Raw genomic sequence first — 72,089 nt, 5'->3', positions numbered from 1 at the left:
CTCAACTTTTATCTGTTTATTTCACAAGTTGATTCTAATATTTACTCAAATAACACGATTTGAACGTGTTTTTTATTACATTTTGGACACACACACACACACACACACACTTACACACACACACACACACACACACACAGTTTTGTCAAGTTTTACCCTTTTATTTTCAAGTTTAGGCTTAATATTACTCAAATAACACAATTTAATCCAGTCAGGAAGGATTTCTTATTATATTTTGGATGCACAAAGAGATGTTTTCAACTTTTTTACTGATTTTTTGCAGGGTATGTATTAATTTTTATTTATTTTGTTTTGTATCTCATATACATTTACAAATTTTTAACTTAGAGTTTAGTATTTATTTAAATCTTTTCAAAAACACTAAAGAAAAAGTACTTTTAGCTAAAATGTAACCTACAGAATAGATTATTATTATTATTATTATTATGGTTTAGTGATTTCCACTATGCCTTCTTTGTTTTGTATTTCTATATTAATTTAGGGTAGGTTACGCCTGCTACGTAGGAAAGTTTGTTTATTTTAGAGTTTACTGAGTATTTTGTTACTTTTATACTAGGTAAAGTTTTCTAAATATATCAGGTAGGGCTCCATCCATATACTTTTGTTTTTGCTGTTTGGAGATGATGCGATCAGCATCACTCTCCATCTGCTTTTTATTTTATGTACCCAATATTATTTTGAGGCTTAGTGAATTCTAGAGCCTATTTATGCAGGAGAGAGGGCTTGAAAATTTTGATCTCAGATAACCCACAACTATTTGTCAGAGTATTTTAAAGGATATTTTATATTTATTATGTGCCACTAGAATATTAAAGCTTGCTTAATTTTTATGTCTGTAACGCTGTTATTGTATTTCTAGCTAAGGCTTACTGGATAAAGTACACGAAATGTTTATCATTTCGACTATTTACCTTTATACGAGGCCAAATTTTTAGTGTAACGAAAATTATTGTGTGTCTATAAAGACTGAAATTTCTTTACCGATGGGTCCATAACTGGACGCTTACCAACATTGTTCCTTTTTTTTTAAAAAAAAAAAATATAACCATTTATCAATATATTGACAATTCACAGGACAAGACGAAGTTCACAGACAACTGACTATATAGACCATAGATCCACTTGCTAAACTTTTCTCTAAAGCATTTACAGGCCAACTCTAACTAGACTTCGATTTATGTAAATGTAGCAAGAACTCTATTTCTGAGGAAGTACGCAAAAGCAGATTACCCGATTAAAGTATCTGAAAAACAGATTTTTCTATGCAAGTATATTTTTATCGACTGGATTATTTAACAGATCAAACAGGAAGACTGCAAAATTCATTAAATGTAGTTCTATAGTATAGGTGGTTTCAGAGATATAAAAAGAACAAATATAAGATTTAGCTTTTTTTGCTTCTGAGGCTAATCGCGACGCTAAGGGTAAATGGCGAGGAAATGTAACGGAGGAGAAACAGTCCCAAAAGTTATGGGCTGCATGTAAGTTAATACCACAGAGATATTACAGTAGGTGTAGGTTCTACCACCAGAACATTTCTATTATAATAATGCTGGTTATGCTGTACTGTTAGCTAAAGATGCTGATAATTGAGAAACTTAAAAGCTTATTTGTAAAATTTTAGATAAATAATAATCTGTTAGACTGTAAACATATTTTATATCCATTCTGCAAAAGATCCGATGACAAAATTTAAAATTGTAATCGCCCAGACAGGGACTCGAACCCTGGACAGATAGGTTAAAAGCCTAACGCTATACCAACTAAGCTATCTGGGCACAAGGTATTCTTTTCTTGAAAAGTTAGTTATGTTAAGAAATATATTGAAACACTCGAGAACACTCTTGGTCTGGTTCGACAGAGAAGGAGACAACATTTCCAAATTTTTACAGACTGGGTGTATTTTTCCACTATAGAGGCCTTCACTATATGTAATTCGAAACGCTCAAGTTCAGCTAGCTTCCAAAATTGAGGTAAATATTGTGTTTGGCGAGATTAACAAGTTACAATTATATCCAGTTACGGACAAATAAAGCTAAAACTCTCAGATTTACTGTACTAGCCAAGTTTTAGTAACATTTTCTTCACTTTAGTACAAATACCAAAGAAATAGGTATATTTTATTTATAATTTGACAAAATGTACTAGTATTTAATTCACAAAGTTGGGTAAAAACAGTATTTTTAAAAAATATTGTTACTGCCTTCAAATTTTATGTTATTTAGCCACTAACAACTGGTTTACACTGTTTGGCATCCTTTAAATAGGAAAAGAAGGAATTATTTGTTTAGTATTTTTACTACTTTATATTTATTTAAGAAAACAATTCTACAGTTTAACTTAATTTTTAACAAATTGTTACTAATTTATGTATCAAAGTTATGTTATTTAGAGTGTATGAAGGCGTATAAAGTTAATATTTGTACTTATCAGTTCAACTAACAATTATATTTTACACACAAAAGATAATGTTTACAGTTAAATTACTTGAATCAGAGAATAATATTTTACAGTAATTGAGTCATTCAGCACTAGTCAGTACTTTTATGCATCAGAAAGTTTTCTTAATTTTCTATTACGCATGCTATTTTGGGCTATTCTCAAAATGTATTTCTAGGGCAAACTGGTTTAATTTTCTGCTTATAATGCAAAGTTGACAGTTTTCGCACAATGCATTGTACATTTGTTATATTCTCTACTTACAATCCAAACATTATGCTTATTTAATGTATAACTAACTAACTCTCTAGCCTTCTTAAACCCGAATGTTCATGCCTGCAGCAACACATGCCTTTCATCTGTCCCTGTCCTGAGCAACATCTATATACTCCTTTCCTTCCCTACCAATTTCCTTTTGGTACATCTCTACATTATCCCTCCATCTTTGTTTTGGTCTTCCTATTGATCTTTTACCATCAGGTTTCCCAACAAGAATCCTGTATACTCTTCTTTCCTCTCCCATTCGTACCATATGATCTACACACCTAAGTCTTCTTGATTTAATCATTCTAATAATATCTGGACATGAATACAAATTATGTACTTCTAAATTACGTAACCTTCTCCATTCATCTGTCTCCTCATCTGTTTTAGGCCCAAATATTTTCCTAAGGATTTTATTTTCAAATACTCTCAATTTATGTTTCTTTTTCAATGTAAGGGATCAAGTTTATTTACTGTATTTAACTTTTATTTTTTTGTAATTAACAAAAATTAAAAGCTTATACTGTAGTTATTAGATCTTTTTTCTATCACCTTATTTTGAAATTAATATTATTAGGTATAGTCTTTGATTTATAACTATATTGCTTTTTTATCAATTTATCTAAGAGTACACGCAGACAAACACATGTGTACACACTTTTCTGTAAATAGATATGCCTTTTTTCAATATTTTAGTATGAAGATTGCACTTTAGCTATTTAAGCAAGGGTAGGAAAGGTAGGATTTCTGAGAATTTGTTGTAGGATTTTGTTGTCCAAGTATAGATGAGAACTGAGCTGGGAGACTGTTTTGAACCTTTTCATGATAGTTTGCATGTGAACTGTATCCAAAATGGGCACTATTGACTGTGCATGCTTCTAAGTTTTGCTGTTATTTTACATCAACTCTGTGAGACTGTAGTCAGTTTTCCCTTTTCAAGTAGTTTTTATTGATTGTATTTGTATATGTTTTGGGGACTTAGCAGTTTTATGTTATGAGGCAGTTTGTTGTAGAATATTTTTACATGATTGTTTTTAGATATTGAGTGTCTGCTGTTTTACTTGTAATTATTTTCCTTCTTGTGTTGTGTATTTGACTATATTTTGTCCAAGTTCGTAGTATTTAGAATAATTGTTGTTAACTTGTAGATGTAGGGAGTAATAATCCTTTGCAAGATGCCCTATACTTTAGTCTGAACATTATTTTTAGTGTTCACTTTTGAAGCCTTAGTATCCTGGTAGTATTATTAATGTAGAGGTAAATTAGGCTGAAATGTAGGCATTTTTCTGATAAATTATACTCACTTAGTTGTTTCAGCAGGTAGAAGTTGCATGATGGTTTACTGCTGATGATGTTAATTTGCTCTTCTTATGTACTACGTATGATGTAGCTTACTTGAGTAATTGGAATTTTCTACTGAAAAAAGGATTGCTTGTCTATTTTATTCCTATGTTGTTGAGTTTGTCCATAAGCAAGCCATGTTTTTATTCTATCCTATGCCTTGGAAGAATCTAGATATATATTGTGTTTGAAGTTTTATGTTTCTCTAAGGTTTCAGCTATGTAGTTTTTTAAACTGTGCTATGGGTGTGACTACTGATTTTTCTTTCTGGATGCCATGTTGGTTTCTGGGTATTCCTCTTGCTGCTTGAATTTGACTTAGGTTGTTTGCTTTTTTTCTTAGAGTTTTTTAATATTATTTTACATATAAAAATTCAAAGTACATTGTTAAAGTCAAAGTGTGTTAAAATTCAATTTTTCAAAGTTAAAGTTTTAAAAATACAATTTTCTAAAATTAAAAGTTATAATAGTATATTTTTGTTAGTAGAAGCTTTTATACTAGGACAAATTATTTTGTTGTTAATGTAAAATTTGTTAGTTAATGTAAAATTAAAGTAATTAAAAATCAATTTTTCAAAGTTAAAGTTTTAAAAATACAATTTTCTAAAATTAAAAGTTATAATAGTACATTTTTGTTAGTAGAAGTTTTTATACTAGAGTAAATTCTTTTTTGTTAAAGTAAAATATGTTAGTTAATGTAAAATTAAAGTAATTAAAATTCAAAAAATAAAAAATACTTATCAAATAAACAAATAAAGATCTAAGAAAAAAAAGCAAACAACCTAAGTCAAATTCAAGCAGCAAGAGGAATACCCAGAAACCAACATGGCATCCAGAAAGAAAAATCAGTAGTCACACCCATAGCACAGTTTAAAAAACTACATAGCTGAAACCTTAGAGAAACATAAAACTTCAAACACAATATATATCTAGATTCTTCCAAGGCATAGGATAGAATAAAAACATGGCTTGCTTATGGACAAACTCAACAACATAGGAATAAAATAGACAAGCAATCCTTTTTTCAGTAGAAAATTCCAATTACTCAAGTAAGCTACATCATACGTAGTACATAAGAAGAGCAAATTAACATCATCAGCAGTAAACCATCATGCAACTTCTACCTGCTGAAACAACTAAGTGAGTATAATTTATCAGAAAAATGCCTACATTTCAGCCTAATTTACCTCTACATTAATAATACTACCAGGATACTAAGGCTTCAAAAGTGAACACTAAAAATAATGTTCAGACTAAAGTATAGGGCATCTTGCAAAGGATTATTACTCCCTACATCTACAAGTTAACAACAATTATTCTAAATACTACGAACTTGGACAAAATATAGTCAAATACACAACACAAGAAGGAAAATAATTACAAGTAAAACAGCAGACACTCAATATCTAAAAACAATCATGTAAAAATATTCTACAACAAACTGCCTCATAACATAAAACTGCTAAGTCCCCAAAACATATACAAATACAATCAATAAAAACTACTTGAAAAGGGAAAACTGACTACAGTCTCACAGAGTTGATGTAAAATAACAGCAAAACTTAGAAGCATGCACAGTCAATAGTGCCCATTTTGGATACAGTTCACATGCAAACTATCATGAAAAGGTTCAAAACAGTCTCCCAGCTCAGTTCTCATCTATACTTGGACAACAAAATCCTACAACAAATTCTCAGAAATCCTACCTTTCCTACCCTTGCTTAAATAGCTAAAGTGCAATCTTCATACTAAAATATTGAAAAAAGGCATATCTATTTACAGAAAAGTGTGTACACATGTGTTTGTCTGCGTGTACTCTTAGATAAATTGATAAAAAAGCAATATAGTTATAAATCAAAGACTATACCTAATAATATTAATTTCAAAATAAGGTGATAGAAAAAAGATCTAATAACTACAGTATAAGCTTTTAATTTTTGTTAATTACAAAAAAATAAAAGTTAAATACAGTAAATAAACTTGATCCCTTACATTGAAAAAGAAACATAAATTGAGAGTATTTGAAAATAAAATCCTTAGGAAAATATTTGGGCCTAAAACAGATGAGGAGACAGATGAATGGAGAAGGTTACGTAATTTAGAAGTACATAATTTGTATTCATGTCCAGATATTATTAGAATGATTAAATCAAGAAGACTTAGGTGTGTAGATCATATGGTACGAATGGGAGAGGAAAGAAGAGTATACAGGATTCTTGTTGGGAAACCTGATGGTAAAAGATCAATAGGAAGACCAAAACAAAGATGGAGGGATAATGTAGAGATGTACCAAAAGGAAATTGGTAGGGAAGGAAAGGAGTATATAGATGTTGCTCAGGACAGGGACAGATGAAAGGCATGTGTTGCTGCAGGCATGAACATTCGGGTTTAAGAAGGCTAGAGAGTTAGTTAGTTATACATTAAATAAGCATAATATTTGGATTGTAAGTAGAGAATATAACAAATGTACAATGCATTGTGCGAAAACTGTCAACTTTGCATTATAAGCAGAAAATTAAACCAGTTTGCCCTAGAAATACATTTTAAGAATAGCCCAAAATAGCATGCGTAATAGAAAATTAAGAAAACTTTCTGATGCATAAAAGTACTGACTAGTGCTGAATGACTCAATTACTGTAAAATATTATTCTCTGATTCAAGTAATTTAACTGTAAACATTATCTTTTGTGTGTAAAATATAATTGTTAGTTGAACTGATAAGTACAAATATTAACTTTATACGCCTTCATACACTCTAAATAACATAACTTTGATACATAAATTAGTAACAATTTGTTAAAAATTAAGTTAAACTGTAGAATTGTTTTCTTAAATAAATATAAAGTAGTAAAAATACTAAACAAATAATTCCTTCTTTTCCTATTTAAAGGATGCCAAACAGTGTAAACCAGTTGTTAGTGGCTAAATAACATAAAATTTGAAGGCAGTAACAATATTTTTTAAAAATACTGTTTTTACCCAACTTTGTGAATTAAATACTAGTACATTTTGTCAAATTATAAATAAAATATACCTATTTCTTTGGTATTTGTACTAAAGTGAAGAAAATGTTACTAAAACTTGGCTAGTACAGTAAATCTGAGAGTTTTAGCTTTATTTGTCCGTAACTGGATATAATTGTAACTTGTTAATCTCGCCAAACACAATATTTACCTCAATTTTGGAAGCTAGCTGAACTTGAGCGTTTCGAATTACATATAGTGAAGGCCTCTATAGTGGAAAAATACACCCAGTCTGTAAAAATTTGGAAATGTTGTCTCCTTCTCTGTTGAACCAGACCAAGAGTGTTCTCAAGTGTTTCAATATATTTCTTAACATAACTAACTTTTCAAGAAAAGAATACCTTGTGCCCAGATAGCTTAGTTGGTATAGCGTTAGGCTTTTAACCTATCTGTCCAGGGTTCGAGTCCCTGTCTGGGCGATTACAATTTTAAATTTTGTCATCGGATCTTTTGCAGAATGGATATAAAATATGTTTACAGTCTAACAGATTATTATTTATCTAAAATTTTACAAATAAGCTTTTAAGTTTCTCAATTATCAGCATCTTTAGCTAACAGTACAGCATAACCAGCATTATTATAATAGAAATGTTCTGGTGGTAGAACCTACACCTACTGTAATATCTCTGTGGTATTAACTTACATGCAGCCCATAACTTTTGGGACTGTTTCTCCTCCGTTACATTTCCTCGCCATTTACCCTTAGCGTCGCGATTAGCCTCAGAAGCAAAAAAAGCTAAATCTTATATTTGTTCTTTTTATATCTCTGAAACCACCTATACTATAGAACTACATTTAATGAATTTTGCAGTCTTCCTGTTTGATCTGTTAAATAATCCAGTCGATAAAAATATACTTGCATAGAAAAATCTGTTTTTCAGATACTTTAATCGGGTAATCTGCTTTTGCGTACTTCCTCAGAAATAGAGTTCTTGCTACATTTACATAAATCGAAGTCTAGTTAGAGTTGGCCTGTAAATGCTTTAGAGAAAAGTTTAGCAAGTGGATCTATGGTCTATATAGTCAGTTGTCTGTGAACTTCGTCTTGTCCTGTGAATTGTCAATATATTGATAAATGGTTATATTTTTTTTTTTTAAAAAAAAAGGAACAATGTTGGTAAGCGTCCAGTTATGGACCCATCGGTAAAGAAATTTCAGTCTTTATAGACACACAATAATTTTCGTTACACTAAAAATTTGGCCTCGTATAAAGGTAAATAGTCGAAATGATAAACATTTCGTGTACTTTATCCAGTAAGCCTTAGCTAGAAATACAATAACAGCGTTACAGACATAAAAATTAAGCAAGCTTTAATATTCTAGTGGCACATAATAAATATAAAATATCCTTTAAAATACTCTGACAAATAGTTGTGGGTTATCTGAGATCAAAATTTTCAAGCCCTCTCTCCTGCATAAATAGGCTCTAGAATTCACTAAGCCTCAAAATAATATTGGGTACATAAAATAAAAAGCAGATGGAGAGTGATGCTGATCGCATCATCTCCAAACAGCAAAAACAAAAGTATATGGATGGAGCCCTACCTGATATATTTAGAAAACTTTACCTAGTATAAAAGTAACAAAATACTCAGTAAACTCTAAAATAAACAAACTTTCCTACGTAGCAGGCGTAACCTACCCTAAATTAATATAGAAATACAAAACAAAGAAGGCATAGTGGAAATCACTAAACCATAATAATAATAATAATAATAATCTATTCTGTAGGTTACATTTTAGCTAAAAGTACTTTTTCTTTAGTGTTTTTGAAAAGATTTAAATAAATACTAAACTCTAAGTTAAAAATTTGTAAATGTATATGAGATACAAAACAAAATAAATAAAAATTAATACATACCCTGCAAAAAATCAGTAAAAAAGTTGAAAACATCTCTTTGTGCATCCAAAATATAATAAGAAATCCTTCCTGACTGGATTAAATTGTGTTATTTGAGTAATATTAAGCCTAAACTTGAAAATAAAAGGGTAAAACTTGACAAAACTGTGTGTGTGTGTGTGTGTGTGTGTAAGTGTGGGTGTGTGTGTGTGTGTGTCCAAAATGTAATAAAAAACACGTTCAAATCGTGTTATTTGAGTAAATATTAGAATCAACTTGTGAAATAAACAGATAAAAGTTGAGAACACACACTTTGTGTGTCGAAAATATAACTAAAAATCTTTCCTGAACAGATTGAATTGTATTATTTTGGTAATAATAAGCCTAAACTTGTGAAATAAACAGATAGAAGTAAAAAAAATGTCTTTGTGTGTCGAAAATGCGACTAAAAGTCTTTCCTGAATAGTACAAATAGTGTTATTTTGGTAAAAATAAGCCTAAAGTTGTAAAATAAAAGAGTAGAACTTGACAAAATATACTTTTGCATCCAAAATATAATTGAAAACTTTCTTGAATAGACTAAGCCGTCTTACTTTGGTAAAATAAACTTAAAAATGAAAGGGTTAAAGTTGACAAAACACACGTCGTGTGTACAAAATCTAATTCACAACACATTTAAATTGTGTTATTTGAGTAAACTTGGAGAATAATCCTGTAAACTTGGAAATCTCTCTCTCTCTCTCTCTCTCTCTCTCTCTCTGTCTGTGTGTGTGTGTGTGTGTGTGTGTATGTGTGTGTGTGTGTGTGTGTGTGTCCAAAATGCAATAAAAGACACGATCAAATCGTGCTATTTGTGTAAATATTAGGCTAAACTTGAGAAATAAACAAATAAAAGTTGAGAACACACACTTTGTGTGCCGAAAATGTAACTAAAAGTCTTTCCTGAATAGTGTAAATAGTGTTATTTAGGTTAAAAATAGGTATAAACTTGTAAAATAATAAGTTAAAAAGTTGTAAAAATATCTTTCTGAGTCCAAAATTTAATAAAAAATGTTGCCTGAATAGTATAAATAATGTTATTTGAGTAATAATAAGCCTAATAAACAGATAGGAGTTGAGAACACACACTTAGTGTGTCGAAAATGTAACTAAAAGTCTTTCCTGAACAGATTGAATTGTGTTATTTGAGTAATAATAAGCCTAAACTTGTGAAATAAACAGATAGAAGTTGAGAACACACACTTTGTGTGTCGAAAATATAACTAAAAGTCTTTCCTTAACAGTATAAATAGTGTTATTTAGGTTAAAAATTAACATAAAGTTGTAAAATAATAAGTTAAAAATTGAAAAATGTTTTTGTGAGTGCAAAATTTAATAAAAAATGTTGCCTGAATAGTACAAATAGTGTTATTTTGGTAAAAAAATTAACATAAAATTGTAAAATAATAAGTTAAAAGTTGAAAAAATGTCTTTGCGAGTCCAAAATTTAATAAAAAATGTTGCCTGAATAGTACAAATAGTGTTATTTTGGTAAAAATTAACATAAAGTTGTAAAATAATAAGTTAAAAATTGAAAAATGTTTTTTGTGAGTGCAAAATTTAATAAACAATGTTGCTTGAATAGTAGAAATAGTGTTATTTTGGTAAAAAAATTAATATAAAGTTGTAAAATAATAAGTTAAAAGTTGAAAAATGTCTTTGTGAGTGCAAAATTTAATAAAAAATGTTGCCTGAATAGTACAAATAGTGTTATTTTGGTAAAAAAATTAACATAAAATTGTAAAATAATAAGTTAAAAGTTGAAAAAATGTCTTTGCGAGTCCAAAATTTAATAAAAAATGTTGCCTGAATAGTACAAATAGTGTTATTTTGGTAAAAAAATTAACATAAAATTGTAAAATAATAAGTTAAAAGTTGAAAAAATATCTTTGCGAGTCCAAGATTTAATAAAAAATGTTGCCTGAATAGTATAAATAGTGTTATTTTGGTAAAAAAATTAACATAAAATTGTAAAATAATAAGTTAAAAGTTGAAAAAATGTCTTTGCGAGTCCAACATTTAATTTAAAATGTTGCCTGAATAGTATAAATAGTGTTATTTTGGTAAAAATACATAAAAACTTGTAAAAGATTTGACATAAAGTCAAAGTTTGGTAAAAAATAAACTCAAAATTAAGTTAAATAGCACACAGTAACATACATTTACTACCTAAATCAATAATCAAAGGGTCCTAGGTTCGTTACCTCGTGATAAAAGCAAATGGTGAAAACTGTAGGCCCCGTCCCTAATAGCTCTCCCTTCTTCATAGTACAGATAAAAAAACCCTGCGCTAAAGCGTCCTGTGCCTTGGAGGCAAACCTGAGCGGAATATTAATTGGCGGCGGAAACCGGTTCTACAAGCGACGCATAGCTTCAGAGATTTGACCCTTGCTGCGCATTCTCAGACATTCTTTGTTGTCTGGTTGAATCCCTCCCCTGCCCTACAGTATTGCATAGCTTTCCCCTGTTCTTGCGTACTGGTTAACCTTGAAAAAAAAACCGGTTCTGAAAACCTACCGACGCGTTCTCTGATTGGTCAATCAGATTCCTTCTTTGTCCTGACGTTGTGACGTCATTTGACCTTGAACGCACTTCCCCCAAATTCCTTTCTCCTCTACCTGCGCGGAGTTCAGATTCTGAGACAGTATTCTGTCTAGCGTCTGAGATCATCGTCTTTAATACAATAATAACATACATTATTACATAGTACTAATTAATAATATTACATATCGCGGGTTCGAGTACCGGGACCGTCTTCTTTCGTAATTGGACCTGTACCTACAGCCATTACCACCGTTCATAGCGGTTCATAAACCATAGAAAACTTATTTTTAATACTATAAACATTAATTATTATCGATTTATACATTACATACTTTGCAGTAATGAATATAAAAACATATGCATAACATTTAGTACCTCTAATTACATTCTATATACATATTTTTCATAAAATAAATAATTATATATTTATAAAAAGTTATAAACATGCAAATACATAAATGTAAAGTATTCTAAGTACTTGCAAATAAATTCTAAGTACGTGCATATTAATTAAAACCCGTGCAAATTAGTTATAAATACGTGCAAATGAATTGCAAATATTAAATAGCGATTGAGCTTATCTCATTCTATTACTACTATACTTCAATCAACACCCGGAGCCGGAAGAGGATGTTTATCCAAGAAGAACCGTCCTGGCAGGGAGCGCTGGCGGGTTTTTTATTGGTTCTACGGTAGCCATCAACAATTTCAATGAATATTGCTCCGAGTTTAATGGCTATTAGGTAAGGTGTAGACTTATGATTGCAGCTACTTGCACGAATTATCTAGGATTATTTCCCCAGCGTTCGAAATGAAAGACGAGGTGGATAATCCACAGAACTTCTTCCCTCAATGTTTTGTAAACTTGTTCCCAACTGAGGAAATAGTGTTTTCCCAAGTATGTGTCATGCAGCATCATTATTTCCTGTTACTAATGTAAAATAAACTGCTAGTGATGTCTGCCTGTTGATTAAACTATATGCTGTGTACAAAGCGTGTAGCAACAATGATAATACAGAGCCTTGTTGAACTTCTACTGTGATTGACCTTGGTGTTGATGTTGCCCCCATTATGGCGAGGGATGAAGCAGCAATCACTTAAGAATGAGTGAAGCATGCTCATCATGTGCGGTGCGAAGCCCTGTTGGTGAAGATTGTAGATTTCGTGCCAAACTTTGTCAAAGGCTTTCTCAAAATCCATGAAAACACCGAATGTGAACAGCTAGCGGTTAAGTTTACTCCTATCATGTTCACTACGCACATCGTCTGGATGGTAACGCTGTCCTCGGGCCGAAATCCGTGCTGAAAGTCGGGAAGTAGTTGTCTCTTCTAAATAGTTTGTTGGGGTCTCGCACGTAGCATTCTTTCAAATATCTTTTCAAGATGACTCAACAGGCTTATTGGAAACAGTGGGCTTTTCTCTCCGTTGAGAATTGGACAGACGATGGCGATTTTCCACTGCCTGGGATAGTAATTGTGCCTTAGCATGGCGTTGTAAATCTTCGTTATGTAGACGAGCATCTCTCTAGTTACAAGCTTGAGAGCAGCAGGTGTAATGCCATCAATTCCTCGGGCCTTGTGTAGTGCATCCTGAATATATGTTGCGCAACCTGTCTTGTCGCTACAAGAGCTGCAATCGCTACAAGTAGAGGCTCCTTAAGATTTTCAAAACAAATTTTCCACATCCTCTTTTGCGTCATCTTATGCTCAGGCTTTAGGAGCCATTTGATCTTAATATTGTTTTCAAAATACTTCTGCTTGTTCAAGCGGATCAAAAGATAATCCCCTTTCAGCATGTAGAACTGGTGTCTTCGTCCTGACCCTTATTCCTAGTAAGGTCCTCTATATATTTCAGAATTCTGAGAAGCTGAACTGCGTCTCTGCAAATGTGACGTCCCATTTTGCCGTAACCTTCACCTTACGCTGAATAATGATGTAAGCAAGTTACTTGATACTTGCGGCTTGCCCAGAGTTTGACTTCCAGCGGAGATCCAATGCAGGGTCTGTTGTTGCTGTTCTTTTTGCAGCTTCTGTCGTAGTGGTAGAAACCTGCATGGCGATTGATATAAGTGCAGTGATTCGGTGAAAAACTCTTTATATTCCCTTCTGGTTCTGTATCTGGCCGTGAAGATTGATTGTTGCATTGTTGCAATACAGAGCCATGTGGAACTCCTGCTGTGATTGACCTTGGTGTTGGTGTTGCCCCATTATGGCGAGGTGTTGTCTGTAGCCATCACGGATGATGAGTAGGAACAGCGAGATCTCAAAGTAGATGAGATCATGATCCGAGTTAAGAGCATTGACCACGTGTGGATCACTACATAATGGAAGTTCCTTGTGACAACATCTAGGACGTCTGGTGCTCCTTGATTTGCTGGATAATGGGTTGGTTCCGCAGGGGCTAGCTGGTAGTGTCGTCTTCCTGCAGCATTTCGGTATCTTGAATGCCAGGGTTGGTGTTTCGCATTTAAATCTCCAGCCGAGCAATAAGTGCCTTGCAAAGATGGACCTGTAGTCCGCTATTTCGATACTTACAGATTGTCGATCTCTCGTGTCCAGCTATTATTGTAAATGATGATCGTGGTGCATGTATCTTAACCACCAAGGCTTCCAGATTTATAGTTGTGGTAGTTGTACTATCTGGCAAGGTATATTGTTTCTGAAGAGCACTATGAGTCCTACCTTGATGCCATTTAGTCTGTCTTGTCGATAAACAATGTAGTTTGCAAAACAAAGCTGCTCTCTGTAGTTAAGATACGTTTCTACGATGAGTACAACAGCCAGATGCTTCTCAATAAGGAATTGTAGGAAGAGTAATCGCTGGGTCCCAACTCCTTCCATATTAAATGCTACAATTTATTAATGATGTCTCATTGAAGTATTGTTAATGGTTGCCATGGATTAGTATCTCCATTACAACTTCACATACGGGAGTCTCTGCTATTTTACGTAGTCCTCGCTTCAGTATTGGTATGTTATTTTGGAATTCCTGTGACTGTAGGAAGTTTATCAGTGATATCAAGTCATGGTCGACAGTATGAACTCCTGTATGGAGGGTTGGGCCTGCTCTTTGGCTGCTGTAATAGTCCATTTGCTCTAGGTGTTGCAGTTTTCCTTCATAGGTTTTCAGTTCTTTGTCTTCAAGGCTGCTCTATGCCGACATTAGTTTTTCATTTTGTGTGTTGTCCTCTGGATGATGGGTCCATGTACATTGGTCTTCCTCTCCTCTCCTGATCCTGTGTATTTCTTCTTGTATGTATGATCCTTGATAGCAGCTGTTGAAATTCTGCTCGTCCTGGTGACTTGCGTGCTTTTCCTAATTGATCCTCAGGGGTGAGCCGCGCTTCTACATTTTCTCGATTATCTTTATTTTCTCCTCGCATTAATGACTGATGGAACCTTGCTTTGATTATCCTGCAACCCTGGTAACTTGCTGGATATTTCCTACTTGCGCACTGCTTTGCTCCATCCACTCGTTTTGCACTCACTTCTCCTCTCACGATTTCATTGGATGAGCCCTCTCGACATCTGCGCAGAGAACTTGTTTCTTTCACTTGCTTCATATAATCCTGGGACAGAGTGTAGTAGTATGATATTGGCGATTCCGGATGCATCTTTCGTACTTTCCTTTTATTTACCAGTTTATTCATTTTAAGGTCATATACAAGTGTCCCACAAAGGGGTTACACTATTTGAATGTTAATAACAGAGAAAGTATTACAGATAACCTGATGGAACTTGTTGTATCTGGATCTGTCATGATCAGTACTTGTTGCCATTTATTTGTAATTCTTTCATTTCAGTTCAGTTGCCAGTAGTGACAAGTAATTGACAAGATGACTGGAAACCTTTCCGTTGAGCAACGGAAGTGGATTTTGAACTGTTTTTGGAAATGTGAGAACATGAAAGAAGTGCGGAGAAGATGGCGGGCAGAATTTGATGTATGGATTTCTTGGGGGATCTTGTGAAAGTTTGTACCACTCCTTCCAACCCTCTTTCGTCCGATACTGATTTCCTCCTGCCACACCGTCCCAGATCGCACACAGTTCCATCCCTCTCAAACTTGTGGCGTAATTTCCTAATTGTTACACGTGACGGTGGCTCAGTATCAAATCCTGCCCGCCATCGTCTCTGCACTTCTTTCATGTTCTCACATTTTCAAAAACACTTTGAAATCCACTTCCGTTGCTCAACGGAAAGGTTCCCAGCCATCTTGTCAATTGCTTGTCACTACTGGCAACTGAACTGAAATTAAAGAATGAATGGCATGACAGATCCAGATACAAGTTCCACCAGGTTATCTGTAATACTTTCTCTGTCATTAACATTCAAATAGTGTAAACCCCTTTGTGGGACACTCGGTATAAATCCATTTAGAATATATTGCAATGAAATATTCTCGCTTTCTCTCCGTTCTCTACCGATGATTCGCATGTTCCTGAAACAGAATGTGAAGAATGTTGATGGTGAAATCTACGGAAATTGCATAAAGCAATGATTTTATTTCAATGTTGCATTCACACACTGCACAAGGTCGTCGGTCTGAACGCTATGTCACGTACTCCCCTCTTCATCGTGAGCTTTTCTACGGCAATGCGTGAACGCAGGACACACATTACACTCGGACCATTCACATCACACAATTCTCTATGAATTTGGGTAGCATTATGACCTTTGGCGTCAAGAAATCAGTGACCGTACTTTACAACTAGCGGGATTGTGTATTTGCAGAGCCATTTTAACACGCTCTAACTCACACGATAATCAACACTCACTAGCGAAATGTGATAGCTGGATCGTCAATGGACCAATTAAGTTTACTGCACAGGCGCGATCCCATCACTGATCCCAGTCACTTCTTGTAAATAATCGACCCTTTCTTTGGTGTGAATAAGAAACAAAAAGAAACAAGAGATTAAGAGAGGGGACATCGTAAAAGCGAGAGAATGAATGGAAGAAGAAATTAATTCTTGGCTCGATTTCCAGAAGTAACATGCTGAGCTTCGAGCGAGGCACCCTGTATTAAGACCATTCTGACATTTCGTTCTATCTCCAGGTGCTTTTCCACAATCCCGCTGAGTGACCGAGATTCAGCCGGAACTTCCACTATATTCCTCTGGTCTCTACAGTCACCGTGAACGTCCAAGATGGTGACCCTGGATAACCTGAGGGGGTACCCACCCCAGAAGAGAGGCTGCTACTTCGAAGGCGAGATGAAACTCCGGTACTTCAGGACATACACGCACAGTAACTGCAAATTCGAATGCATTGTCAACCTCACCAGGAGGATATGCTGTTGTGTGTCTCCACATATACCACGTAAGTTTTCTTAAATTTGTTTGAAGGCGTGCGTCTTAAATTATGAGTTTGTTTTATTGGTTTAATGCAGTCTGTCCTCGGATCAGCTATCTGCACTGGACCTTCATTTTTTGTGGGACACAATTCATTACGAAATTTTCTTACACTGAGTATCTAAACCGGTACCCCTTGATTACAAGACAATCACGTTACCACTACTTCCTAAAAAATAAATTTCAAAATTCAAATAGGATAAATGCCTCGAAGATAATTCATCATAAAATAGTTGTCTGTATTAGTAGTCCATACTTTTGCAGCTCTTGTGATACTGTTCTTACCTACCCTGATAACAAATCTAAAGTTGGTAAATTATTAATAAAATTAACTATTTCACTATGCTTTTGAAGAACGGAATATTCATGGCATTTGTAGCATTCAGAATTTGCACTGCTTTCACTTTTAAATCTATCTTCGCTTGAACTTCAGCCGCCAATGCCGAAAAAGATTAACGTGTTCTTGATATTCGTTGAAATTTCAGACTTATTTCTTCGCCATTTCATCTCTCGTGAAATTTTGATCGTGAACTTGACATGTTTGATCGTGAATAATCTTTTTCATATTCTGTGCATAAGTTATATCCTTTCTTGATGCCTTAGTTTCTCCCTCTTCGTCATTACTCTTTGGTTTTCTTATTCCTTGCTGACACTCATATTTCTTCTTTCCCGCTGTCTTTGTCTCTCTCCTCTATTTTCTATCCTCTTTAGTCACTTTCCTTCCTCTTTCTGAACTTTTCGTTCCGCTCTTCTGCCTCATTCATTCCTTTAGTTTGCTTTATTTTTCTAATTGCCGAAGTTAATCTTTCTTCATTTCTCACTTTCCTGGTTTCTCTCTCGTCCTCCTTTTACGCTCTCGTATTCTATTTTCCTCCTTCATTTCGTCCTCTTAGTCTCTTTCCTTCCTTCTATCTCACTATTTTAGTTTCTCTCTTCTTCCTCATTCACTCCTTTAATGTCTCTGTGTTTACTTTCTAACTGCCAAACTTTCCCCTCTTCTCACTCTTCTAGTATCTCTTTATGCTTCCTCTCGCGCCCTCTTAGTCTGTTCTTTCTTCATTTCTTAATCTCTTACTCCCTTTTTCCTTCTACATTTCATTGTTTCTCCTTCTCTCTTTTATCCTCTTTTCTTCCCACCTCCTTCTAATATATTCTTATACCTATACCAGTTTGATATTTTCTATATCATTACGTTCTCTCTTCTTTTCCACCTCTCCTTTTCCTGCATGCTCTAACGAAATTAATGAAAGAAAATTCTTTCATATTCAAACTCTTATTCTTCAAAATTAAAGAAAGGAAGCGTTTTATATTTTAATAATTTATATTACCTGATTAATCTACATAATGGACATATAGACATTCAAATTCAGACCTAATGATGATTCATAACCGTAGCATCATGTTGACTTCAATATATAAGAGTTGAGGATGCAACCTCAATTTTGACGTTCCTCACAAAGTTTTCTACTTTCGCCCATGCAAAATTTCATTAATTTTTTTTTCAGAAGCAAGACGTAAATGTCGTCATTGCCTTCCTCCCTGCACGGAGATTGTATACGATATTGAAATGTCATACGCTGAGGGCTGCAACAGGCTTTTCGATGAAAGGTAAATAGCAAATCATTGATTCAAAGTAATTTTTTACTTACACATGTTCCATTACCCCTCAATACTGTTCCATTATTTCTACCTCATACTTTGCAACGAAAGACAGATTTTGTCATCTTAGGGTGCTATAGGTGTTCCCATGAAAACGTGCTGTAATGTGATTTTCCCGTTCTCGCTGCATAATATTACTGAATGAAAGGTACAGATTCTGTCGTACAAGATTGACATGGAATCTGTAATACTCAATTCATTTCAGCTTGTCTACATAATAAATCATTGGTCTTCGGAAAGCCTCATCGTAAACATGCTGGAACACTATTTGAATTGACGATATAGTCGCTATTTAACATCGCCTGTTCTTCATATTCTGTACATTTCCATTACTTGGAAATCCCGTAGACTTCTTACAGATTTGAAGGCAACATGTGTGTACCGTATGTAGTCTACTTGCATAAAAAAAGTAGTTTCTCCGTTAGTCACTTTAATGCAAAGTATCAATCTACCAGTTAAGTATGCCTACTTTCTTATCTTAAAAATGATGATACGAGTAATTTCATAAAGAGATGGATGCTCTCAGGATATCAGCCAGGGAAATTCCGGATAGGCATCAGAGCTATCGAGAGCTAATATCAGTTGATTCCAATTGTTCTCAAGTAATGGTTCTCATGGAACCTTATTTTTTCCCATCTCAACTAGTTCATCTATATATATTCCTCAAAGTTTGTAAGATTCCGATTCTAATGTGCACTCATGTGTTAATTCTTGTTGCATCGTTCTGAATGACTAGAAGTTTCCCATGTGTGTTTGTGCTGCATGTTCTAAGCAGTGCTTCCAGAAGACATGGTACCATTATGTATAGTAAATGTCAAAAACGTTTTGATGGAGCAGGCCTCATCTTCAGAAAGGTATCAACTCGGAACAAGCCCCAGCACCTATCAGCATGTTTGGTGAGACGTTACAAACAATTTCCTGCTCCCCCCAAAGTAGGCAATAGTTAAACTGAAGAGTTCAATGAACTAACCGACCAATCACCTTATGTAGAAGAAATGTGTGTAAATTTAGTTTATTGTATTTGGTGTGGGCGGAGTCCGGTGTACATGGCGGGCCAATCGGGTGCCGAGTCTTCCGTGATCTTTGTAGAGAGACAGGCCTTATCCAGTTCTAACATTACATCAATGAGGACAAGAGAATTGGGTTTAGTGCAACTCGTTGTCAGATTATAGATTAGCACTTTCCAGTACATGGGCTCTATGGAAGAGATGTCCAGGTGTCTGTGAAAAAGTCTTCTGTCGAGTTCTCGCCTTGCTTAACGCACTCTTCTTTCCCTGGAGGACGAAATGCTGGTGTTCCTGGTCATTCTGTCCGTTGCTATCATTGATTGGATATTTCAGTCTCTGCACTCTAGCGGTGTGCAGGACAGAATTGTTTTGGGTTGGGACGGGATCGGGATGAGAAATGTTTTAAATCCCGACAATCAGGACGGGAAATGGAAATTTCCCGAGGCTCTAAAAATCTCGAATTCTAGACGTGATTTTCACCTTAGGTTTTTGCTTTTGCGATTCTAGAATAAAAACTAACAACATCCGACACGTTCCGGAGACTTGCTATGCAGAAAACGTCGAGAATTAACGCTTTTTAAAATGACCTTCGGTATTTCCCGACTGCTCGGGATCCCGAAAAGTTGGAAGTCATTTCCCGAAGTCGGGTTCGGAACGGAAATTTACCTTCCGATCCCGGTCCCAACTTTTCGAGATTCCGCACACCTCTACTGCACTCTGTAAGGCCTATCGTTGGAAGATTTAAGGAACATCACGCTCTTTTAATGTTCATTGTAACTTTTCTTTTCCTTTCAAAGTGAAGTAGTCCTTTCTTTAACAGTGTATTTTGACTAGGAAGCGGAAGTTGATGAAATGTCATCATTTTTCTGAAATTTCGGACACGATGCCCATTAAATATAGAACCCAAGAATTTTAAAGTGCATTCTTTTGAATTTTTTGCCAATTTCCAGGTTTTAGGTCATTTTCCCCGATTTTCGGGATTTTCCCGTCATTTTTCGCAATATTCGGTGTATTGTTCCGTCATATTTTGTCACTTCTTTCATTTTTCTGATATTCTTGAGTCTTTTCTCCAAGCTGAACATAGGGCTATATATATCTCGCAGGATTTATTTTTCTTTACAGTGCCACAGAAACACACCACACTATATCACCAGGCAAAGCTGCGGGAAATTAATGCACTTTACACCAATTCATTCAGTATATACGACTTTTTCATAAAATTGTTTTAAAATTATTCGGTTGTTTCCATTGGAAATCCTCGTTGCATAATTTAATTGAATGTGCATGTGGTATCATTTGGTGCCTTTTTTTAAAGCAAGATTGAATTTTGTTTCATTTCCTTTTCATTTCAATTTTTAACCTGAAACTAACAAATTTAATGGTAATTTTTTGCATTTTTTAAGTCATTTTTTCCCAGTTTTTATTACATTCTATAGGTCATATACCTATATTTTTTGGTCATCAACTTCCGCTCCCTAATTATGACTAATTGCGAGTAGAATATCGGGATAAAGTCATAGCTGGAAAGAAATCGGAAACTACCCGTGAAGGAAATTTCCATTTATCAAACTATGTATGACGAAATATAAACAAATATGTCAATCTTCTGTCCTGTATATATTTGTATGATTTATACAAAACCACAAAGTTTCGTGTGGTCACGTGCCACTTCTGGCTGGCTTGAGATCAAAATAAACATGAAAGTATTAAATATCCGTTGTTACCAAACCTAATGCGAGAGAGCATAGACTGTTTTCATTTGTGCAAATATTAACTATCCACTGTAACACAGTTGAATATGAACTAAAAATACCTTGTTTTCTGTACTTTTCACTCCAGTTTTCTACGAAGATCCACGAAATTCTTCCTCGTTCTTGTCCGAATATTGTTTGAAACATCTCTTTTCAACTTTCATTAAAACGTTCTGCATCAAACGACTTTGTACATTCGTCCAGCAAACTGGGACTTCCTTGCCGACAGCTATGGTCAGTAGTGATACGGGTGATACAAAAATCGTCAGTGTGCGCCAACAAGTTGAAACCCATGTTTTCCATTTTTTTCGAGCAACAGTTCTATCACCTTGAAAATGTAGCATGCGGTAACTTTTTAATCGCCGTGATTCAAAAGTTGCCGGTGCACCATTCTCATATCAACGCTTACATTCTGTTTCGCTGATAAGAAGAGTCGCGCTAGGCTTAAAAGAACACATGTTCTCAAGATTTTTACTCCCTTAATACGTAGATATTCGCATGTATGGATCCGTTGTACCAGTACAGATGTGTGAAATATTTCAAGAGGCTTTTCCGTCGGCGAATGATGAAGACATTCTGTCTGGTTAGCCAGATTAGTTCCTGATAAGTTTCCGAGCTTTAGTCACTGACGATGAGTGACGTGAGCTCTCCAAAGCTCAGAAGCCTGTCTGGGCTGATATCCCAAGAGGATCCTATGAAGGGCAGCCATCTATCTCAAGTGGCCTGTCAATATGTCGGAAACCAGCAAATGTACAGATCTAAAATTTCTTCTCCAATTAAGATCTGATACAAACATTACAAAATTATGAATTTTAAGTTGCAATATGTTCAAAAGCATTTGAGTTAAATATGAATTTTGGGAAAGAGGGGTTGGAACGTATTTAAATGTTTTAACATTAACATTAATTTTTATGTGTGGTTTTCCATTTCAGGAACAAGTTAACTGCACTTTCCGTCTTCTTTAAATACTCAGACTTTGTACCCAAACAACGCAGCGAAATATATGGATGGATTGATTTTCTAGGTGAGCATATATTCTACACCTTTGTTTCTATAAAAAAATATTTAGAACAACCAAACATTTAATATGATACTTTTGCAAATTTTTAAGGCGAGAAATACAACCTTGAATAAAACTTGTCCTAAAGAGATTCTTATGAAAAATCAATACTTCTAAATTATGGACGTTCAAAATTCCCGACAGAAATGCGTTGTGATATATGAAGAAACTAGCTCATTGCCCGGCGTTGCTCGGGTATTTATTTATCCCAATCTACTATTAGACAGGAAAATAATGAATTCTAACTATAGCGTAAAATGAACTTAGAGTTGAACGGCATTGGGAGTGTCACTATTCATCTTAGCGACCCCGAAAACTATGGATTCCACACAGTATCGGTCGTTTTTACATGTCAGACCCTTCCCAGTCCCACCCCTAGGTGCCAGGGGTGTCCTACTCCCACACTATTTATTTCCAGATTGTAAGTGATATGTGTACCAAGTTTGCTTGAAATCGCTCCAGAGTTATGCCGTTCAAACATACACACATACATACATTTTTATATATACAAAAGATTACTTCTCATCAACAGACATTCTCAATAATGGTGTAGTCACTGGAAACTGTACTTTAGTACTGATTCCCCATAACAGACGGCGTAAAAGAAAACAATAACAGTTAATGAAATTCAGGGGTTAAGAATGTCGCAATAATGGACAAACCTATTATTGCCTTGTAGTAAGTGTGCGAATTAACGGGGGAATGCCAATGATTCCCCCACCACATGAAATATTATTCCCGGAAAGAGAAAATTATATTATCCCTTCTAGTGATGTTTTTAACCTGGCAATAGAAATTTGGCCAAGTTTACATGTTACTAGTTCAATAGCTTTTTTGTCTATCAGTTTGGGTTTTCATAGAATGTGTGTTTCTAAATTGCGTGTAAATGTTATCATAATAACACCATCTGTATTAATCACACTCACATTATATTGTTATTACTTGTATGCATACCAACAGTAAATAAATAAACACAAGAAGAGATTTTGTGTTGGTGTTTCATGGTCACAACACATGTATTTATTTATTATTATTATTATTGGGGGAGGCGTGCGTAGATTTTGGAAGTCGAGGCGGGCCACGACAGCAAACAGTGTGAAAACTCCTGCCCTAAACATTTTCTCGAAAAGAGGACACTACTAAATAGTGAACAGTTTACACCCCTCCTTCATGTCCGTTATAGAGACGTTCCACTGCGTGTTATATGTGTGTGCGTGTCGTCTGGACAGCAAGAATATTTCCAGCATAAACTAACTGAAAAAATAACTTACAGTTACTTTTCAAGTTTCAGTAACTGCAGCTATGAGTAACTGTAACTGTAACTCAGTTACATTTTGAAGGAATTACTGTAACAGTAACCCAATTACTTCTAAAATATAACGTTCCGAACACTGGGATATGAGAATTCTATGCTGAAAAAGGGTACATGCAAAAAGTGCAAAGGATAAGAGCAAAAATTAAATTAGGGTTTTCAATGGACTTACTCGCATAAGGGTTGTTGAAGCTGTTTTATTCACATGTGTGTTCTTTCAGGAAACTGTGGGGGATTACTCGGGCTGTGCGTAGGGTTCAGCGTTCTTAGTCTTGTGGAGATCTTCTTGCTCTCCATTCGACTCTTCTCCAAGTTCTTCTGCTCGAGGCACCACGGAGGATTCGTCATGGAGATCGAGAAGAATGGTGGTGAATCTAGAGTTTACCCTTTCTCCAATTGATCCATTCCATTTGATTTGTAATTCCAAAATAGTGGGAAAGATCAAAAGAAAGAGCGAAAGAGACAGAAGTGGATGAATTGTACCACAGAAGTAAAAGTAGGTTAAAGGAGGTATGATAGTACGAAAGTGTGAAAGGAATATTGAAATATCAAAATGCAATAAAAGATAATTGGAAAAGTGGGACAAGAAAGGTGAAGAATTAAAGGGAAGAGGAGAAAACTCGATGATAAGGATGGAAAACGGAGGCAGAAAACTACATATGCTTTGGCAACGTGTAACGACAAAGCCAAAAGTGAATTTTTTCTATTAGACAATGGGTCACTTGGCTCCTCTATTTCTTAACGTCAGCGTCCTGATGTGTTAATGTTACAGAATAGAAAGTGAGGCGGCAGAAGCGCCAAATTATTTAAGAAAATACTTTGAAATGCATAGACTAAACAATGCCACATGTCAATAGATATTCCCAGGTAGGTATTATATGTTCTAACGTGGATCAGGCTAGTTTTTGTTCATCTAACCACTTTGTTTCCTATCTCTTACCCAAAATATTTTATTCTGCGATTTAGGTTATTCACCAAGTTCATAAGTTTCTATTGGATCTGCAGGGGATGCAGATCAGAGTGACTTTACCACTTTAGCATCATGTTCGTAAACGTCCGCCCTCTCGGTCGAGCTTAATTAAGACAAATTCTCTAGCGGCAAAGACGGAAATATAAGCGATTGTTTCGTTTCCCGGAGAAAGAATCGTGTGTCGTTTTCTGATTGTGTTGTTTTCCAGTGCATGTCCATTTCTTTTGTTGATTGTGCTGCTTAGGTGGACATCTAAATGATGTGTAATTGTTATATCTTTTGTGGCATGGAGTTATTTTACAAAACTTTAGTTATATGTATGGAACTTTTAGTTTTGACTCTTCTGTATTAAAATCATATTTATATACATCCCCCTACATTACAACATCCTGTAAGGGTAAATGATATGATGTGGATATAGAGCTCCAGTCATTCACAATCGAGGCCATTTGTGGAGGTGGCACATGCGATTCGCAAATTGCGAGTTATTAACCAGTCAACAGCCAGAACGGAAGTTAGTGACGAACTTGTCAACACCCACTTACTCTTCACTCGAGACACGGAAGAGCCGTCGCAGTACTTGAATCAATAATACAAAGTGTACAGAATGGCAATTAAGACGTAGACACTATGCGCCTTCCTTGGCGAAATCTACACTACACTTCGGTTAATTCACCATCAATTATGCTTTTGTCTCACATCTATATAGTAACGGGAAAGAGAAAGAAAGAATAATATTGAGATTCTCTCTCTCTCTCTCTCTATCTATCTCTTTCTCCCTCTCTCATACACAGGTAAACAAAGTTAATCCATACACATTTATGACGTAACGTATTACAAATATCAAACATTAATCTCCATATATACAAACTATTTGGGGCAGTCCATGAGAAAGCGACGCCGAATCTAAATTTTTAAAATAAAATGCATTGTTGTAATTTTATCCTATCTTGCGAGTCAACAATGTAAAATTACTTTATCTAGCAAAGAAATAATATTTTACACAATTCAAGTTTACTTTGAGTGGATATTTTGTGTTGGGAACAGTCTGCGTCAATAACTTCTTTTCACTAGGAGTTGCATCACTTCAGATCAACTGCTAGTTTTGAGTTGTGTGAAGTTTTAGAAGATATTCCCACCCGTGATATAAAACATAATTAAGTTAAGATTGTGAAATATTTACTGTGAGGTTATGCATAAAACAACACAGAAGTGAGGGCATTCTCAACTTGTTATCGTATGATTTTTTTTTTTAAAGGCAGGATTATAAGGGTTTTATATCTGTCCCACCCGCGGCACCCTATAGCTATGGCGGAGACGTAAGTACGTACATTTTTCACCCTCTGTTGCAATAATTCGGCAAACTGTTGTAAGTTACAATGGGGTTATTATTGTGAACGGATGCTTATGTTATCTGTCCAGCATACGTGTCGGATATCATGAAACAGGTCATGTAGTTTGATACGCATCCACTTATTGTATCATTTTAAGTGTTTGATATGTTTAATATGTTAATTGTCTATTATGACGTAATTTGTTTTGTTCAATTGGGTAGTCTGTTATGGTTATGGACTAACCTTAAAACATTCGATTGTGGGTTGTGAGGTGAGAGATATTATTATGAATGTTGCTGAATAATGGAAGTGATTTTGGAAATGTGAATGTGTTAATTTGTGTAGTGAAGAAGTATTATGATCTTAATGCTGGGGCATAACGGGGCACTACCCCAGTTGACAGTAATGTGTTTAGTGCCTTCTGCAACAACCGGCATTCAGATGCCTCCTGGTGCTGTCACAACAGAACCAGCTTTAGCCCTTTATGTTCAGCCTTCGACATTGCTGCTGAGGAACCAGCGTCATCCTCCTTTAACGTTACAAGTCCTCAATTAATTGTGCCAATTCCAAACGTAGATCAAGAGAACAATAGAAGATCTTCAAAACGACATGGATAGACAACTCTCTTAACAGAATCACCGTTCAGCGCAGAACAAACTCATCAAATTATGGAAGCAGCACCCAAGCGCAAGTTGGTCCTTCCAAAGCCAAGAAAAACAAACAACGCTCTACTGGCAGGATGTTTCTGATGAAGGTTGGATAAGGTGTCGCGTTTCTGCACGAGACGATGGGCGCATACTTATTGTGCATATGTGTCAAGCGAAGACGAAAACGCTGTTCATGTTTGTGGTTTGTGTGAAACTTAATTGTTTGAGTAAGTTTACACAATTCTACCATTAAAACGTCCACTATGTTTCTGTGATTTTTATAACTTTATAATGTTACAATTAAGTAGTATGTAGAGATAATAGTGGGGCAAGAGGGGGCAGAAGCTCTTTTCTTACTAATCACGATATATTCCAAATATTAGGCGTGTCTTTTAAGTTTTCACATTCTTTAAATATTAACAAAGAACCAATGAAACCATTTGTGGCAATCAAAATCATATCTGATTTAATTTTGTACTTCAAACATGGGGTCAAACATTAGTCAACCGGTCTTGCCCCGTCTTTCCGTCTTACCCCGTCTTCCCCTACATCGTTTCATAGCTTTTGACAGCAGTGCAAAACACAAATACATTAGTTTTAGAAATACGTTGGGAACTTGATTTGAGTTACTGGTTTGTCGTCCATCGATAGCCATGTCGTTCCGTTCTCAGCATATCTTATGACGTGGATTAGTCCTTTGGCCACTGAGGAAGCGCTACAGAAGATAGACCAACATAATAAGAACAACAACAGTTACTATAAAATATTAATAATAAATAGTATATTCTGTACATGTATGTTTCTAAATATCGCGAATCAAAATATATGCTTGCAACAATATCTCTTATATGTAATATTAATTTGTTATTTTTATCTACAATTATAAGAATCATCTGTGAAAATATGTCAACATATACGGGTCATTTCGTGTCAAATTAGGTATACCCTGTCCCACTTATCTCTGGAGCAAGGCCACGAATAGCGACAGACAAAAAAGGGGGTAATCGAGTGAGCAGAACGAAGCAGTACACGCTGCTGGGAAGGCTGGTAACTGCAGTTGCTTTCTCCCTCCATGCAATCCCGTTCCCTCTCACGTGTTTATTGGTGGAGCCGTCTCGCGTCACTACTTGTTCAGAGACTTGTTTTCGTTCGCCTGCTCCACAGTTAGCTGGGACAGAGTGTAGGAGTTTGAAGATAATTTGTACGCAGCATTGTTTTTCTCCAAACCGATACCTAGGAAAATATTTTGCTAAAATTTGAATGCTATCTATTACATGAGGGTTGTTCAGAAACTAATTTTTTACAGACATGTAATTTTCAATTACGTACAATTATCTTGGGAACGAATGAAGATACAGAAGCGTGTTTGAGTATGAAATTATCAATAGTTGAAACTTAATAACATTTGAATCTTGTGTTCAAATTTTAAGTTTGAACAGCTCAAAACATCCCCAATCCATTTTTCTCGTTTATTTTCATTTCTAACTATCATCATTCCTCATTAGACTAAGAAAGCCTTATCGTGTTTTTCCATATAAGGAATGAAAAAATATTTAAATGTATCCTGCATCAGGAAGAAGCGGAGTAAACTATATTACTAAAATTGAAGTAATCTCATTTGTTTTTCTAAAATTTTGAATTTCAAGAAGAATCAATATAAATTTATCCTCAAATCATCTAACTCTCATTAGAAGCAACTATTTCTACGTTGCGTATGTGTAAGTAATATACTAACCATACCTACTTAAATGCGACGTTAAGGGTTTTCTTTTTACTAATTGCAAGTTATAACTGCAATATAGATGCTACTGTTGGATAAAAAAATGGATGCCCGAGTTTGGATTGTAATTAAAAATGAACCACGAGACCTACATAAAAACGAGTTACATCAAAACGTAGCTTATTCAATTCTGTGTTAAGCTATGATAAACATTTTTTTTTAGTATGCCTTCGATTTTTTATCGTCTTGTGAACAAAGAGTGCATTCACGGATAGCCCCACGAACCATTTTTCGATAAGGTTAGGTTAGGTTAGGTTAGGTTAGGCAAACTTAATTAAAATTTTGTTCGTAAAACAAGGCGATACAGCTGTAAGAAAAATCCACTAATATTGGTTTTTTTCCCTACTTCCACACGTGACCGACGCATTTTAACAACAGATTCGTGATTAGAAGGCAAAATTTAGTTAGTATACCAAAAAATAACGACATTGGAGACATTCTCTATATTCTTCATTCGCTCCCATCATTCTTTATTTTTTTTTTAAATCCAGCCAAATAAGCCTCTTATCAATTTTGTGAAATAACTTTTTCTTAGTATTGGGTAGTCCTACAGATACGATCTTGTTTTTGTTTTTTTAAGCTCCTTGCAGTTGTTTATAAAATGCCATTATCATTGTTAAGTCATATTGCGAAACAGATTTTAAACAGATTTTTATATGGAGTAAAGATGTGTGTTGAACATGGGAACATGGCACATTCAGTCACTACCGCGATGTCCGTTAAACGGTGGAAAGTGCGTCACTGCGAGTAGTGTCGCCACGTTCCAGGGACGTGGGAACTTATTTTGGAGTGTGGGGGGCAGGTTTTCAAATCCGTCAACCAGATTTTACAATCTCTTCCCCATATATAGTTATAGTTATCAGGCACGTATCCAGGAATCCCTTTCGGGTGGGTGAACACCATCTTTTCAAGAGGTATAGATATAACTTCACAATTGTATGTTTAAGGCCAGTGGTGGCGACTGGGTTCCAAAACGGATGGGCGGGGGTGCAAGGAAAGTTTATTTTCTCTTGGTAAACAAGGGGTGCGTTCCGAAAGTCTTAACGAAACGAACGCATCCAACGAAAGTAACTAAGCTCGTGAATCTGGTGAAACCAGTAATTTTACAGACTTATGGGACACTCTAGGCGAAAGCGCAGGCGCAGCGTTTTGTTTAGAGAAAGTTTCCACAGGTGTCCAGCGGAAGGAATGTCCTTACGGCAAAAATAAACTCTACTGTGGACACTCTTAACCATTTTCATCACATTAACAGTTAAGGCATGCTTATCTTGTGCATGTTGCTTCATATCGCTATCTGTTAAAATTATAATATATTTTCGGAACTAGTGCAGTTTGAATCCATCAGCACGCGCGATGGCTGAAAGCAGCATACGATTCTCACCAAACAAACCAGCCTCCTGGCCCGTGCGTTTGGTGAATCTCGTTCTTGCACGAGACGCACAGAATGCGACTTTCGGGACAGCATAATGAAACAGCCAGTTACCATAACTCGTTTAACGCGTTAAACTCTTGCGACTTTCGGAACCCAAGGCTTAGCATTAAGAGGCCATAGTGTGGAGGCAAAAAAAATGGGGAGCAGCTGTTTAAGGCTTCCATTTTAATCAGAACGTGAAATCGGAACGTTTTTTACCACTCGACTCCTCTGTTTCCATGCATTAACATTGTTTGCCGAAAGCATCTCAGTACGTGTGTTTGTCCACCTCTTCTCATCAGGAATCAAAAGATCTATTGTGTCTTTGAGAGTTTTTACGAAGCTGTTTAACACGGCCCGGATGGACAATCCACTCGACAAGCAGAGATTCAAAATGTGGTCTGCAAACTGGACGCAGACACCTCGAATATTTCTCTCTGAATTGAGCCTGGCACGTTCAGCACACATTTTTAATGACTCCGTTGAATAAAGATCTGTATAAAATTGATTTCGCAATGTGAATTAACAATAATAATGAGTTTTGACAATAGCTGTAAAATCTTTCTCATATATTGAAGATCATTCAGTGAATCCTTACCTTTGTCCAGGAGGAATAGACTTCAAGAACCCCTGCAGATAGTTCTTGGGAACTCTGAGTCTGTCCGGAAGCCCGTCTCTTATGGGAGTGACTGTGGTGTGGGGGCACAGGGCGAGAACTCTCACGCCCGTGTTACTGAAGTAAGTGTCCGTCTGAAAGAAACAAACACATATCTGTGTTACTTCTTGCACATTCTGAATAGTTTAATGAAATTAAATAGGTGCGGGGCATGTTGTCTACAGTTGAAGTCCTGATTCGAACGCCACTTTACTTCAAAGATCAGTTTCACTCTGATAACCATGTGTCAAGTTCACGTGAAGCCCTGTATATCCTCCCCTCAAACTTTTCTCACCAATAGCGTCCGTTTTAGCAACTGGCAGCTCTTGTCAAGCCCACGTGGAGTAAATGCGATGTTGCCAATTCACTTTCTTTAGAGATTTCATAACGTCAGGTTGCGGTTATCTTTGCCTGGCTCTGTTATTGTATTGTGCTATTTTATTGTACAACTAGCTGATTGCCCGGCGTTGCCCGGGTATTTATTTATCCAAATCTTCTATTAGACAGGAAAATAATGAATTCTAACTATAGTGTAAAATGAACTTGGAGTTGAACGGCATTGCGAGTGTCACTATTCATCTTAGCGACCCCGAAAACTATGGATTCCACACTAATATCGGTCGTTTTCGATTATTTTTATGTCATCCCCTTACCACCCCCACCCCTACGGATGTATTACCCACACAGTATTTCTTTCCAGATTGTAAGTGATATGTGTTGAAATTTCTCGAGTATAGCAATATCGTACCTGCGTAGGCAACCAGCATAACCAGATGCAGGAAGCATAAGTTGCAGGATATGACACGAAAATGCCACGCAACAGAATGCTATTTTATGTTCCGTTTCCACCTCCTCCCCTAGTGGTGCGGGGGTGTCTAACCCCCCCCCCCCCGGTATTTGTTTCGAGATTCCAAGTGATACGTGTACCAAGCTTGGTTGAAATCGCTCCAGGCGTTCGAGAGTTATGCCGGAACAAACAAACACACACACACATATCCATTCATTTTTATATACAGGGTGACTTGTAATTAGATGTATTCCCTGAAAGGGGTTAAAGTAGAGACAATTTGCAATAAATTTGACAATATGATACCTCGTCCGAAAATTAGTAGTTTCCGAGATAAATGGAATTTCTATTGTTTTTTTTAAAAAATGACACTTTTCCACATAAAAAGATGAATTGAGAAAAAACTGATCATTGTATGGCACATATTTCATCGTTTTCTGATACCAAACTAATAAGTGGTTCTTTGAAGAAAAAAAAGTTTGTCCCAAATAACAATCACATGTAAGTAACGGGTGGGTCTAAACTTACAAGTGATAATAAAAAAATGCACTCTTAGTTTACTTGGCAACGTATTAATAACTAAAATGGTATGACACAAAGCGTACAAATCACTTAAATTAAATCCTTGAGTCATCAGCTATTCAAAAAGGTACAAATGTTGCTAACATTCACATTTGTGTACAAGAAATAATACGTGATTTATTTTCATGTTAATGTAATCAATGAACATTACAATTAAAGAACATTACACGTCTTGCTCAAAGTGGGCACCTCCGTTACGAATGCAGGCTCGCAGGTTTTTACGGACATTTGGTCTCTTAACTCGTGATGTGATGGTGTCCCTGATGTATTGACCAGCTGTTAAGATCCTCTGCCTGAGCTCGTCTTGCGAGTTTACCGGTGTCTTGTAAACTAAGTCTTTCATGTGGCTCCAAATGTAGAAGTCGCAAAGCCTCAAATCGGGGGATCGGGCCGCCTCGGCCAATCCATTTCTTTGGGTAATTTTCATCCAGCCACTGTCGCACGCCCAGGCAGAAGTATGGATGGGAGTCATCAACAATCATTTGATCGAGCCATTTTTCCTGCCCCAAATCTTAAATGGCATCACTTATGAACATTTTTTGAGGAACGGGATGGGATGGCAATGTGGTTGGAGGATTTGCCTCTAGCTGTAAGACGTGACATGATTTACCAGTATGATGGTTGCCCAGCTCGATCCCCCGATCGATTTGACGCCTTGCGACTTTTACATTTGGAGCCACATGGAAGACTTAGTTCACAAGACACCAGTAAACTCGCAAGAAGAGCTAAGTTCGGCCTGCGAAGTAAAACTGTAAATAACAATTATTATTAACATTAGAACGATTTAAAAGTGTTTTTGCGTAAAACAACATATTTAATACAACAATTTTCATTATACTTACAACGTATTTACTGAAAAATAGTAAATATGAAACTTATGCCTAAACGATCTACACATGACCCTTAACGTAATATAACATAAAGAAACACACAATTTTGAAAGGAAATATGATTTGCATATACTGTTTTTTACTAATGTATTAACATATTTTTGTTGAAACAAGCAGCTATTCACCTAAGTTAAATATTTTAAGAACCTGAAAACTTTTCCTCAAATAACAGAATATGGTCGACGAGAATTTCTTCAATTTCTTCAGTAAAGGTTGCTTACCTACCGAAGCACTTTATTGTATTCGAAAACGTATTTTTACTGTCAGCGTGTCTCTTTATTGTAGCTTTTGGCACTCCATATACGTGGGCACACTCATTGAGTCCATAATCACCGTTTCTGTAAGCAGCCACAGCCAACTGCAAATCATCTTCTTTCCATTTCCCATTTCCCATACGTGCCTCTTTTCCACATCTTGGAAACCTAATGAAGGACAGTCCTCCAATTACTTCCGCTCAAAGTCTAACAAAAATTATATTTCCTTACCTAACGTCTCCTAAAATGGACCAGTCCAATTTGGGAAACACGTGGTGGTCCAACTTAGGCAACTATGGCCCGTAAATAAAAATATGACGCTACACGAATATACGGAACTAAAACCTAGTTTTACGACATGTAGTTAGTGACTAATTAATGGCACTTTTATAATATACTACATTTGATTACTTACCCCTACTTTACAAAAGAGCTTAAGATCCGAAGCGCAATAATTGCAACACCAACAATGGAAAGAAATTATCAGCATTCCTACTTCGTCGAACGTCTCTAGTTGACTGACCACTGAGTCATATGCACATGGCACTGTCGCCAACCAGTAGTACCAACTCACGTGCTTCAAATACCCGTCTATAGGCAAAAACAAAGGTGGTCCAATTTAGGCAACGGTCCAATTTCGGCAACCTTCCTCTACATTTTGCCACCAATTTTCTCCCAGCATGCATCCAAATATAATTAACAAAATGGAATCTTCTGATGACACATTGCAGTGAGACATACACGTGAACTCATATTTGGGAATCTCAGTTGCCTGTTAGAAAATCACTTGTAAGAAGAATACACTCACCCCAAAGGCTCTGCTCAAGCCGATGACACCGTGCTTCGTGCTGGTGTAGACCGGGATGTGGCTGTAAGGCTTGAGTCCAGTTGACGATGCGGTGTTCACCACGACACCTCCAGAACCTTGGCCATCTTTACCCATGAACTTCAGCCCCAGCAGTGTACCTCGGATCACACCCTTCTGAAATCACATGATGAGGACAACGATTACATTAGCTCTATCTAGTTCGATGCACTTTTTGACTCTGTTTGCACTCAGGTGTTTAGTTGCTTACAAAGTGCAACACCGCGTCATCTACTTCGTTGATTTGGTGCAACGTAGTGTATTTGGTGTCTGCACCTTTGCTTTACCTTCCGGAAAGGTGCATAGCGTGGTGCATGATGGAGTGGTACCTGCTAACCGACAAAATGAACGTTGAAAGCAGCAGACAGGTATTTGTTCAATCATCTGAACTTGAACACGCTGTTCTTGTGGTACATTCCTCGTACAGCCAACGGCAAAGATAACAGTAGACAAATTGTCCATCATTATTTTCATTCTCTTCTATTCTACATTCCATGTTGTTTTAAGGAATGTAATTCTTTTGATTCGAGGCAGATATTGTACTCTGTTTATTGACATTTTTATTTCAATCCATAATCTTAACGTCGTGGAAAACAGGCTGATGGACACTTCGCCTACTATTTCATTTGCCGCTGGGTGTACCACCCTCACAACTAGCGGAGTGGTTAGCACAACGTGCTATAACTCCAGAAGTCCCGGGCTTGAATCCTAGCCTGGACTGGGTGTTCTTTGTGAATGTATCTTCATCTATTTCATCAAAATATTACTCATTCTCATTGCGTTTAGCCAAAAGTGGAAGAAAAGTGAAGTATAATCAATCAATCAATCAAAATGTAGCCTAACACTGGTATGCACCTGGACTACACCTGGTGTCAAAAAGTAGAGTAAAATAGACGGAGACTAATAGGTGTAGTGTAGTGTATTCTCTGTCTCGGGAATGTCTGGAGCTACCAAACGAAAGCAAGTCTCTGCACAAGTACAGTAGTTCTCCGGATAGAGTATACTTGCATCCCAGTGTCAGGCTGGCGGAAGGAAATAGAGTTCAGCCCAGTAGAGAATGCACGCAAGAATACCAGTGCTCAAGTTCAGAAGATTCAACAAATGCCTGTCTGCTGCTATCAACGTACATTTTGTCTGTTAGCACGTACCACGTGAGTATATACCTTTCCGGAACGTAGTGTAAAGGAGCGGGCACGAAATACACTACGTGGAACCAAATCAAGAAGCATATGAGTCGATGTTGCACTGTGTAACCAACTATACGCATGATTGCAGAGAGAGTCAAAAAAGTGCAGAGAACTACACGGGGCTATTATTAAGAGCTACATCTTACAAGGATATTCAGAAAAATTACACGAACATTTCGAAAAGTATTTTTGAACTATAATATAAACTGGCAAAATCTAGCTTTACCACGTTGTCATCGTGGAACTTTATGTCACCTAGTACCTTCTTAAGGGATGATAATCACCCGGTCCTGTGAATATGCAGGATGCCATGCTGTTGCATGGGCTGTGTGTGGCCTCGCGTTGTCTTGCTGCAAGAGCACACCAGAACTGAGGAAACCGAGACATTTTCAACTGACTGCAGGTTTCGAGTGGTTCTCAAGCAGATCACAATACGACTTGCTGTTAACATTCTTTCCCCTGTTCGTGTAATGTTCCAAGATTGGACCTTAACAGTTCCAGAAAAGAGTGTTCACCATTTTGCAGGCATACACAGCATCAACGTAACATCATAACATTTTTCGAACTTACATATAAAAATTCGCCAAAAGATAAACCAAAGAACATTGATTTTAGCATTATATGAAGATATGTATTTACATATAAATCCGTTCCTTGCAGAGGCGCAACCACGATTTTTTGTCTTGGGGGGAGGCAAGAACCAGGAGTACCAGGAGGATAAACGTGTCAATAATAATAATGATAATGGCAATATTATTATTATTATTATTTTATCGTTTGTATTTTTTCTGGTATTTTTCAACACGTACAATTTCACATTAGCTAATAATGGCAAACAAGCACACAAACTGTATTTTTGGAAGACAAAAATGACGAATATTATTCCATTTGTACATATGAAATGTGTAACTTTCATGTAGAACATATGTTTTACAGATATTCAACATGGAGCAACGTAAAATAAGGAAATTCATATGCAACAAATTGACACAAAATTGTGCACGTATTCAATGTTTCTTTAATACATTACATAATCAATTCATCCACCTCATATCAAACCAACAACAAAAATAATATAAATTGTTTCTCACATGCCTTTCCTCCAAACGATTGTTCATACATTTTAAACAAAACTGTTTAGCAACAACCGTCTGAAGTACACATTTGGTCTTACTTCTCTCTCTAGTAATTTACAATGCATTACAGGAAAGAAAGACATTACGAGCGAAGCGAGGAAGAAATTTTTCATATCCAATTTTTGCAAACTTAAAACAATATTGATTTAATAGGGCGCAAATAATTTCACGGGGAGCCATGGCATTCTCTCTTTTACAACTTCTTTTTTATTCACACCGTTCGACGTCCATGGACGACTCCCGGCGTCCCCTAGCTACGACTCGGAACTTGACAGGAGTAAGAAAAGGAGGCATTGCCAGCGTAGCGAGCAAGAAAATTTTACAAAACGTATTTTTATTTGCATAAAATTTGAAATCAGGTGGGCAAAATTCCCTCTGTGCCCTCCTGAAGGTGCCCTTGACCGCCAATGTTTGATCCCCCTTGCCTTCACTAAAATTGATTTCCCTCCAAGGTTGGGGGCAATATCCCCCCTGTGGTTGCGCCACTGGTTCCCTGATGGATCAGTATAGGTTATGAAACAATTATACATACCAGATTAATATCCACGGTTAACTCCCAGTTAATCTCGTTAACCACGCCAGCGTTATTCACCAGGATGTTAACTCCTCCAAATGTGTCTACAGTCCTTGTAAAAGCATCTGGTAAAAGAAGATTGATTGTTACTAGCTATCAAAAATCAATACAATAATTAAATGTGTAACAAAAAACTCAATATGCTGACCAAGGCAGAAATTTATTTTATTTCAAAACATAAACTAAACGTAACGTTTCAACCTTCTAGCAACGTCTTCTTCAGACTCTGTACCAAGTACAAATGAAACAAGGTACAAGACAGAAAGATATATACACATAAAAATCCCTCCCCTCCAGACACAAGATTATTAGAAAGTTGTATTTCTGGAACTTTACTTTCATCTGACAGGCGATTTAGCTAAACATTTCCTATCATCTGGAAAGTGGTTGGACTCTTTATCTCACGCTCTTTTACATTTCTTTCTTCATTCCCCATTCTTCTTCTCTCCTCTTTTCGCTCTTGTCCTTTCCACTCTTTCTAACACCTTCTTCCATTCTTTGTTTACCTTCAGTCTCGAATTCCAGTTCATTGTGTCTTCTTCTCCTTTCTTCTCTATTTCCTTGGTCTCCTTCCATTTTCTCACTAGTACTCTCTTCTACCTTCCTATCTGAGGAATGAAGAAGAATGGAAAAAGAGCGTGAGAAAAAGAGTCCAACAACTTTCCAGATGATAGGAAATGTTTAGCTAAAACGCCTGTCAGGTGAAAGTACAGTTGACAAGGGAGGCCACCTGCTGGAATGTTCCAGAAAAAACCACTTTCTAATAATCTTGTGTCTGAAGGGAAGTGATATTTGTGTATATATATCTTCCTGTTTTGTACCTTGTTTCATTTGTAGTTGGTACAGAGTCTGAAGAAGACCTTGCTAGAAGGTTGAAACGTTTCGTTTAGTTTATGTTTTGAAATAAAATAAATTTCTGCCTTGGTCAGAATATTGAGTTTTTATATCATAAAAACCAGGCTTAATGGTGTATAAATGTGTAACATATAATGTGGTGACTTGCAATATAGCGTATTTAATATGTGAGTGCACCATCTGTATGTACTTTTAATCTGTGGCTAAGTTACCGTGGAGACGGGAATCAAAGAGGAGAAAAACTGGTGGTTACGTGGAGGTATAATTGGTCTGGCCCTCTGCAGATAAATTTAACATTTAAATTATCACTTACAAGCAGAAGTACTTGGTTATTCTCTGTATATTTTATCCACAATAAGACGACTCGATGTTACTCCACTTTTGTTATTCGGAACAATTGATTGATTTGGTGATTTAAGTCCACTTTATGCACAGTAAGGCGAATCAGGACTGGACCTACAGTTTAAAGTGGGATTCGAACCACTATATGCCTCCATCGGGTATCGAACCCGGGACCCCTTGATTACAAGGCGATGATGGTACCAATGCGCCATCGGGGAGGCCTCGGAAAAGCCAATAATTTATTTATGAATATAACTTACATTTTCATATATATTTGTGTGTGTGTGTGTATGTGTGTGTGTAAAGAGGTAAAGCTACCACCTTCACATTTCAACATGCGATGAAAGCATATGGGGATGTGGGAGTAGTATCTCACACATTCACAATCTGTTGTTTGTGCAGGTGATGTAATCAGCACCATGCTTCGGCATAGAGGCACATATTTTTGGTAAATAAAAAAGAAAAATTTCGGTACAAAAACAGAGTCAATTGCGGGTTCAAAAGCGGTAAATGAAATGAAATTTTGCTGTTATAGCGGTGAAAAAGCGGTATATAAAATGACATTTTGGTTTTGAAAATGTGAATATAATCCAAAATTTGATTTAAAAACTGCACTATTACACACAATAAATATATCCCTTCTAATACCACATTAAATCATTACCAGAATATTCCTGTATAAAGGGAATTTGCTTCTCAAATATTTACAGCAGAATTAATTTTCCGTGAGTTTCATAACTCACAGGATACTTCAGACTTCAGAAAGTGTCGTGTCGGTATATAAATGGTAAATTTCGTGTTTAAGAGTCTATTTCTCATTTTGCAGTTCATTTCGCATCATTTCGTGACAAACCAGGGTAGGAAAATGCACCTCACACCTTTCAGAAACATGAAAAATTAACATTACAATGTGTTATTTCACATTTCGTGTTTTCGTCAAAAACGAAATATGCATGCCTCTACTTCGGCACCACGTAAAAGTTCTGCAGAAATCGGATTCAATGTGAGAATGAGGAAACAGTATCGACTATTTTCTCTTGATATGATAAGAATACGATAGCAACAAACAGTCTCAAAGAATGTAAAGGAAGAGAATTTATTTTTATGTGGTAAGTTCTGAGTTTCTTTGTCGTCCATGAGTGGTGTTGAACAGCGTGACACCTTAACCTCTTCCTTGAGGTTCCAACAGTAGTCTGCTAACATGTTCTGTGCCGATTTTCCTGAATATCGTTTCTCCATGACAGAAATATCCTGGTGAAATCTCTCGCCGCATTCGTCACTAACCGCGTCCAAGTTAGGGGGGGGGGGGGGGAAGTACAAATGCGAAAGTAAAAAATTAATTTTCAAGGACATATTGCACCCCATGCGCTGATAACACTTCAACAAGTTCTTAACAAGTTTCTTGTAGTTGTGAGCTTTCACATTTCCAAGAAAATTACAGCATACTTGTCTGAAAGCTAACCATGCGCATTTCTCTTTTTCTGTTAGCAATTCCACAAAGTTGTCATCATGAATGATCTCACGGATTTGCGGCCCAATAAATATGCCTTCTTTTAACTTACTATCACTGAGTTTAGGAAATGTTTTTCTCAAGTACCCAAAACCCTCACCGTGCTTATCCAAAGCCTTAACAAAATTTTTGCATCAGCCCTAACTTTATATGCAACGGTGAGGAATTAAGTTTTTCCGTATGGGCCAATCCACAATGTTGTAATGTTTATCTTTTGCGCGGCTGTCCCAATCGCAAAGAAAGCAACAAAATTTTGTAAACCCAGACTGCATGGCTAACAGTATACCAATCATTTTGAGGTCTCCGCATATCTGCCAACCATATTTTTCATAATTTATCACTTTTAATATTGTATCCATATTTTCATACGTTTCCTTCATGGTGGAAGAATAGGCAAGGGGTACTGATGGGTATCTACTTTTAAAGTATTCTTAGATGAATCTAAAAATAGTCTCCACTCGTTTGGGTTGCGACTCCTTCCAAGTTATTGCAGAAGGCCTTCTACATCATTGCAGTAAGTTAACTCATTACTAACAGAAAAAAATGTGTCAGTGATTGTTGGCGTTTCCGATATGACACCTTAACACCATCTTGTAATAAATTCCACCCTCGGAGATGAGAACCTAATAATTCCGCTTGAACTTTAGATAGGTTCAGGTCTATGACTAGATAGATCATTTAGTTCGGATTGGGAAATAAAGTGAGGTATATTTGGATCAGGAAAATTTGGATCGGTGTTCGAATATGAGGGTCCAGGTTCGTCATCTGGAGAAGCACTGCTTGGTTCTGTTTCATCCACTGTCCAATCTTTAGGAGACTTAGGAATTGGTATAAAATCATGACTCATAGGTTTCTTGGCTGAAGGAACATCAGGATAAAATATAGAATGTTTTGATTTTGAACTATATCCCACTATGTTTGTTAAACAGAAGTAACAATCCGTAGTATGATCTTTCTGTTCTGTCCATATTACATGGTTTCCGAAGGGTATTGATTTGTGAGTGCCATTAAGCCAACCACATAAAGTTCGCGAACAATTACAACAAATTTTACCTGGTGCCCAGCTTTTTCCCTCGTCTACTTAACTTCCAAAATACAACTCGTATGCTTTTCTCACTATAGGAGTGATAATATTTCTCTGCGACTTCGGAGTAAATTCCCCGCAAACAACAAAACAAGTTCGGGTTATTCACACATTTGCATGACATGGCGAACTCATTAATTGAGTTATAATGAATTTCTTTAGAAAAACAATTATGAATGCTGTGATCGTTTTGTTAAAATACAACTTACACTTCACTTCACTATACACAATATTACATTCACAATTTCACGAACATACACAAACATAAAATACGGCTACTCGCGAAGGCTACTCGCGAAGTTATCGGAAAGGAACTTAAGACTCGACTAACCCACAAAATAACAAATTTTAACAGAGAAACAGGAAATTACTCTACTGCCATATGTTTCCTTCACGAAATATTAAGTGCCAGTCATAAACACACAAGGTGGCTAAAAAGGTTCTTATCCATTTGCTAGGAACCAAACGTTAAGCCGTATGCGGAGCTGGGTGCGGAGATCTGAAACCATAAAACTATAAAATGTGGGTGTTCTGCAAAAACTTTAGGTGATACAGGAAAACGGATGCGATATTCGTTATCAGCACATCTGAATACATAAAGATCACTTAGTTTTATTTAAAGGAGTATTTCATTGTTTATCAGTGTAATTGTTCCTATGTTTAAAAAAGGTGATAAAATGAACTGCAATAATTACCGTGGAATTTCTCTACTCTCAACAACATACAAAATATTGTCTAACATTCTTTTAACAAGACTAACCCCATATGCTAATGAAATTATAGGTGATTATCAATGTGGATTTAAACGTAACAGATCAATTACAGATCAAATTTTTCACATCAGGCAGACACTTGAAAAAAGTGGGAATATAATCAAAATGTCCATCAGCTATTCATTGATTTCAAAAAAGCATATGATTCGGTCAAAAGAGATAAATTATATAATATATTAGTAGATATATTCGTGTGGGTATTATTATGTCTGACAAATTTACAATTCATGATGGGTTAAAACAAGGAGATGCATTATCTCCATTGCTCTTTAATTTTGCCTTAGAATATGCTGTTAGGAAGGTAAAAGAAACTAAAGGAGGACTAAAATTAAATGATGTGACTCAGTTGTTAGCATATGCAGATGATGTAGACTTACTGGTGGATGATGTGAATACAATTAACAATAATGCTAAAATATTTTTCAAAACTTCTAAAGGGATAGGTTTGGAGAGAAAACTAAATATACGCTTACAGGCCGAAACCAAGTGTTAGGTAATAATCAAAATCTAATTATTGATAACAACTCGTTTGAAGCAGTTTCCAAATTCAAATATTTAGGAGTAATATTAACAAATGAAAATGATATTAAAGAGGAAATAAAAAGTAAGCTTAATTAAGGAAATGCATGTTACTTCTCTCTTCATAAACTTTTGTCTTCTCGTTTAATATCTAAGAAACTAAAAGTTAAAATATACAAAACAGTAATTTTGCCTGTAGTATTATATGGATGTGAAACTTGGTGCCTTACATTGAAAGAGGAACATAAATTGAGAGTATTTGAAAATAAGATCCTTAGGAAAATCTTTGGACCTAAAAGGGATGAGGAGACAGGTGAGTGGAGAAGGTTACATAATTAAGAACTACATAATTTGTATTCATGTCAAGATATTATTAGAATAATTAAATCAAGAAGACTTAGGTGGGCAGGCCTTGTGGCACGAATGGGAGAGGAAAGATGGGTTTACAAGATTCTTGTTGAGAAACCTGATGGTAAGAGACCTGTAGGAAAGCCAAGACGAACATGGAGGGACAACGTTGAGATGGACCTAAGGGAAATCGGTAGGGATGGAAAAGAGTATATAGAACTTGCTCAAGATAGGGAAAGATGGAAGGCCTGTGTTCCTGCAGCCATGAACCTTCGGGTTTAAGAAGGCTAGAGAGTTAGTTAGTTAGTTAGGAGGAAGTCTAGGAAACCTGCTCTTTTCGGAGCAGATAATTTCATATTGTTAATTTTATTATCGTTCAATTTTTCTTACTGAACATTCACTGTGTCCTCTGCTAGCTGTACAGAATTTTGAAAACTTTTCATCCAGTCTCATTGCATTTTCAAAACTTTTTATATTAATCTCTTTATGCAACTAACTAACTAACTAACTCTCTAGCCTTCTTAAACCCGAAGGTTCATGGCTGCAGCAACACAGGCCTTCCAATTTTTCCTATCTTGAGCAAGATCTATATACTCTTTTCCATCCCTACCGATTTCCCTTAGGTCCATCTCAACGTTGTCCCTCCATCTTCGTCTTGGCCTTCCTACAGGTCTCTTACCATCAGGTTTCCCAACAAGAATCCTGTAAACTCCTCTTTCCTCTCCCATTCGTGCCACATGGCCTGCCCACCTAAGTGTTCTTGATTTAATTATTCTAATAATATCTGGACATGAATACAAATTATGTAGTTCTAAATTATGTAACCTTCTCCACTCACCTGTGCAACGTCCGCGCGCCGGAGCACTGCACACTACACCACGGAGCGGTGCAAAAGTGTACCCATATATGCTAACTTGTAGCCAGCCGAAGACATGGACTCAAAGTATCTCAGGGCTTGCGGGGTTTAATATTGAAAGGTCAAAGGTCAACTTGTAAAAGTTTATTTATATTTATACACGCATGTTAATAACCAGTTTAGCACGTACGCTCTCAAATCCTCCTCAGTGAGGTACCTGGGCAGTATTAGTATTCTTATCTAATTTAGGGGGGAACCAACTAGTACAGGTAACCAATAGGAACCTGGGTAGCCGTCACGTGCCACGCCGTCTGGGGACAACATGCGAAAGCGTCAATAGCGAGGGACGGGTCAAGGGGCCCGCGGTTTCACAAAGGTGTTGGTGTGAAAGGACGCCGCAAGGTCAATCCAGCTACGACAAGGGAACGGTTCGGTCCCTTGGCATGTCCAGTCAGTAGCAAGAGACGGCAAGGTACAAAGGGTAGGTCTGGAAGCACCCAGAAGACTTGGGCTTGGGCCGCCACGACCCAAGGGTAGCACATCAAGCTCTTATGGGGCAGACCAGGTAGGTAGGAAAACTGCTTTTTTTATTCTCCTCCTTCCTTCTCAAGGAAGCTATTGGATCCTGGTAGGGGAAACTTCCAGACTAGATCTGGGAACCAGGTCTTTCGCAGTCGGCATCTGGCAGTCGACTGAGCTCCGGGCCTCGCTGCTTTGTTTATATACTGTTTGGTGGCAGCACTGAGGCGGGTGGAGAAGATCGGAACTAAGCCGGCTGCAGCGTTGCAAACTCCCTTCAATTCACGAGATGCAACTCGTGCGTTATAAAAGATCAAGTTTAGCATTGTAAAAACCACTAGCATGTGGCGATATAAACTTAACACTTGTGTGCTAAACTGAACACGTTACATTAAAGAAATTACAAGATAAAGAGATTCGACAATGCAAGTTACAAATTAAACAACAATTACTGCACAAAAGATAACTGAATGCGTAAACCACGCAGGGTATTTAGCATGCTTTCTTTAACCAAAACGTGTGTGCCATAACAATATATGCTTCATGCTTAACAACAATGCACTCAAAATTAGATAAAAGATAAATCAAAAGCTTAAGCCTCGCAGGGCATTTCTCAAGCATTAATAATTATATATGAAAGAATATGGCTATCACGCAGGATAGCTACATGTGATGACCAAGCAGGGTCGTTACATATGCCCCTCTCTCGGGCAAAAATTTTGAGGAAAATTAAAAAGTTTAAATTTTCAGAAAATTTTTTGGTAAACCAGAGTCTATATCTCTTTTACTCTTCAATCACTAAGTCTTTTCTTCATTCACTATTTGTCTTCTCCGTTCGGGGGAACACCTGAAGAGACGAAGGTTGTCAAAATTCACTTGGTCGACTGGGTTCTTGGTCGTCGGGTTCAACAGCAGGGCAGTGTTGCTTCGAACATCCGAGGCGACATAGGGGCCAATGTATACCTCAAACAATTTGGCGATAGTCCTATTCTTTCGGGAACTTAACTTGTGATTCCTGACAAGAACCAAGTCACCTTCTTCTAATTGAAGAGCGTTTCTTTTTACCCTAATTCTTCTTTTTCAACAATTGTTGAGCCTTGCTAGAGTGTTTAGATATGGCTTCGTCGTAGAGATGGTGAAGTAGTCCAGAACTTCATTAGACAGGGATACACGGAATAGCAACCCAAGAGGAAAACACTTTGAAATATCTGAGACAGGGTGCATGGCAAGTTAATCAGCGAACTCATAACCAATAAATTCATAATGAGACACAATATTTGCTGGACGAAGTTCCAAATCTTCCAATCTTCATTCTCCAGTAAAGCCATCAGGAAAAACGGTAAAGAATGCGACTCGTAAAGAACTGTCTCGGCACACTGCTTATATCCAACATCCTTCAATGGTACGAGCTTCTCAAGAATAATCTTCAAATTGCGTCTCAGCACATTTAGGAACTCCTGCTTATGGGAATCAGTCAAAATATCTAATACCTCTACCTTCCTTGAGAGGTCAGCGGATTTATACATCTCAGCCTTCTCTACCTGGGCTACATGGATGTACCGCACAGCTTCAATATCCAGAGGATTCCCTTCCTCATGTTCAGGAGTCTTAACGAAAAACAACTCTGCTGAGTGCATGACTTCAAGAAGATTCGCAACATATTTCTTCAACATAAAAACTGCAGTACTAAAAGATATTCCGCCGAATTCTAGCTCTACTCGCCAACTTCCAAAAACTCGCTTTCTGTGGGTACCAGAGAAATCAACTAATCTTATTTCTGGAACATTTTGTACCTGAATGCCTGGTATTTGATCCTTTAGTTTAGTCCAGACCTTATGACTTAGAATTGAACATTCGCTTCCGGTATCAATTATACAGTTTATCGGTATTTCCATTAATTTGGCAGACACTGCTGGTGATTTATAACTAGTCTTAGATGCTCGTGCAGATTTCAGATCACTTTGCAAATTTATTTCCTCTGTTTCGGACAATTGAAAATTTACTTTTAATTCCTGGATACATCTTAGTGGTCGCTCCTCCGAGGCCCCTTGCCTAAATGAGAACGAAGCACCTAGACAAGGCTCTAGTTTGTTTGACTAGACTGTGACCTTTGGTTATGCAAGAAGTCCCGGGTTGTCTCTAGGGCTTCCTCCTGCTCAGAGGTCAAGTCTTCTCTGGTTGGTGACTGCCTTCTAGTCTGTTCTGCATCCCGAGGTGAGTATCGTCTAGGGGAACTCCCATCCTGATAATTCCTCATATCAGGGAAGCTTCGACCTCTTTCTGGATAAGGTCGATTAAAGTTCCTCTGACCATCCTGTTGGCTGCGGTCCGCTCCTCTCCAGTTTTGTCTTCTATAAAACTTTGGATTCCTCGCAGCATTCCTCTCTCTACCGCTGGTTCTGGTCTCGATGTTGCGGACTTTGAAGCTCTTATTATTGATTCCAGGCTCTTTACTCTTGGGGTCTTCCTTATTTCTCCAGGCATCGGGATCGTCATAGATGTCGAAGTCCTTGAGAAAACTGGTCAATTCATCCACTGATCTCGGAGCATGCGCAAGGCAGAGGTTCCGGATACGATACGGCAGCTGTCCTATTATTAGATTCAGCACTTCACTTTCGCTGAAATTGTCACTCAAGTTTCGATAGGCAGCGTAGATGCTCCAAGCGAAGCTCTCCATATTCTCGTGGACAGGGCGAAAATATCGTCGATTTCTCACAGCAGTTAACTGTCTCTGTTTGGCTTTCTCAGAGGCAAACTCCTCCTTAAATCTTAGGCAAAAGTCGGCATAGTTGACAAAACTATCTATGTTTCCCGCCAGCCAATGTTCAGCCTTGCCTGCAAATACTCTAGGAAGTAACTCAAGTCTATAGTGCTCAGGTATCTGCATAAGCTCGAAACTGACATTGAGCTCTCTAAGATACTTCTCTGCCGATTGGGCCTCGATTTCGCCTTTGAATTTTGGTATGTGGGCGATATCAGCCATCCTAGGCATCTTGAAATCGGCTCTACGTCGAGGAGGAGATCCATCAGAACTGTCTCCCTCTCTAGGCCGCTTGCCTCTACCTGTTCGAACTGTTCTTTCGACGCAGTAGGGACTTTGCACTACTCTAGGAGGTTCAAAGGTGACCGCTTCCGGGTTTAAGCTTCCACCCCGTTCAATAGAATCCGGGAGCACATCTGAAGTGGCTTCGGTTTGCAACTGAAGTCTTTGAAACTTATCCTGCAGCTCACCTACTCTTCTAATTATAGTTCCAGTTTGTTCATGGATCTCTCTTCGAAGGGACACTTCCAGTCTCTTGGTCTCTTCACGGAGAGAGCTCACTTTTTCTCCAGCAGTTGTTACAACTTCTTCCCGGAGATTCCGCGTCAATGCGTCGGCAGCCTCCTTCTGCTCTCGTACAGTTTTTTCCTTCTGCTCGGTCCTTTCCCCAAGGGTTTATACCACTGAACTCATTGCTTCAACAGAGACCTCTATCTGTTTAACCCTCTCGGGATCGTCACTTTCAGTTTCTTTCCTAGTAACTTCCCCTCTAGACTGGACCAGTTCTAAGCAGGTATCTAGATTCCTCTTCATCTGTTCATGCTCTCTTTCTATCTCTCCACGCCACTCAGCTAAGGGCTCTAGTTGTTCTTCTACTACCCTTACTACCTCCTGTTGGCAAGAGATCCGGATTTTCTCCAACTCTTCTCTAACACTTTCTCGTTGGTCAACCTTATGCTGAGAGAAAAACGTTCGCAACTCCTCCCTACTTTTCTCGGCTTCTATCTGCCTTCTTTCATTCTCTGCCTCTTTTTCTTTGTTTCTCTTTTCTTCCTCTTCTTCCTTTTCTTTCTTTCTCTTTTCTTCCTTTTCTTTCTTTCTCTTTTCTTCCTGACTTTCCACCAGGACACAGAGAACTTCTAACTCCCTTTCTCTTTTCTCTTCAGCTTCTCTCCTCTCCATCTCCCTTTTCTCTTCAGCTTCTCGCTTCTCCACCTCTCTTTTCTCTTCAAGAGACTTTATCAGAGTCCTAAACTGATGTAACTCTTCTTTCCTTTTAGCTTCTTCTTCTGCTTTATCTCTTGCCCTTTTAGCTTCTTCTTCTGCTTTCTCTCTTGCCCTTTTAGCTTCTTCTTCTGCTTTCTCCTCTTTAATACGGGCTGTCTCCTCTTCCTTCTCAAGGAGTCTCCTCTCCTCCATGGATTCGACCACCTGTCTCAGCTCTAACAACTCTTTCTTTCGAGTTTTCTCTAATTGAGCAGTTTCCCTTTTTCTTTGTTTTTCATCAGCTTGTCTACGCTCTTCTTCCTCTTTCTTTTCTTTCTTACGTTCCTCTTTATCTTTCATCAACCACTCCAGCAGCCAATGGTCTGATTGGGTCTTACTTGGAAGACTTGGTTCAAGCAGGGACGCTACCAAGGGTACTGATAAGCATGTTTTACACCTAGCCTCTGCAACAGTTTCTGAGGTCTCTTCTTGCCCCTCGCATATCCAATGGAAATTCTTGAGACACTGGAAGGACTCCATCTCGGCTCCAGGATCATCACAGTATGCGAACCCAAACTCACCTTCCATGGTTCTTCTCCCTCTGCTCCGTAGACTCATTCCGGACGTTTCTCTTTCCATTTTGTCACACGCGAATATGTCACAACACTTTACCTTCGTGAATTCTGTATGGTTATCCCAAACCACTTTACCTTCACTACCTTCGTGAATTCAATAGACGAACACTGTCACTAGCACTTGCACTTCAACCAGTGAGCCACTTCTAGTCCATATACGGCTTCACTATGTAACCAATCCGACCCCACGTTTTACAAGTCGAGCCCTGTGTTTTTGCAAATTCGGGCCCCACGTTGGGCGCCAAAAACTTTTGCAACGTCCGCGCGCCGGAGCACTGCACACTACACCACGGAGCGGTGCAAAAGTGTACCCATATATGCTAACTTGTAGCCAGCCGAAGACATGGACTCAAAGTATCTCAGGGCTTGCGGGGTTTAATATTGAAAGGTCAAAGGTCAACTTGTAAAAGTTTATTTATATTTATACACGCATGTTAATAACCAGTTTAGCACGTACGCTCTCAAATCCTCCTCAGTGAGGTACCTGGGCAGTATTAGTATTCTTATCTAATTTAGGGGGGAACCAACTAGTACAGGTAACCAATAGGAACCTGGGTAGCCGTCACGTGCCACGCCGTCTGGGGACAACATGCGAAAGCGTCAATAGCGAGGGACGGGTCAAGGGGCCCGCGGTTTCACAAAGGTGTTGGTGTGAAAGGACGCCGCAAGGTCAATCCAGCTACGACAAGGGAACGGTTCGGTCCCTTGGCATGTCCAGTCAGTAGCAAGAGACGGCAAGGTACAAAGGGTAGGTCTGGAAGCACCCAGAAGACTTGGGCTTGGGCCGCCACGACCCAAGGGTAGCACATCAAGCTCTTATGGGGCAGACCAGGTAGGTAGGAAAACTGCTTTTTTTATTCTCCTCCTTCCTTCTCAAGGAAGCTATTGGATCCTGGTAGGGGAAACTTCCAGACTAGATCTGGGAACCAGGTCTTTCGCAGTCGGCATCTGGCAGTCGACTGAGCTCCGGGCCTCGCTGCTTTGTTTATATACTGTTTGGTGGCAGCACTGAGGCGGGTGGAGAAGATCGGAACTAAGCCGGCTGCAGCGTTGCAAACTCCCTTCAATTCACGAGATGCAACTCGTGCGTTATAAAAGATCAAGTTTAGCATTGTAAAAACCACTAGCATGTGGCGATATAAACTTAACACTTGTGTGCTAAACTGAACACGTTACATTAAAGAAATTACAAGATAAAGAGATTCGATAATGCAAGTTACAAATTAAACAACAATTACTGCACAAAAGATAACTGAATGCGTAAACCACGCAGGGTATTTAGCATGCTTTCTTTAACCAAAACGTGTGTGCCATAACAATATATGCTTCATGCTTAACAACAATGCACTCAAAATTAGATAAAAGATAAATCAAAAGCGTAAGCCTCGCAGGGCATTTCTCAAGCATTAAAAATTATATATGAAAGAATATGGCTATCACGCAGGATAGCTACATGTGATGACCAAGCAGGGTCGTTACACCTGTTTCCTCATCCCTTTTAGGTCCAAAGATTTTCCTAAGGATCTTATTTTCAAATACTCTCAATTTATGTTCCTCTTTCAATGTAAGGGACCAAGTTTCACATCCATATAATACTACAGGCAAAATTACGGTTTTGTATATTTTAACTTTTAGTTTCTTAGATATTAAACGAGAAGACAAAAGTTTATGAAGAGAGAAGTAACATGCATTTCCTGAATTAAGCCTACTTTTTATTTCCTCTTTAATATAATTTTCATTTGTTAATATTACTCCTAAGTATTTGAATTTGGAAACTGCTTCAAACGAGTTGTTATCAATAATTAGATTTTGATTATTACCTAACACTTGGTTTCGGCCTGTAAGCGTATATTTAGTTTTCTCTCCAAACCTATCCCTTTAGAAGTTTTGAAAAATATTTTAGCATTATTGTTAATTGTATTCACATCATCCCCCAGTAAGTCTACATCATCTGCATATGCTAACAACTGAGTCACACCATTTAATTTTAGTCCTTCTTTAGTTTCTTTTACCTTCCTTACAGCATATTCTAAGGCAAAATTAAAGAGCAATGGAGATAATACATCTCCTTGTTTTAACCCATCATGAATTGTAAATTTGTCAGACAAATTAATACCCACACGAATTTTACTTTCTGTTTCACTGGTGCATATTTTTATCATACTAACAAGTTTCTTAGGTATTCCAAACTCTACTAATATATTATATAATTTATCTCTTTTGACCGAATCATATGCTTTTTTGAAATCAATGAATAGCTGATGGACATTTTGATTATATTCCCACTCTGTAGGCAACTTATATTTAAATTATTTGAATATTTACTCAAGTATTAGTATTAACTTCCGAAAATAGGTTATCAATTCATTCTTCTTGTTCATTGTCTTTATTGTGTGAATGAAAATACCAAAAAAAAAGCCTCCATTATTTCAATAGTAACACATTATTGCTGGGTATTTCTTCGTAATAAGCTTGATAAGTGTGTGAACTAACGGGGGGATGCAGGGGATTTCCCCCCACAAGACATCTTATCCCGGCAAAGGATAATTATTTTTATCCCCGCCAGGGATGTTTTTATGCCCCTCAAAGAAAATTGAATTAAAAGCATACAGTATACCATTTCTTAACTATGTAAAAACAAAGATTTCCTTGCCGAAAAGTATGCAGCCTCGTGGATTAAATGAAGACTAAGCAACATCACCTAAAATATGTTGAAGTGTTCACATGAAACTTGTAGGTACACTGTAATTGTTCGCGACAACCATTCATAATACGCAGCTCTTCGTGAATATATCCGACTAAAATCGTGTGCAATGGCATGCGAACTTCTCTCCCTAGACGTCACTTCGATGTTGATGCGTTACCGACGCGCTAAACAAATTTTAAGGCATTTTTCTAACACCTCGAAAAGAAGAAAATTGGTACAAGAATTCAGTCATAACTTTTTACTGGTTAAAGATACGTCGAGAAAAACTTCACTATTACATTTCTCGTGAAATTCTAGCCTGATTTGATATATCATATCACCCACTTCCCATTTAAAATTCTGAAGTTGAATTCAAGATGGCGGGTTTCAAGATTGCCGCCGACAGCGCGGCTGGAGGCAATGTGGTTTCCCCTTGGCCTGCCGCGCTGCAGTGGCCTTGTACGGGGGGTGTTAAGGGACTTATTGAGGCCCCCTGTATATGCAAATTTTCATAACCAAAGAAATCTACTTCCCAAAATGAAATCCCAAATATGCCACTGAATGATGGCCACCTCCCCCACCCAAAAAAAGCTTAATTCGCACAGTGAGCTGGATATAAAATATAATAATAAATAAATTGTAAATTTTCATAATACTGCAATTCGTCTTACATAAGAATTCTGCTTATAAATGTTTTGACAGGAGAGTACTCACTCACTTTCGAAGTCCAGATCTTTAGTGACGTCACATGTTATGAATGCTACTTGGTCGGAAGAAAACTTTTCCTGGAGATCCTTAGTTACTCTCTCTCCTAGATCAGAGTTCACATCGCAAACTGACACCTGAAGAAGAGAAACCGATGAGACAATGTACAGGATGTTAAACTACAACATCCCATACTTTCCCAATACCAGCACACAAGGAGGGAGATAGGAAATTTCAAATAAGTGTAATCAAACGTCCTTTTCTATCACTATTTCTGTAGATTTCCTTGTAACTGATTGAGTGAGTGTCATTTCTACCCAGGCGTCATATTCGGTTCAATCCCGCAGTGACATATGGTTTTCCTGCAAACCAGAGTGTCAAGACCGCCGTGTGCGCGTGTGTTTATGTACATGCACCTATGTTTTTATCTCCTGACTGAAACTGAAACGTTAACCCCAATCCAAAGTGTCAAACTTAATAATTATAATTTAATTGCTATCTTATATACCGGGTGATCCGTTTGGGTATGGATAAAGTAAAATGGATGTGATTTTTTTTTGTCTAATGTAATTACCTGAAACATTGTGTACAAAAGACTGAAAGGTGGGAGTTTTTATTTTTATACACTAGTAACAGCGTGGTACAGTTCTCAGTTTTTTACATGGCCTCCATTGCGAACTCTGCACAACTCATAACGGTGATTCAATTCATTCCACGACTGGTGTAACATCTGTGGTGTGATTCTGTCGAAATCCTGTGTGATTTTGAGTTTCAAATCATCAATGTCTGTGAGTTTCTATGAATAGACAGTGTATTTTACGAAACCCCGTTGGACTTGTGTAACACTCTCACAATTAGCATACCAAAGGGCACATTTAGCCCGTTGCCCGGTTCGTAAACCCCATTTTAACAATAACGAATCAGTTCAAACTTCATTGTTGTTGCCAACACACTACAGCGAAACTCCAATGTTTCACGCACGAAAACACCAACATGAAAACTTTCCTACTATCACATTTACGTTTCTATTAATGTTTTATTTTATCCATACACAAATGGATAACCCTGTATATAAAAATGGATGTATGTGTGTATGTGTGTGTGTGTTTGTTCCGGCGTAACTCGTTAACGCCTAGAGCGATTTCAACCAAACTTGGTACATATATGACTTACAATCTGGAAATAAATACTGTGGAGTAAGATTCGCCTGGCACCTACCTCTAGGGGTGGGAAGAGGGTGACATGTAAGAATAATCTAAAACGACCGAAATTAGTGTGAAATCCATAGTTTTTGGAGTCGCTAAGATGAATAGTGACACTCTCAAAGCCGTTCAACTCCAAGTTCATCACCTACCGGGATAGAGGGTGAGAGGGGGTGAAAAATAAAAAGTCAAAAATGATCTAGATTAATCTGGAATCCATAGTTTTCGGAGTCGCTAAGCTAATTGGTGACATTCACGATGACCAAACTTGGTACACATATGACTTACAATCTGGAAAGAAATACTGTGGAGACAAGAGACCCCTTACACCCTTAGGGGTGGGGGTGGGAAGGGGGTGACATATAAGACGACCGATATTAGTGTGGAATCGATAGTTTTCGGTGTGGCGGAGATGAATAGTGACACTCCCAATGCCGTTCAACTCCATGTTCATTTCACACTATTGTTAGAATTCATTATATTCCTGTCTGATAGAAGATTTGGATAAATAAATAACCGAGCAACACCGGGCAATCAGCTAGTTATTAATAAACAATTTGAAACTATAACAATATTTTTCTGTAACTAAGGGGTCCCGGGTTCGATACCCGGTGGAGGCACATAGTGGTTCGGATACCAGTTTAAACTGTAGGTAAAGTCCCAATTATCCGTACTGTGCATAATGCGGACTTAAAACACAAACTCAATCATTATTTTTCTATATGTACAATTTTTATATAAATATTAGCTTGATATAAATTAATTATATTAACCGTAACAGTATTGTTCTTACATTTAACTTTAGTAAAGTAAAGCTTTTATATTTTGAGATGTTGTTTATTTGATTACACAATTAGTGCAAAATAATTACAAAACCAATGGGAGGATCGGCCTCCGTGGTGGAGGGGTTAGAACATAGCGCTACGAAGCCAGAGGTTCCGGGTTCGAATCACTGCCTGGGCATGGGTGTTTGTGAATGTCCAAACATCAATTTCATCATATCATCCCTAATCCTCATCTTCGCATTAGCCACAAGTGTCAGAAAAGCGAAGTAATATAAACGAACTCCCTGATATTGGTCATGCATATACAGCACAGCACATTCAATAAATAATCCTAACACGGGTCGACTACGCGAAACTAGAGATCTGACACTTACCTTGGCTCTATACTTCAAAAGCTCTTCCACGCAAGAAAGTCCGATACCAGACGCTCCACCCGTCACAAGGGCGACTTTGCCTTCGATCTCCATTGGAAATGGTCCTTAAGGATGATATCTGTTGTAAAGGAAAAAGACGCCGTCGTGTGTAATAGTTTCAGTAGCTACATTATAGCGTCAGAGCATCCATATCTTCGCAATTATCCAAAAGTGGCACAAATGCGGAGTAAAATAAACAAAATCAATCAAGAACTAGTAAAAAACAGTCACAGATGGTAACACTGCTATCAAAATATATCGAATGATGGGTATCAGAAAATAAATAACGGAACCAGTGGTTGGGTTCCAAAACTGGATGGGTAAGGTGCTAAAACTAGGGGGCAAGGACAGTTTATTTTGGTGGATAAGGTTTAGCATAGTGCGGGAGCAAAAGTTACAAAAAGTGGGGGGCAACTGCCCCCTCCCCCCCTAATCGCCGACATTGAACGGAACCTATTATACAGGGTGTCTCAGAAGTCTTTCCCTGATTACAAACTTTATTCATATCCGCTACATGCAATGTAGAGATGTGAAAGTGGTGCCAAAATGTTGGAAAACTAACAAAGTTTTTTTGTTGCAGGTTTCAGTAACGGGGTAGCTGTAGTGTAGCAGTGTCAGTGCCCAGGAAACTGGAAATGTTCACAAATCAGGAAAAAGCTCAGCATGTCCTCTGGTATCACGAGCCCTGGTCACCAATAACAGTGCAGAGGAACTTTCAAATGTACAGAATTCTTTCGTCTAGAATATCTGCCATCAATAAGTTGGTATTTATAAAATGGAATCTTCATTCCCAAATCCTGTCAAGTCCAAGAAACATTGTATGGAAAGATGCCACCCGATGTCTAGAGCATTAATTCCGGATTCCTTGGCACTGACAATGCTACACTACAGCCACATTACCGAAACCTGCAACAAATAAACTTGGTTAGTTTTCCAACATTTTGGCACGACTTTCACATCTCTGTATTGCATATAGCGGGTAATCAGGGAAACATTTCTGGGACACCCGGTATAGTAAGTATGTACAACTCGATATGGTTGTTTAATTTTTGTAGCGAAGTTGCGCACAGGAGCAGTCGTAGCGATTGGTATCGCAAGTGACAGCGATCAAGGTGGGGCGAGGGGGGCAGTTGACCCTCCCACAACGTCTTGCAACTTTTGCTCCCCCACTATGCTAAACCTTATGTACCCACTTTTGGCACCTTGCCCCCCCCAGTTTTTTTAACCTAATCTCAGCCACTGAAAGTAACTGTTGCTGTAGCGAAGAGTAGCTATAACAAAGATACTCTTACACTGTAACATCCTGATCACTGGGGATACTTTATAGATTCCTACAAGAGTATTTAAAGCGCCTGTAACTAGGGTAATCAACTTCCGCCTATGAATTTACCGGAGATTTAGTCACGACAAATTTTGAAACTTTTTGGATACGCGTCGTCACTGTAGCATATGTTTATGGAATGGATAATGATAAGCAAAATAATTAGTTTACATTTTATACAACATATAGATCACAATAGAGAATACAAATTTGCATGCTTCTTAGTCCTAACCCATATGTATTTGTTCACTGCTGCTAAAGAACAATTAATCAATCAATTAGTGCAAGATATGACGTCACTTCCGCCCGCCAAAGGTTAAACGTTCAATATCTTGCAGCCTACTTGGAGTCTTGTATGGCTCGTCGAATTCGGAATGAGTTGAAATTTCGCGATCTTGGTTGTTAATGAAAAATATGGAAGAAATATAATGTCAATATATCCAAAATAATAATAGCTCTAATATGAGAGATCACGGGAAATACGGGAGAGCTACCTGTAACGCAATTTGGAAAACTGCCAATATTAGAGACGAAGGTCTAAATATGGGCCAAGGTTTAAATATGGGTTTTGGCGTTATCAGCGCTCCCGGGTGCTGCAGCCTGGCAGAGGCTATTGGAACTGGTTATCTGTCAAGGACAAAGGTTACGGCGCCAATTAGCAAGAGAAAGTGGTGGTTAGTTTCGGCATTGGACGCTGTTATAGAATTGCGACCTCCGAAAACTTTTTGCAGGTATGTTTAAACTCAGCGTTTTCTGAATTCTCATCTGCATTGTATAGGTTATGATATTAGCTGTACATAAAACAAATGTGGGCTTTTATAATGCCATGATTTGTTTGTGAAATATGTACCACAGAGTGCGAAAATAAATTGAAGAAGAAAAATAGCGTGATGGTCTAAGTATGGGCTATGACATGAGGTTAATGCTGAGATCACATTTTCAACAAATATTTGGATGTTTTTCTTAATTTCGATTTTTTTCCATTCCGCGTGATTTTCAAAACAACAAATTACTCATAAATATGAATTTTATAATATTTTAGCGATAAATGACTGGTTTTTTTAAATTTAATTGCTTTTTTGTGACATTACCACTAGTAGCCCATAATATTTAGACCACAATTTTGAAACACATCATTTTACCATTTTTTGGAAATTGCTTTTTTTTTAAAAAAAAAAAACGATACCTTCTATACTTTAGCATGCTATTACATTTAAATATATATTTCATAGATATGCATTTTAAAAGCAGGAGCTTGATATATTAATTTTTTTCCTCCGAAAATGACAAAATAAAAAGGGGGCCATATTTAGACCATTTCCTCTAGAACTTTGTCATATTTACTTTTTATACACATAATAAAACTTCATAAATTCAAATATTTCTGCAATGAATATTGAAAGTCTTGTGGTACGCAAAACAATTACTCTATTTCTGCGTATTTACACAATGAACATCACACTATCAATTTTATTTAAATCACTTGTAAGACCAATACTTGAATACGCAATCACAATATGGTCTCCATATTATACAAGCTACAGTAATGATATTGAAAAAATACATCGGAAGTTTATCAGATATCTGAACTTTTAAGAAGCTGAACCATGGGATATTTATTGCAGTTTATATGGAGACAAGAACTCGGTGACATATTTGGACACTTTGCATCACAGAAGAGAACAAGCTGATTTAATTTTTGCATACAAATGTCTGAATGGAATAATAGATTCACCAGAAATTATGAGCAATTTATCTTTTCAAATACCCAATTATGATACCAGAAGCAAGCCTCTGCTTAGCACCTCATTCAGTTGTATTGCAAGAAAAACAAACTCACTTTATGATAAGGTAGATGTGTTCAGATATAAGCTTCCTGAGTTCAAAAACACATAGATAACCATCAGTGTTAGGTAATTATTGTCTTTCTTGCACTTATTTTTACTTCAAAATATGAATTATTTGTCTAAAACAGGACATAGCAACATTTACTTCCTGGTGCCTAACATGGGACCTTACATTACATCCTGACAAGTGTACTACTCTCATTATATCTCTGAAGAAGAATCTGTTAAAGTCATCTTACTCCATCTCTGGCAATAACATCAAAACAGTATCCTCTCACAAGGACCTAGGCATTGTTTTCGACCAAAAGCTCACATTTGAGGAACATATTTTATGCACCACAAAAAAGGCCATGCGTCTCTTAGGTTTACTCTACCGTTTCACTGAAATTAGTGACATCTCAGCCCTCACTTTGTACTTCAAATCATTCATCTCCCCAATAATAGAATACTGCTCTCCCGTCTGGTCCGTGGCATGTCCCACTCACTTCTCCAGAATCGATTCAGTCTTTCACTTCTTCCTAGCTATAGTCCGTCACAGGGTTCCCTCATTACGCAATTTTTCATCTCCGCATCTCTTGTGTTTTCTAAACTTACAAACTGCTTATCAGCGACGTTTGCAGAATGATTTCAGTTACTTATACAAAATTGTGAATGGCAAAATCTGCTGCAACACACTCCTTGAGGAATTCCACTTTAGAGTACCTATGCGCACAACTCGCAATACAAGGTTATTTTATACAAAAAAACCTAGACTGGAAATTCAAAAAAGATCTCTCTTTTATAGACTTGCAGCACAATACAATGATCTCCCCTCAAATATTGATATATTTTCCTCCGAGTTTGCCTTTCGGTCTTCTATCAGAAGAAATACTTGTAATTAATTTCACATAGTGCCATCTCTTACTTATCTTTTTGTTCATTTGTTATTCACTTTTATGTTGTTTTGTTACTCTTAATTATTTCTTATTTATTTATTTTTTTTTATTTTTTTATTTTTATGCTTATTATAATTATTGCTTTCTCATTGTTGACAATTTCAGTGTAAAATGGCCACCTGAGCTGTATCTGAAATAAATAAATAAATGAACATAACATGCTTAAGTAGGGTGCGAAGCACGGATACATCAATTTGCGCTGATAATAGTTCATCCAAAATGTACTCTAATATACTTCAATATTCATATCCATATACATATTCCATATTTAATATATTACATACGTATAACAACCATTAGTTGAATTCTCCTGTCAGAAGAAATAATGATCATTTATTGTAATACTTGTGTGGTGAATTTCTATTTCTTTATTATCTTTGTACATAACAATAATTCTTTGCTTTACTTTTATATAATGTGATTTTTCGACTGAGCAAATTCTAGATTACCATGTCAAATTCTGATAATGTAATCAACCACAAATTTACTTGTGTGTGTGACATGTATATTTGTAGCTGTAACTTTTAAATGTAATTAGTGGAGACCTATAATTGGGCAGTTACATGCCTGCTGGTCCCCCAAAATTGAATAAATAAATAAATAAACTTCGGTTTCGGTTTGGAAAATACACTACAAATGTCTTAACAGCAAAGAAATTTGCACGCAGCACCATCTGTTAACAGATTCCAGAATCATCGAGCTACTTTAAAGTGTATGATGCTGCCATCTAGGGAATATAATTTGAACTTGAACAGCTCCGCATAATTTTCCCAGCGAGAGCCGAGAAGTAAATTTGTTTTCCTTTTCAAACCTTGTAACCCTTTCATTATTGTTTGATTTAGAAATTGAGGACTAAAAGTGGTAAACGTTGTAGGTGCCAAAAGCAAAAATGTTGGGAAATCAGATCGTTCCGCACATCAGCCCGTAAGAACGTGCACACGAGTGACCTCTTTACACGCCCTTTGAACTACTTAGAGGGCTACCAGCCACATTTCACGTTTACCACATTATAAAACATGGCACATTTCACAGTTTAACGTGGAAAACGGTGTTTGAATTATTGTGGCACTTACAGCGTTTACCAATCTTAGTCTTCAATTATAATTTATTCCGACAAATACAAAGTATTGTGTTTGGAAATTTCCTGTGTGATATTGCCTGTGGGCAACACTATTAGCGGTGTAATATACCCCATGGAAAAATACCTTGCTTGTCCTTCCGTGGGATAAAATCTTCGAACGTTCATGCATAGGGGTGCAATTGCCCCCCTCCTTGCCCCCGTGCGCACGCCTGTGATCATACGTAGTCTTGTCATCATATCAATACCTCCCATGGCACGTCACCCCTGCTAAAGTGGGATCCACTTTAAACTTCACTGGATATCGAACCCAGGTTCTCTTTATTACAATGTGACGACGTTATCACTACACAATCGGCATTAACGAATTTCATATTTCATCTTAAATTGAAGATCTAGGATTTAAGTTAAAATTATTGTAGCTTCCATCTAATTATCCTTTTTATATTTTCATTCAGATTTGAAATCTGTTTAATGCTAGGAAATACAGGGGTGGCTCAAGATAAAAAAATTAACAAGGCAAGTACGGGTATTCATATGCCAACCGAAAGGCGTGCCCGTTTTATGTGGACCACCCTGTATATTCATGTTGATTTCATATTCTATCTTAGATCTCTAAAAACAACTCTATCCTTTGAGTACCTTTGTACATTGGCGTGCATACATATCACGAGGCAAATTGCGCATCCATATTGTTCTCCATTTTTCTCTTAAGTCCAATGGGTGCTGCCAATACACATCGCTTACTTTTGTGCTGGAAAAACGAAAATACACCAGAACACTTACAAATACTTTCATTAAATTGAAAATAACATTAACAATTGAAACTATAAAGAACATACCTTTTGGCACCTAGTGTTTCGAACTCTCTCACTTCCTCAAACGTGTTTGTTAACTGGTTCCACTTGCCTGTCACGGTTCTTTTATTATACAACGTGTTTTGAATCTCATATTTGCCTGAAGATAACACAGTTCTTGTAGCCTTGAAACACTGTTGCTTGGTTAGTGTCTTCAGTAATTTACAACTCAGCACTACATCTTGAGGCAGAAAGTAAACAGAATGGATTTCTTTGTAAAGGTTCCCATACACCAGGACCGTACAAATTACGGCCCACGAGCCACATTCGGCCCGCGAAGGAGTTTTTCAGGTGCCCAGTCTTAGTACTTCTGAAACTTTTAAGTGTATTTCTGGATAATGTTTCTGGTCTGAGTGGAATATATCGTGTGTAAAATATGGGGTCCTGTCAAACACAATGAAATTAAATGCATGTACATATACACTGCCCAGGGTATCTCTGGAACAAGGCCGCGCACAGCGGCAGAGAAGGGGGGAGATCGAGCGGGCAGAGCGAAACAGTATAGTCCACGCGTTTACTTCGTTAACGTCCAAGAACTGAAGAAAGCCGTCGCCACGAACGTGGGTGGGGATAAACAGCGGGTGAGTTTTTTCGTCCAATCACACTCAACCTTCAGCCAATGAGCGCAGCTGTCATTCTGCTCGTCTACTCCACGTGGAGTCTCAGTCACATGACTGCGGATACGTTGTTGCTGTACTTTGGAACTTCAATGCGGAGACCGTGGGAAGGAACTTGTGCGCGGAGGAACAAGGTGACGTAGAGTAGATGTGTGGCAACACTGTGCGTTGAATGTGATTGTTGCAGCTGATGGGCGCGCCGTAGACTTCAAAGCCAGCCGGTCGTTAACGTAGCTAGCGCGTCGACTATACACGCTGCTCGATGGAGTTGCTTTCCTCCCCTTCACGCAATATCGTTCCCTCTCGCGCGTTCATTGGTGGAGCCATCTCGCGTCGCTACTTGCTCAGAGATTTGTCTTCGTTCGGTTGCTCCAGAGACAGTTGGGACCAGTGCGTAGCGACATATCGCGAGGCCCCACCTGTTTTTAAATTTGAAATCTAAATGCGAATCGATACAAAATATTCAGGGATACGTCAGATATTATTTAAATAATAATAAATTAGTAAAGAAAATGATATTTAATAATTTCACTCACCCTAAAAATGTCTTTCTTTGTTTTCCAGGAGCTGAAATATGACTCTTTATGAAGGAAATAAGAACTGCTTATACTATCCATTGATCTCTTGAGTTGCATACAACCCCAGCATTTAAATGCCTCACACTTGCTTCGTGGCAGTTGGAGGTGCTTTATTGTTAACATATTAAAATGGGGAGTGCGAGGTCCTGGGAAAGAAGAAAATACAAGGGAAATTGTTTTTATTCGAGAAAATAATAAATGGATAAAAATGTCCACTCAAGTTATCGTGAATGTTTGCGTAAATGTTTCACATGAGAAATATGACAATAATTTTTACTTTTTCCGGACCCCCTTATCGTGTTTGCACACACACCGATAACTTTGACTGCGACCCGTATTGAGTGCACCAAGAAACAACGGGGATAAATGGGACAGGCGCACATGTAGACCTGCACGACAAATTTCCTGGAGAACCTTCCGATGGTGGGTATGTGGATACTGACCCAAGCCATAAATTTTGCTGAAGGAGGGAGTTCCTTTTCAGCAGGCTATGAAAAAATATATACAGACCTCAGTCATAGCTGTGTCAAGAAGGATTGATTGATTGAGTTGGTGTTTTAATCCTCAGCTACAGTTGTGACGTCCCACAGACCGGAGTGTTCCTTTTGCTTGTTACCCCGCCAGTCGTTTTGGCCTTGAGGCTACCTCTCTTTCAGCAGTACCTTCTTCAACTTCAGTGTGCTGTAAAAGCGTGAAGCGAAAGGTTGCATTATCTGCTTCTATGGTGTTCTATTTATATACTGCGGTCCCGCGGACGTCACGACTGTGTCTGAGGGTTAAAATCACCGATGATTTATTACGATCAATAGACAAGAGAATTGCAGATTTTCTATTTGTGGCATGTACTGAATCCAGGGACCCCTGGTTTTTAAGAATGAATGTTAAACAATAACTAAGGACTACATTCACGTTGATCAGCTGTGTGTAAATACTCAGTTAAGATATATCTTGGACTGCTGTATTTGTTTTGCTTAAACTCACAATATAAACAAAATATTGTTTTTGAGGGAAGTTAAAAAATAATGTTTCGCTCTCAAAACTACGTAATTCTGTTCAGTGAATAACAAAGCATAAGACATGATCAAATTCACATAATTTAAAATATGTCTTGATATATTTATATTCCTTTCTTTCATAGAGGTCCTGTGGACCGCACGACTGTGTTAGTGCCAAAAATGTTCACGACTGTGCTTAAGGGTTAAGTCCACTTTATGCACAGTAAGGCTAATCGGGACTGGACCTACAGTTTAAAGTAAGATCCGAACCAATGTGCCTCCACCGGGTGTCGAACCCGTGTCAAGAAGAATGTTGTGCTTTAGGAGTGTTTTCGTCATGAGTAAATTCAATTATGACATTGTGACATTGATAGAATTGGTGGAAAATAGGCCCACGCTATGGGACAAAACCATTGATTATTTCAAAGATCGATTGGAAAAGCAAAAGAGATGGAACGAAGTTTTTGCTTTCCTGGAACTTACTTGTCACCCAGTAGTGTGTTTTACATCCATCGCGGTTATATTTACGTCGAAGACGCAACAAACACAAAAGATAAAACCTTTTCTTCCAGGCAGGAGCCATCTCTGCTCAGAATGACCTTGACCTCTCGCCAGTGGCGCAGGAACGTTTTTCATTTAGGGGTGGTAGTAATAGTAGTATCATTATTGGTACGTTTATCCTGATAGTTGCCCCCCAGACAAAAAGTCGTGGTTTCGCCTCTGCAACACACTCAGTTTCGAAGTAAAAGCTGAAGAGGTCACTGTATCACTATGGCGTTACCGGAAACGCGTTAAATTGGTTTCGATCATATCTCGGCAACAGGAAACAACGTGTGAAATATCGGGAACCGGAAGTCACATACACTAAATGGTTAGTTGTTCAACAAGGCGTCCCTCAAGGAAGTATATTGGGTCCACGACTATACATGATTTACGTAGCTGATTTCGACCGCGCTGTCCAATATTGCCACTACCACCAGTATGCTGACGATTCGCAAATCTATATTCAGTGTAATACAGAAAACTACGATAATGCGATGACCAAACTTCAATTCGACCTTGATGCTATAACAAATTGGTCAAGGAGAAACTCTCTTCAATTAAATCCATCAAAATCTTGCTTCATGACCATAGGAACTCATGGTACCCTTAAGAAACTTCACAAAAACGCACCTTCTCCTCCAACTCTTGCCAGTATACCGCTAAGGGAAGTGGATACAAGCAAGAACTTGGGAATTGTGTTCGATAGACACTTAAATTGGGAGGCACAAGTCGAATTTATTGTGAAAAACTGTATGGGGAAACTTAAATCTTTGTATCACTTAAAACATACTCAGGACGCTAATGTTAAAGATCGTCTTATGCAATCACTCGTCCTATCCACATTAGACTATTGCGCTCCAGTGTACAGTAATATATCCCAGGGCCTAAACTATAAACTTAAAAAAATTCAGAATTGTTGTATACGTTTCATATTTAACCTAAACAGAAAGGAACATGTATCCCTCTATTTAAAGAAACTTTCTTGGCTAAACATTAACAATAGAAGAAAATACTTAACACTCACCTTGATGCACAAAATACTTAAGAGTGGCTCCCCAAAATACTTATCCGATAAGATCTGTTCTCGTAGAACATCAGCCGAACATAATATCCGCAAGAAGCACAATCTAAAAATCCCCAAACATAAAACCGCCACATATAACAAGTCCTTCATTGTTACAGGGATCAGGGAATGGAACAAACTGCTTGCACCATTGACTAACATTATTTGCCATCAAAGTTTTAAGAAAAATCTGAAGAACTTACTATTGTCCCAATAACTTCATTAACCTTTATATGTTAACAATTGCACCTGCACTTATACATCATATAATGCATACCTAACCTACCCACCCTCCCGCACACACATTGAACTACCGAAGACTTATTACTTATCTTTACTCAACAGTATATATACTAATCTATTCAATGTATTATTTTATCATTGTATAATCTTTGTATTATCTTTATTGTATTATCATGATCATTATGTGTTTGTTTTTTTTTCTTTTTGTTTTTATTCATTTATTGTATCTTTGACAAGGGTTGGTTGTAAGAACGGCCCACGAGGCCGAAACACGCCTGCTTAAATAAAGACCATTCTATTCTATTCTATTCTATCGCTCTCCCGAAGCAACGTTGCCAAGCGTAATTCCGTTCTTGCCAGTTGTCTTTATATGACTGTATGTCCGCCTGCATTCCGACCAGTGGGTGGGCCTTCCGGAAACTTCATCGTTCAGGACCGCGTGTGCAGTTGTAGTCTCGGACACTTCTGCGTTGTAGCGATTCCATTGAAGGTAAATTAGGCCATTACAAGCCAGAAGTGTCCATGAATGTACCATCAACCCCCGCTAATTTCTGGTGCTGACAATAACGTTGCCGGAGAAGACTCTTTGTCCCCTTACCAGGGCCGCCGTTAGGGAGCCAACGCGAGGCCCTGTGCGAACTATATCCGCGACGCCCCTGTATTATGAAAATTTAAAATATCGAAATCATCCGTTTTTCGTAAAATTCTACGCTAAAGCAAGCATGGTTATTATTATTATGTAATTATTATCTATTGTTATACCCACGCACGTGTTCGTCGTATCCCCTTTTACCACCAATGAAATCTAAAATTTGACACCCTGTAGAGGAAGGTGTCATCAAGGTAAACAACTTCCTTTAGTCGGCCAATGGTCCACCAGTGGACCATCGAAAATATAAGCGTAGTCCGCCGATGGTTCACTGGTGGACCATCGTGCTGATTAAAAAGTTCATGTGCTTTTAGGACCTTCATACTTGTATGTGAGGTTGTAAACGCTGACAGATGTTGAGATAAAACTTTGAAATGTCACGTGGAAGAAAAGCCACCCACCAAGGACTCCCCTCCCCCCCGACTCCAAAGTTATGTATGGAAGCTGGCGCGAATTTTGAATTTGTACACTTATTTGACATAAAATGTTATAACTCGTAGACTATTTGACCAATCTACTTCGGGTAACTTTTGTTTTGCAGATAGAATATCAGGGAATGCAGCCGTGCAGGAATCAAAACGCCAAAGCGAATATGAAGGGTTGGCTGGGCCGCGGCCCCCAACTTTCAATGAAAAAATCATAAAAATGGGGATTTTGCCCCTCTTTCCCCGCTATTTTGGGAAGGGGAGGCACACTTTAGCTTTATTATCAAAGAATGGTCCTTCTCAATCGAATGAAAGTCATTTCATGTTCCTGGGTGCATTACATTATCGAATATGTGAAAAAACTCCCCATTTTTATGATTTTTGTCATTGAAAGTTGTGGGCCGCGGCCTACCAAACCCCCCTTATAGACTTTGGTGTTTTGATTCCTGCACGGTTGCATGCCTTGATGTTCTAGCTGGAAAACAAAAGTTACCCGAAGTAGATTTCTCAAATAGTCTCCGAGATATAGAGTTTTTTTTTTTTTAAATAAGTGTAAAATCGCGCGCAAAGGCGGCAGCCAGAGAGAGGCTACTTTCGAAAACACGGTCGGCGGTCTAAAGGTTAATGACTTGTGCTGATTGAGACCTAGTTTCTGTGCTCTAAGCCCTAGAATAAATATCCTTTGTGTTTGCAGCCATGTGCTGCAAATTTATTATTTAAAGCCGACGATCACTCACGTGAGTCTAGAAGCAGAATCAGAACTAATCTATCATCCGGTGCAGAAGATGAAATACACTATTCCTCGCAATTTGTTCCTACATTGCCACCTGGCTCACAGAAGAGTTAAATTTAAGATCACCACTGCCACTGGCACTCACGGCTGAGACTAATCACCAACAACAACGCTAACACTAAACCCCAGAATTTTGCCATTATTTCCGTTTATCCATTGTGGCGGAATTTGAAGTAAGCAAATGGTATCTTTTCGAAGTCACCCTTCTGACTTTTTAAAAACGCGTCCCCCCTTCTTTTCTTTTTTATAGCCTTTTGGAATCCTGATCAAAATTTGTCTCTCTCCCAAGACATTTCATTTCCCACATTCGCTATTCTAAACACCCGCTGGCACTACTGTCTCAAACAAGAATGACAATGAAGGTAGAGAATGATTTCATTGACTTGAAACTTGTTGGGACTTAGGTATAGTTGTAGAATCTGGCAAAATCTGCAAACGCCCTTTCTCTGAGAGGATTTGTCAGGAAATAAAAATAAAATATCTCCAGATCTTTATTTCTACCCAAGGCTCGTTGACCTGCCCACCGCCTGCCTTGAGAGGTCTGTTTATAAAGCCCCTTTTTGGAAATGGATAGAGCTGTAAAGTTTGACGTTAGAGGGATGAAAGGTCGCCGCAGAAAACATAGAACTTGCCTGCTTAGAAAGTGAATCAGGGCCAGGAGGCTCAGCCCCCTCTGAAATTGGGTAAAACTCCTTTACAAAATTTGTTTACAGTGAAAATGTAGACAGCAGATATTATTTTGCTCAAGACTTCATAAAAGTTAAATTCACATAATAAAAAGTACAAATATCACATTCTTTCATCTGATTTACGACCCGAAGACACGGGTCGTAAATCACACAAAATTACTGTTTTGTATACTTCAACTTTTCGTTTCTTAGACACTAAACAAAAATACAAAAAATTATGAAGGGAAAAATAACATGCATTTTCCGAATTAATCCTACTTTTCATTTGTTAGTATTACTCCTAAGTACTTGAATTTGGAAACTAGTTCAAAATCGAGTAATTATCACTTAGTTTCGGCCTGTAATTTTCTCTTTGCTGCTTTGAAAAATATTTTAGCATTATTCTTAATTGTATTTACATCATCTGTCGTAGTCTTGTAATCAAGGGGTACCGGGTTCGATACCCGGTGGAGGCACATAGTGGTTCGGTTTGCACTTTAAACTGTAGGTCCAGTCCCGATTAGCCTTACTGTGCATAAAGTGGACTTAAAACACCAACTCAAACCAAACCAAAACCATTTACATCATCTGCATATGCTAACAGTTGAGTCACAGTACTTCGCTAGTTTTTTTTTACCTTCCTAATAGCATATTCTAAGGCAAAATTAAAAAAAGCAATAAATATGATGCATCTTTGTTTTATAACCTTTCATAAATTGTACATTTTGTCAGACATATTAACAAGATTTTTAGGTATTTTAAATCTCTTTTGACGGAATTATATGCATTTTTTAAAAAAAAATAAGTGAATAGCTGATGGGATATTTTTATTATATTCCCACTTTTCTCAAGTGTCTGTTCGATGTGAAAAAATTGACCTGCTGTTGACCTGTTACGTTTAAATCCACATAGATAATCACATATATTATTTCATTAGTTTATGGGGTTAGTCTTGTTAAAAAAATATTATATAACATTTTATATGTTGTTGAGAGTAGAGAAATTCCACGATAATTATTGCAGTTCATTTTATCACAGGAACAATTATGAATTCTTTCCACTGTTGAGAGATTTCTTCTTTATTCCATATTAAACAAATTAATTTATGAATTTGACATATTATTGAATTCTCATCATATTTAAGTAACTCAGCTGGTATGCGCTTTCTTATTTTTTTTAGTTTTTTAATAGCATCTTTAACTTCAATCAAATTTGGTTCTGCTGTGTGTACTTCATTTACTTCCGATTTATCTCCTACATGAACATTTAAGTAGTTCTTCCATCTGTTTAAAATATCGCTTGGATTCGAATTCTTGAAGGGGTTGAGTTTTTCGAGAATATCATGCATTGCACGTTTACAAGTAATTATATTTTCGATAGAAAGCACATCCTTTATCGATGTTTCATGAGATTTGGTCACCTGCAAAAGTTAATCTGTTTATCTCCTTGTTCTATCACGATAAGAAACTCAAAATATAGAATTTTCCTTATCCTCTGCTTACACATTTTCTCTTTTCACATAATCTCTATCTCAATCAATTATATCCCTACCTCTTAGAAACATGTTCCCTACCTTCTTTAAATGTTCAACAGTCGCAGCAAGAGCGAAGTAAAATGAAGCAATTTAATCAATAGAACACTACAAGAATAAATTTACGCTGTGTGCGTTAGCTTCTTTGGAAAAATAATTGCAATTCAGAAATTATTAGCCCCGTCTAGTTCGCTGCACTTTTAGAAATATGGTGGAGTGCAGGTAGAGCAAAACTGTATTCAACCAAAATAGGCGAATACCTGTATTCAAGTTCAAAAAATTCAACAATTGCCTCTGCTTTTAAACATTTCATTTTGTTTAGTTAGCTTGCACCATACACCACACCTCCAAGACATAATACCACACATACTAACACCAAATACACTACTTAACACCAAATCAATAAAATGGACGAATTAATGTTGCACTGTGTAACCGTTTATCTGTGGTGTAAGAAACTAGACGCACATAAGTAGTAAGAATATATTATATTTATAACCTCAATTTACTAATCAGGGAATTCCGATCAATCAATTCACGTAACTTTGTTACAGGGGTCATGACATTCCCGAGCCAGTATTATTAATGTGAGATTCTTAACAAGTTAATATCCCACACATAATTGTAAGTACAAACATTCTTAACAGGTCAATGCCTTAATATTTACACATACATAAGTGCATCAATCTTTACGCACACACTCACACACACATAGGAATATTTTAGAATAGAAATAATTTCCCTTAGCCAAGCATAAACCACCAGTCCGCCTATGGACAACACCTTTGGGTTTCATAGTAATAGCATTTTATTTATATATCATGTCAGGTTAGAAAGAAAGTTCGCGCCTCAGTCAATCCGATAAGTTGTGTAATGATGTTGTCTGTTTCTGCATTTGACTCATACCAATCATCTGTATATCGTCTCCTTCCTTCTCTCGCCTCATAAAGCTCGTCCATCCTATCGGCTAACTTTTTGCCTGCAGCCCGAAAAAGAGACTCGGGATTCTGCAAACTTTTGATACCGCTTATTTTGCGAAGATTATCCATAAAAATCATCTCACACGGTGGACGAAATTCAGGCACTATTTTGCTTAACTCAACAAGCCTCGCAACATCCTCACCTCCGTCGACTGTGTACTCAAAAATCTTGTACAGCAGTTCAAGTGGTAAGTCAGTTATACAAGTTGTCATTTTTACAAGATGTTATTTAAATAGAAGTTTCTGGGTATTTATATATAAATTTTAGCATGCATCCAATTTTTCCAACCTCCTCGATCATCTTTTCGAAGAAGCGTTCGATTGCATCGGGTCCTCGGTATACGTACGGTTCATCTATTTTATCCTGACACACGACAACGTAACCGAAACTGTTTGGTTCGTGAAGCTGGTAAGGTGTGGTGGAAGAAACTTCGGGATCCGGATCGCAGTATGAGAGTGGTTTGAGGAACGCCTCGAAATCAGCAACGATGATGGCCGGATGTTCCAACAATGCCTTGTGCATTTTGAATTCTTCCACATCGTTCTTTTCGGGCATCAACATTCGAACCGGTCTGTTGTTGCCGCAATATATTTTATGTTGAACAAGTTTATCGATAGCAATTTGACGTCCAGTGTATTTTCGATAATTGGGTTGTTTTTGATCGTCGAACGTGGTCAAACACCTTGGGCAAACTTCGATGTGGTTTGCATGCTTTATTGATTGACTTCTGACTAAGCGTGATAGTGAACGAATGAGACAGTAATGGTGAACACTGTCGTTTGAAATTAGAAGAAGATTAATCACACGAGCATCATCATCGTCGACATCGCTTATCCTGACGGGATGCACGACATGTTTATCCAACTTATAGGAATACACGTTGATGATTAAGCGTTTTCCTTCTGCATCTCGTGCTCGTGTTTCGAATTTTGATATATCAGAAATGGTCATCGGGTATTCGATGCCAGACATTACACTTTCAAACTCGGACTCGTATTGTTTGTAATGTCCAACCCACTGTGGATTATTTTTGCAATAAACAGGATGCAGTGCAGCCAATATACACCGAAGGAAACACTTGTTATCGCTGTTCTGTATATTTAACACAGCCCTCTTGTGTTGAATGTTCGGTGGAAGAGGCATAAGCTAAGTACGTGTTGCTAGAAGGCCTTCGTCGTTGCAAGTCACCTAACCCATTCACTAAGAAATAAGAAAAAAAATTGACGTACTGAAAAAAGTTGACTTGTTCACCGAGTTCAGATGTTTACTCATTGATGACTCCGTCGTTGTCGTCTATCAAAAACCTAAGTATCTTGGAAACAGTGAGAAGTTATCGAAAAATCTCCCCTTGTCGATTTTTTTTGGTGACGTAGAGTACGCGTAGAGAGGTCGGGTTTAGTGTGTCGGTCGAGTCTCGGTGTCCTCTGTCCACCCATACCAAAATAAACATAGGTCGTCATGGAACCAATTTTTTTCATCAATCGAAAATTTTCTAAGTCCAGTGTTAAAAAAATCTTAAATTGCAAATATCTCGAAAATAGTAAGAGTTATCGAAAAAATATATCGAAAAACACCCCCATCCGGTATCTTTATATACCCCCTGTCGATTTTGGAGGTGTAGAATACGTATACCAAGTTTTGGTGGTCCTGGGGTCAAGGGGTAAGAAGTTAACCCACCCTCCAAAAACTTTGATCACCCGTAACTTTTGAACAAATAGTCGTAGAAAGGTCGGGTTTAGTGCGTCGGTCGAGTCTCTGTGTCCTCTGTCCTCCCATACCAAAATAAACATAGGTCGTCATGGAACCAAAAATTTTTCCGAATTTTTTTCCAAGTCCTGCGTTAAATTGCAAATATCTCGAATTTTTGACACTCTATTATTCTCGACTGAAATATTAAAACAAACGGAGTCCAATGTAAGTTAGTTAAGTTAGGTTAAGTTATATCACTGCACCACGCACCCCTGGCGGGGTTAGGGGCCAGGAATCCTAAAAAAAAAAAAAACAATTATTATTTGTTTGTTTGCTTGAAAAAGAAACACGTCACAATACCGAAATAATGAGAGGCGCGCGTTTGTGTGGCAGAGATCACATCGTTCCGAGCATTTTTTGAGGTTTACAAAGGTCACGATATATAAACATGGCCGGACTTATAAAATTACGATAAGGTGCATTCGTACTTGAAGTACGAGAAGTGTATTCTCTCGTACCTGCTTTTCTTCGCTGTGAAACATCGTCAGCGCAATAAATGAGGCGCGGAACGTGGAGAGAAAGTGAGTTTTTGAGGTTTTGGTGCGGTTTTCTTAGAGGTAAAAAAATCAGGGTTGATCTCAAAGGTACATTTACTGTACTACTTATATACTTCAAATTTTACGTTAATTAAATATCCAAAATTTCCGTTTTTAATTTCACAGATGCTGGGCAAGGTAATTTATCCCCCTATCGTAATAAGGTTTCGCAAAGGTTATCCGTTGTCTCTTGTAGTTAATTATAAAATTATGTTGACTTGTAGCAACCCACGTGCATTGTCGTACAAAGAAAGATACCCCTAGACAAATCTGAGCCGAGTACGAAGTGCATCAAACCTCGAGTGCGGAGGTAAAGTGTGTGTGTGGGGGGGGGGGCAGGCTAGTAACAATGATTAAATATCGAGTTCTCAAAAAATGATTTCGCTTTTTTTTCAGAAAAATCTGCCATCTTCATAATATTTATTCTTCAGAATCCAAACAAACCGCAAATTACGTTTGCTCTATTAGTGTTTCCCCGCAAAACTTTGTGAATATAGTTTAACAACTTGTCATAATTTGTAATAGTCGAGTAGAGGAAGAAACAAGGCCATCATCTACACGATAAATTGGTAAATACATTGGTTGTAAATCATACATGACTTTGTCTACCTGTTTACATTACTTGTGGTGCAAGTTCATTTGTATGCTTAACATTCAGTTTCCTTTTTTTTTAATGAAAATTCTCCACCCCAGAAAGTTTGCAAGAAAAGTTTATCTAGGGTATTCTTATTGAGTTCTCTGGTAAGAAAAGTCAGTCATT

At 37.5% G+C, this 72,089-nt stretch overlaps 1 protein-coding gene across 1 annotated transcript; it reads right to left on the bottom strand.

The window, feature by feature from the left end:
* Positions 1-26,877: 26,877 nt before the first annotated feature.
* Positions 26,878-60,025, bottom strand: LOC146004747 (15-hydroxyprostaglandin dehydrogenase [NAD(+)]-like). The gene is made up of 7 exons (XM_083143719.1): positions 59,944-60,025; positions 53,882-53,999; positions 51,534-51,657; positions 36,680-36,786; positions 33,768-33,941; positions 30,390-30,541; positions 26,878-27,315 (listed from the first exon to the last, which is right to left on the bottom strand). The coding sequence occupies exons 2-7, from the start codon at positions 53,972-53,974 to the stop codon at positions 27,198-27,200; spliced, it is 768 nt and encodes a 255-aa protein (XP_082999845.1). The 5' UTR covers positions 53,975-53,999; positions 59,944-60,025; the 3' UTR covers positions 26,878-27,197.
* Between the last annotated feature and the right edge of the window lie 12,064 nt (positions 60,026-72,089).

This window comes from Lepisma saccharinum, chromosome 22 (genome assembly GCF_977018435.1).
Source record: "Lepisma saccharinum chromosome 22, izLepSacc3.1, whole genome shotgun sequence".
In the NCBI taxonomy this organism is placed as follows: domain Eukaryota; kingdom Metazoa; phylum Arthropoda; class Insecta; order Zygentoma; family Lepismatidae; genus Lepisma; species Lepisma saccharinum.
Note: the sequence above shows the minus strand (reverse complement) of the source record. Positions and strands in the feature narration are given on the sequence as shown.

What these genes read in the sequence shown, in the direction of transcription:
- LOC146004747 (XM_083143719.1), bottom strand. Translation starts at nt 53,974, where the DNA reads ATGGAGATCGAAGGCAAAGTCGCCCTTGTGACGGGTGGAGCGTCTGGT. An exon ending in TTTTGAAGTATAGAGCCAAG is followed by an intron (nt 51,658 to 53,881) that starts GTAAGTGTCAGA and finishes TCTCTTCTTCAG; the next exon opens with GTGTCAGTTTGCGATGTGAA. An exon ending in GCTTGAGCAGAGCCTTTGGG is followed by an intron (nt 30,542 to 33,767) that starts GTGAGTGTATTC and finishes TGTTTCTTTCAG; the next exon opens with ACGGACACTTACTTCAGTAA.